General features: G+C 39.6%; 4 protein-coding genes and 1 pseudogene across 4 annotated transcripts; 4 read left to right on the top strand and 1 right to left on the bottom strand.

Moving 5' to 3' along the window:
- Positions 1–22,860: 22,860 nt before the first annotated feature.
- Positions 22,861–26,075, top strand: LOC112089300 (annotated as a pseudogene).
- A 1,818-nt stretch (positions 26,076–27,893) lies between these two features.
- Positions 27,894–29,388, bottom strand: LOC112089190. Its single transcript, XM_024160170.1, has 5 exons — positions 29,363–29,388; positions 29,211–29,263; positions 28,266–28,472; positions 28,001–28,185; positions 27,894–27,908 (listed from the first exon to the last, which is right to left on the bottom strand). The coding sequence occupies exons 1-5, from the start codon at positions 29,386–29,388 to the stop codon at positions 27,894–27,896; spliced, it is 486 nt and encodes a 161-aa protein (XP_024015938.1).
- Positions 29,389–50,919: 21,531 nt separating this feature from the next.
- On the top strand, positions 50,920–53,073 carry LOC112089189. The gene is made up of 3 exons (XM_024160169.1): positions 50,920–51,952; positions 52,034–52,479; positions 52,639–53,073. The coding sequence occupies exons 1-3, from the start codon at positions 50,920–50,922 to the stop codon at positions 53,071–53,073; spliced, it is 1,914 nt and encodes a 637-aa protein (XP_024015937.1).
- A 3,057-nt stretch (positions 53,074–56,130) lies between these two features.
- On the top strand, positions 56,131–59,200 carry LOC18025734 (thermospermine synthase ACAULIS5). Its single transcript, XM_006408789.2, has 9 exons — positions 56,131–56,348; positions 56,622–56,688; positions 56,834–56,928; positions 57,829–57,931; positions 58,036–58,124; positions 58,215–58,371; positions 58,468–58,543; positions 58,631–58,826; positions 59,014–59,200. Exons 1-9 carry the CDS (start codon positions 56,194–56,196, stop codon positions 59,093–59,095), a joined length of 1,020 nt encoding a protein of 339 aa, XP_006408852.2. The 5' UTR covers positions 56,131–56,193; the 3' UTR covers positions 59,096–59,200.
- Positions 59,201–59,518: 318 nt separating this feature from the next.
- On the top strand, positions 59,519–62,922 carry LOC18025733. Its single transcript, XM_024160168.1, has 5 exons — positions 59,519–60,484; positions 60,695–61,348; positions 61,433–61,821; positions 61,898–61,982; positions 62,296–62,922. Exons 1-5 carry the CDS (start codon positions 59,519–59,521, stop codon positions 62,920–62,922), a joined length of 2,721 nt encoding a protein of 906 aa, XP_024015936.1.
- Positions 62,923–72,089: the final 9,167 nt, after the last annotated feature.

Below are 72,089 nucleotides of genomic sequence, written 5' to 3'. Positions count from 1 at the left end.
GTAGTTTGAAGTTGCAGGTATGACTAATCTTCTTTTGTACCACAGCTTTTCAGCTGCTATCATATACCCTGCTTTAACAATCTCGCCATTCTGAATTCTTCTGATCATAGACTGAATATCCCCATCTTCTGCAATTTTTTTGAACAAGTCTTGTAGTCGAATTATAGAAGGAACCGTGAATGCCAACAAACAAGAACTGACTGATTCTAGTGGAGATTGTAAGCTCCTGGACAGCCCATCTGCGGCTTTGTTTTCAATGCCCGGTTTGTACACAATGTCAAAATCGTACCCCAGAAGTCTCGTCAACCATCTCTGGTACTCAAGGGTAACTTCACGTTATTCTAGTATGAATTTAAGGCTCTTTTGGTCTGTGTGCACAATGAACTTACGACCAAGGAGAAAATGCTTCCATTTCTGAATAGCAAGGACGATGCGCCATAAGATCACGTTCATATACAGATTTAAACTGCTCCCGAGATGTTAATCCACAGCTGAAATACGCCATTGGACGTTGTTTCTGCATCAATACTGCACCGAGTCCAAAACCAGATGCATCAGTCTCCACCACGAACATTTCAGAAAAGTCTGGTAATGCTAGTACAGGTGCCGAACTCATGGCCTTTTTTAACACATCAAATGCGATCTGAGCTTCCGATGACCATTGAAAGTTATTTTTATTAAGAAATTCTGTCAAAGGTTTTACCAACCCTCCATATCCTTTGACAAAGCGTCGGTAGTAACCGGTCAGACCGAGAAATCCTCTAAGTTCTTTCACAGACCGAGGTGTAGGCCAGTTGCTCATTGCTGTAGTCTGGGAAGGATCAGTAGCAACACCATCAACTGAGATTATGTGTCCCAAATAGTCTACCTCCGGTTGAGAAAACAGACATTTTTTGCGGTTTACAAATAACTGGTGATCCTTAAAAACTTGTAGGACAATCTGTAGATGTTCACAGTGTTCCTCCACATTCTTACTGTATACCAGAATATCATCGAAAAAAACCAACACAAACTTCCTTAAAAATGATCTGAAAAGGTCATTCATTAGAGATTGGAAAGTGGCTGGTGCATTGGTCAGCCCGAAGGGCATTACTAGGAACTCATAATGTCCATCATGAGTCCTAAATGCAGTCTTCTCTACATCTGATTCCTTCATCCCGATCTGATGGTATCCAGAGCGTAGATCGAGTTGTGAGAATATTACAGCACCATTCAACTCGTCTAGTAGCTCGTCGATCATCGGAATGGGGAATTTGTCTGGTACTGTTGCTCGGTTTAGGGCTCTGTAATCTACACAAAACCGCCAACTAGAGTCCTTCTTTTTAACCAATAGGACTGGACTAGAATAAGGGCTCATGCTTGGTTTAATTGTACCCGCTTCAAGCATATCCTTCACCATATTCTCCATCACTTCTTTATGGACTTGAGGATATCTATAAGGGCGTACATTGATTGGTCCCATGCCATTCATCAAAGTAATCCCATGTTCTCTGCCTCGTACTGGTGGTAACTCTGTAGGTACTGCAAATACTGTGTCAAACTGCACTAGTAAGTCAGATATGATACTCGGAACCTTCAACTCCTTGTGTTCCTTCACTTGATTCCCACTAAACTCCAAAGGAACTCCTTTTGAAACTATCACTGGATTCCTGTGCAACTTCTTCAGTGAGAATCGGTTTGAATGCAGTGTTTTGTCGCCATACAAGGTTATCCATTCATTCTCATATTTGAATGAGAATTCCTGTTTTCTCCAATCCACCATACATTTCCCAAGTGTCTCTAACCACTGAACTCCCAGAATCATGTCCACGCTCCCCAGTTCGAGTGAAATGAAATCTGATGAGAATTCAAAACGTGATAGTGTGAACTTTATCTTTCGGCACAGCCCCATGCCTTTCACTTGTAGGCCATTTCCTAAGAGAACATCCAACCACGGGCTATCTGCCACCTGCAGTTTCGCTCTTGCCACTGTCGATGGAGCTATGAAGTTATGAGAAGCTCCACTGTCGAGCATGACTAACACATTGGTTCTACCAATCATGCCATGTACTTTTGTTGTTTTAGGTGTATCGACTCCCAAAAATGCATTCAGGGATAAGTGCATCATTTCGGCATCAACCCCAACTCCTTCCTCTTTCAGTTCAAACATGTTCTCATCGAGCACTTCCACTTCAAACCCGTTAAGAACTGTCAGAACTTGTAATTCTTTCTTAGGACACACCTTCTCGTGACCGCGGAACCATTTGGCGTCGCACTTAAAACATAGTCCAAGACTGCGTTTGATGTCGAATTCCGCGTCTGCAAACTTTGTCGAGGGCGTAACTGTGGTCTCATTGGTTGGTGTCCCTCTTTAACCTCGGTGTTTTCGATTGTTAACACTTTCGGTTTGAAGTGACTGACATAAGTAGCTCGTTGATTTCCATAACTGGACGAGTTCTTATTTTGAAAGTTTGAGGTCTTTGTGGCACCATAATCCTTCTTATTTGCTTCTCCCACCATTCTACAAAATGTGCTGGTCTCCATCTTTAAAACGGCTGCTATATGATTAGCCAAGCCTTTTGGTTCCGTCATTTTAATCACTTCTTTTATTTCCTGAGATAGACCATTGTAGAATATGTCTTCCAGCCCGTTATCATCCACACCTGATACCTGAACTGGACGAGTTCTTATTTTGAAAGTTTGAGGTCTTTGTGGCACCATAATCCTTCTTATTTTCTTCTCCCACCATTCTACAAAATGTGCTGGTCTCCATCTTTAAAACGGCTGCTATATGATTAGCCAAGTCTTTTGGTTCCGTCATTTTAATCACTTCTTTTATTTCCTGAGATAGACCATTGTAGAATATGTCTTCCAGCCCTTTATCATCCACACCTGATACCTGAGCTGAGAGATCTTCGAATTCAGATACATAATCGCTCACAGATCCTGTCTGTTTAATCGAATACAGACGTTTTCCAGGTTCCTCTTCTAGCGTTTCTGCAAATCTGATTAACAGTCGATTCAAGAAATCCCTCCAACTTCTGAAACCGTGTCTCTTTCGAGCCCAAATGTATCGCTTTCGAACCTTCCCCGTTAGAGTCAAAGAAACCAGATCCAGCTTCGCATGATCATCGTGACGACCAACAGCGAAGAAATTTTCCACATCCGCGATCCACACATACGGATGTGAACCATCAAATATAGGCATTTCAATCTTTTTCAACAAACTATCTCGATTCAACAAATCAGAATATCCAGGTCGATAACCTAACGGAAAATCACTCCGGTTCGTTCCAGGATAGAAATTAGGTACCTGATTTGGAATTTGCGAAGATTCCGGAACTTCGATTGGTCTTAGTCCACCATCGCTTCGCGGAGGCAAGCTCGATTGTTGCTGAATCTCCGTTAGGAACGAATTGAGTTTAGAATCCATCTCGTTTATGCGCGCTTCCACCTTCGTCTTCGATTCGCATAAACGGGATAATCCGCCGTGTAAAAACTCCAATTCTTCTTTCATGATCGCCATATCGCAATCGCCTCCTTCACTTTCGATTTCCAAAATCGATTTCTTCTTCGCAGCTGAATCCATTGCGATGCTCGATCGGGACACGACGCACCAATTTGATAAGAATCAAGATGTAGAATCCCAAAAATACTCTCTTGTGTTGAATATGATGAATACACTATGTATTTGTAACCGTATCAGCTATACTCTCATAACGAGTATAACAGAATACAAGCTCATAACGCTTCTACACAATACACAATGCATCTGTATCTCCTAACCGTATTAACTATTTATACTAATAGTCTTCTTCACGCGCGTTTTCTTCGCTCTGTCCACGTGTCTCCTCTGTTTCTTCCACGAGATTCTGTCCTTCTTCTCTCCTTTCTCTTCTTCGATATACATTTATGGGCCTATCACAAACCCAGAAAATATGTATATACATATATATACACGTGTGTATCTACATAAACAATATATGTATATAAAAAAACAACAACACTTGTTAACTCAGAAGTCGATATTGATTCAGTTGAATCAGAACACGTGAGAGAGTTCTGCAATTCGATCTGAAATCACGATTAAAACTTAATACTGATTCAACATGAATCTGCGAAGACGAGTTTTCAAGCCAATTAAATCAGAATTTGAAGAATTGAGTTGGGACTCGTTTCAACTAAGAATAGCTTCTAATATTGTTTCAGCTCGATTCCAAAAAAAAAAGGGGGAACCCAGAACGGCAAATTATGTCCTCTAATTGAATCTTCAAGTTCTTCAAGCTCGTCACCTCGCACGAAAAACTGGAGGGACCAATGATGTTGGGACTTTAATTAAGCCCATCGTATATTAGTACAAAAAGTATATATATATATATATATATATATATATATACACACAAAAAAAAGTCAAAACACTTTCAGCTTTAAAACAAGCCCATAGAAATCGTCAGCGCGCAAAGAAGCATACAGGCTTCGTTTCACCTCCAAAGCTTGAAATTATAACCTATCTCAAGTTTTGAAAGAAAAAGAGTTCGCAGACTTCACTTGAGCTCAATGATTAATCAGCCCACATTAGTCATTAACAATAACTTGGCTTTATTATATGACATGGATATAATCGGATGAGGAATCTGATTCAATATGAATCCGTGATAACGAGCTTCTAAGCAAATTCAGTCCGAATATGCAGAATTAAGTCCACCAGACTCAATGACTTTTCACGCTTTGTCTCAGATTGAGTGTATGAGAAAAAAAAGCCCACAAAAAACTCTGGTTGTCAGGTCGTAAAACTACGCCAGCTCGCCATATCATAAAGAAGTTCCGAAGCTCTTTTATAGCTTTAGAAAGAGCACACATCACCCTTAAACAAGCTCTTTGTCTCTTCTTGGAAACTTGAGACCATCCCATCTCACGTTTTCAAAAAAAAATTTCCGTTAGCTAATGTTTACACGAGCTCGACAGTTCGTAACCTCAGTAGCTCACAGAATAAGACTTGAATGTCGCCAGTGTAGGACCGCGAAAATCCGATTGAAATCACGAATAGAAATTAGCAATATTATAAACGATATGTTAAGGTAAGAGATTAAAATGAGAGTTTGAAAACCGATTGAAAACAGACGAAAACACGGAGTCGAGATATGATCTCTTTCCTTAACTCAATAGATCGCCGGTAATGTGTGACCGTATGGTGTGATTTTTGAATCCTAGGATACAACCGTGATGAGACTATTATGCAACACCCATAATAGAATCTGCGAACTGAAATAATACTACGCTATAGCTCTCGAGAAAACGCAACGAGCAACGAGCACGAGCCCGAGCCCGAGCACGGCACCAGCACCGGCACGACGGCGGCAGCGGTTTGCATAATGCCCTTTTACTTCCACAATGCTGTTGACTCTTATTGTGAGAAGGCCATATATATACAAGAGATTTTTTTCCTTGGTGACCAATGTGGGACAAATACACTATCACTAAACTTCCACTTTTAGTTATAGCCAATAGGAACATTTCATTTCCATAGGCCCAAACCCAAATCTCAAATGAATTTATAAGGCTCATTTGCTTATTAAACTTCATTTCTTATTCACACACAAACTCAATATTACAAGTCCAAATGCTTATTAATATTGGGTTCCAACAACCAGCTTACAACTTCATCTCCTCAACTCGTAAGCAAGCTCTCGGAATCTGTTTCAGGTCTCGAACAAACTCCAAAATTTAAAGCTTTAGCTCGAGATCCCGCACCTAGCTCTCACGCTCTGTCTTATGTCGAAGATCTAGTTCCCAGTTTTAAGCTAATGTGACACACTTCAACAGTTTATCCGTAAAGAAACTCTGAAGCTTTATTTCAATTCAGAAATTAGCTTAGAGCTCGGATTTCAGCTCTTGGACTTTTATCCTACCCTGAGAACAAGCTCTTAGATTCCGACTCGATTGAGATCTTTGGGAACAAGTTCCCAAACTACATCCAAACTTTCTAGATCAAAGATCTCGCTTAATACCACAAATAATCTCAAGAACAAATTCTCTAGCTCTAGAGAATGAGTTATTTGAGGTTGGTAGCGACAGTGCCTCCTACGGCAAAAAATGATTTAACATCATATTAAAAGAATCCAGGTTTCGAGGTCTTAGACAAAATCAGTCATCTCACCTCTGCCTGTTATTACAAATCTGTGAGCTTGCACATATTTTCGGTGGGCGGTAGAGCCATACCCCAATCACAGATTGCGAAATGCTAAAATTTAGTGCGACTTAAAACGTCAAAAGCTTAAAATGCGTATTTTATCTTATCACAGCACAAACAAGCTCTGGAGATTCGTTTCAGCTTATGAACAAACTCAAAAGTCACGGGTCAGCTCAACAACCCGCGATCAGCTCCGAAGCTGTGTTTCATGCCGAGATCTAGCTCTCCATTTTCACTTTTGCTTATCGGTTTGCAGAGAAGCTCTCAAACTCTGTTTTAATCTTAAGTAATATGCTTGACCAGCCAGTTCATAGACAAGCCATTTCAGTTCAGAAACAATCTCCCAGCTCACGCCTCGGTTTGTCAGCTCGATTACACACTATGTATCAGCTAAAGGATCTCAAATACCCAAACTCCGCTCGAGAACAGATCCTAAAATTTTTGTTCGGCTCGAGAAGAAATTCTTAAACTCCCTTGAATTTTAAAGCGAGTCTGATTCAAACCGTCTATGAAAACAAATCAAGACCCCATATCAGTTGACAAACAATTGTTATGTCTTGACCAGATTTAAAAGCTTACCTTTTATGGTGGTTTTTTGAGGTCGGCATTGGCACCGCCTCCTGCACTTAATAGCCTTCGCTTTTGCGACAGATCGACAGCCATTCGCCACAAGAGTTTTAGTTTTAACACAATTCATTATTCACTATTTTACTCATTTGAGACTTTGTACGCTCTTGAAGCTCTCTCTAAACACCATGTAAACATATATATTCATCAATATAAATCCAATTCGTCGAATCTCGCCTTATTTATATCATTGTGCTTATTTCGAGATTTTTGCTCATCTTTCTTTTATTTACAAATCACTCCAAATTATTGAGTCACGTGGATTTTAGGATTCACACTACGTAAAGGCGTTAAGGTCACCATTGTAGATTATATGTTACAACTGCAGATTAATACATTTGATTTTGCTTAAGAATTAGAAACATGACAGATGTGGCATAATAGTCTACAAGTTTCAAAACAAGTTTTGAAAAGAAAAAAAAAAAAGTTTTGAAAAGAAAAAAAAAACAGCCTGATTTCTCGCATGTGTACTTAGTATCTCTCTAGGGAACAAATCATTGAATGGCTTGAAGAAAGGTTTATCGAAGCTGCAGGTCTTACAGAAAGAATTATCAGAGTGGAGTTTAAGCTTTTAAAGAACGCATGCTAGAATGTACGTCGCTTCTTTCACCTCACTCAGTGAAATGAGAGTGTAATTTAAGTATACACTGTTCGCAACCGCCTTACACATCAGAATCTTTAGCTTTAGGTTGACTTGACACAAGCAAATAGATGAATCAAAAAGTTTTTGGAATGAAACAAAAAAAAATGCAAAAACAATTGACATGAAAAAAACTATATTGTGTACTTATACTGAATAATAATTTCTAAATTTTAAATAAGTCAAACTCTTATCATTTATTTATTTCAAAGTTCAAGGAATATATAACTGTTTTTGGATCTATAAAATCACAAACACATATACTATTCTCCAAAGATCAAAATAGTAAATAAATACATAAAGTACACATCTGGGCGTAGCCCGGAATATCCCTAGTATATAAAATAGATAGAAAAAGAGAAAATTCCTCCACGAACTTTGTTGTTTATGGCAGTGGCGGAGGCAGAAAAATTATCCACATGGGTCACAATATATATTTATCTAAAAAATATATAAGTTTCATTAAAAAAAACTAAAGTGCAGTTTTCCTCTCTAAATTATATCAGAATTTTGAATGGGTATACAACTTATCTGAGTAAATATAGTTTTAAGATAATTCTTATTTGTAGTGGAGTTTCTCCTTTTAGATTATATTATTTTGTCAATGTGGGACAACTACAACTAAAATTTTGTCATGGACTTTTATTCTATAGTTTTTTGTGATGGTTATTAGGTCAACAACATATTTATTGGACTATATTTATAAATTTCAGATAGGTCAATTCTTGTTTTAGATTTAAATGATTGATCAATAAAAAAAAATCTAATAACAATTTAATTATTTTTTTAAATTTCACTTGGGTCAGGTTACCCACATGAATGCATGCTGGCTCCGCCACTGGTTTATGGCTAACAGACTGCAACATTTTTCTTTCGACTTGTAGATCACAATACCTGCATAAACGTCCTCTTTCTCAGAGATACAAACAAATTTACATATATTAAAATAAGTATAATTTAAATCTACCACTTAATATTTTCATGCTTAGCAATTAGAATTTTTGAGGTTTGAAAAAAAAAGTTTGAAGAAACTATGTCCTATGGGGCTTGGACCGGCTCGTAAAGCTTGGAAATAATATTTTGCGAAAATTACGTCAAATGATTCTAATTTTAAGAAAAATTACTAGAATGACTTATGGTTGACAGATTTACTAAAATGACTCTAATTTTAGTTTAAAAAAACATATAACCCAAAGTTTTTTTTAATAAGTTTGATATTTCAATTGTTTTATAATAAAAATAAAAAAAAAATTACACAGTCATCAAATAGTTTATTTTAAAAAAAAAAATTATAAAACTAAACCAACTAATCAATTAATGAAGTGTTTAAAAAAACAATAAAAAAATAAGACAACATCTACACCGGCACTCTCTCTTAATAGCTAGGGTTTCTTCTTATCAATCTCGCCATTTTTCTGATTTTTTCCGGCTCAATCTCCGCCAGATCTCACTGGCGCCTTCACCTAAGAAGACGACTCATGCACCAACGATTTCTCGTTCTCATGAAACCGCATCGATTTTAGAATCCTCCTCCCCCCCCCTCTTCCTTCACCAGTTCTAGTATAACCTCCTTCAGATTCGCCGGTTGTTACTCCATTTTCGATCTGCAACTCCCCAACTGCAGCACTAGGTCCTGCGCTACGAGGTGCCGTTTCAAATAGTAAGTCCACCTTTTATATCTGTTAACATATCTGAGATGAATCCAAACCGTTCCATATTTGAAATCTTTCTGATCTTTTTGATATATGAATTTCCAGTAAAGGAAGGCGAAGAGTCTTAGCGTTTTCCTCTGTCTTCTCTTTTGTTGCCGCCGTTGTTTTGTCTCGCGTTTTCGAAGTATTCTCTCTTTGTATGCCGCCTTCGTCTCCGTTTTTGGAGGAGGAAGTCGGAAAAAATTCATGTTCTATTTTTTTGCAAATAGTTGATGTAGATTTATTACTCATTCATAGAATTTTTGTTACATGACGTTTTGATGGCAACCTCTTTCTACCTATTGCAACAAACTTACTTTTGTAATTACTAGGGTGGTATGTTTGTTATATGGAAATCCAAATTTAATTATAGTAAACTTATTAGTTTCTCCGGGTAGGCCAAAGAAGACACGCATTAAGAGTGCATTCGAGATCGCCATGGCGAACAAACGTCTTAGACAGATGCCTAATTACTCTAACTGTGGTAAAAGTGGACATAATCGCATCACATGTAAAGCCTAAATTTTCTATGTTTAACTTTTTCAGTATTATCTTGTAATAATCGGACTATCGGACTTGTACGACTTTCTGCATTTTTGTACTCTCTTCGTAGCACTTGCTTGTATCGACCAACTTTTTTTTTTAAATAAGTGTCGACCTAATTGATGCAAAATATCCCAATAATTAACCGTTTTGACAAAAAAATATACCAAACTTTCAAAGGACCAACATCATGCAAAAAAAAAAAATGGTCGTTTGAAAGTGTAGTTCGTCAACATGTCCTAAAGCAATCCGCCATAGAAGTCTACCATCATTAGAGTTCGACGTACAAAACAATAAAAGTCTACCAACGTAATAAGTCTACCTTCGTCATGGTTAGACATAACAAGTCTACCGTCATAAGTGTTTGACATACAAAATAAGTCTACCCATAGACTAATATTAGATCTCAAAAAAGTCTACCTCGTTTTGCCAAGTTTGTGTCGGGTCCGTATTTGTCGTCCGCTTCACCACGCGGGTTTGGATCAGATAATAATTAAGGCTTCTTCTGGTTCATGGAACTCATCGTACATCTCCAATTGCACTTCTCATGAGACTGAATTCAGTCAGTTGGCAAAAATTATGGAAACTCTTCTTCTGCAAAGGTGATCTCCCAGGCGGAAATAGTGTTGGTGGGTACTCCTTTGTCTTGCTAGAAGAGGCCATCTCTGCATAGATGTAATAAGAATTAGTCTACCACTCTTAATCATTTACGAACAAGTCTACCAATCTTTATCATTTACGAATAAGTCTACTAAACATAATTCTATCATTTACGAACAAGTCTATTACTCTCTCTCATTTACGAACAAGTCTACCACTCTTTATACAAACAAGTCTACACGAACATGTCTACTGATCTTTATCCTTTATGAATAAGTCTACTAAACATAATTCTATCATTTACAAACAAGTCTACTACTCTCTCTCATTTACGAACAAGTCTACCACTCTTTATACAAAAAAGTATACCAGTATCTATCATTTACAAACAATTATACCAAACAAAATTATATCATATATAAACAAGTCTACCAAACTATACTATACCGTTTAAGTCTACCATCATAACATAACAAATAGTCCATAATATTATCAATAAATCGACCATAATATAACCCTGACTGACCGCAAAATCTTCACCCTCACCGGAATTTCGTCATCCTCACCGTAATTTCTCCTAACCCACCGGAAATTTGCCTAACACCTGCAAAACAAAAAATTTAGGGTTAGATTTTACCGAGGAAAACAGTTCAGTTGTAATCCTTGCCGCTGCAAAACTAAAACTTCACCCCACCAACTCTTCGAACTGCGCAGACGACTCAAGCAAACCCTAGAAGTCGTATCGTACTCTGCAGACTCTTTGAACTGCGCATAAACTTCCGTAAACAAAGAGTGAAGTACAGAGAAGTGTGAGGAAGAAGATCCTTATCGGAAAACCATCAATCCCGCCGGAATCTGGTCGGGAAAAATCTTTCCCAGTTCGCCGCCTTTCGTCGCACTTTTTTCGTCGCGCTGTAGATTTTTTTTTTTTTTGAGAAACCCAACAAAATATTTTCTTAACCTAACTCCTTTTTAATATTAGTATCTCTTAAAAAATAAAACAAAATGATAAATAATGGCAATTCTATAATACTTTCTAACCTCAGGCTAAAATGGACATTGACAAATTTTATAAGGATAGTCTAGTACGGTAGACTTATCCAAGACTACTTTATGAATAAACCATGCCTAGGAGGATAATTCCATACATTCTCACTTAAATTTAATGAAAAATTTGCTGCCATTACTGAAAGTCTATGACCACTAGATAAATAAGTCTGTGAGAAGTAAATAAACCTATGGTAGATTTCTATCATAACATTTAAAGTATGTTGTATTTTCAATAAATCTATTGTGATGTCTGGCAAACAAATGTAATAAATATGTGGAGTAAAATTAAGTTTGCCAAAGAAAATTAAATCTAACAAGAAAATAAACGTATTATGTCATATGTGCATAAGTTTGTCGTTTGTCAATAAGTCTGACCAAATAAATAAATATGTTAAGTCATAAGATAGACTTATACAGTCATTTGTCATTAAATTTATCCAACTAAAATTAAGTCTACCAAAATATTACACATCTGCCACCAGTAGTACGATATATATGTTATAACAGACTTATTCAGTATCAACAGAAATGGTGGTATTTTTTGTAAATAAATAAAAAAAATTCTGAGCTGAAAATTAATTAGTAATGTTATTTCTGTAAATATATTTTTTGTACAACATGTTTAAAAGGGTATATTTGGTATTTGGTAATATATTTACTAGAATAACTTATATATTTTGTAGGTCATTATTATAGTAATTAAAGTTATAATTAAGATTAATTATTCTAGTAAATCTCCCTAATATATTTTTTTTTAAATTAGAGTTTTTTAAGAATTAAACTTTTTAAAATATGGAATATTTCCTATATATATATATTTCATTGATCAAAAACATTTTTTTCATAGTTATACCTTACTATGAATCTCAGAGTTTACATTTAGTATTTGCACATGTTTTGAATATATATTGAAATTGTCTTCTACCAAGACACATTGAAGCATTGATTTGTACACGTACTTGGTTGGATGAGTTTACATTTCATGATTTATGTAACATTGGTTGGATAAGTTTACGCAAAGAGATGTCAAATAGAAGCCTATGTGATTTTACATATTGACAACCTTCACAACTTCACCTTCACCTTGAATTTTCAACTTCGGGAGACCATTAACCAAGTCCTTATTCATTATTACCTTTAGCTTAGTCATATTTATATAACCAAGCTTAGCATCCCATATAAAGGCATTATCATTCATACTCATCTTTTCAACATAAGAATTAGAGCCCGATAAGACATATAAGTCCTTAACCCATGCTCCAGTGTGAACCACGTCCGCCTTTAATTCTTGAATATTCTTTTAAGAATCCCTCCAAGAAACCCTGAAAACCAAGATGCTGTAGACCCGAGGAGAAGAACGTGCAGACCTTGATGCATCAATCAACGCTGCCAAAAATAACAACCAAGGAAAACAGCCGAATGGACGTGATAATCGCCCCATTCAGCCCGCAAATCAACACAAATAACAAGCCCAAAATCATCGTATAGCTGACTTTGATGCACCAACTCAGAACTTTCAGAATCGATCTGCGATTCAAGTACCATTCCCGAACTGGAGTGAGTTCAAAGTCAAGTCTCAGATAATCTCTTTGGTGAAACAAAACCAATTCCATGGAGTCCCTTCTGAACATCCAATGGATCACATCGAGCTCTTTGAAGAAATCTGCAGCATGATGAAAACAAACCAAGTTCCCGCAGATTATCTTAAGTGTAAGCTTTTCCCATTTTCATCAAGTGATAAAGCTTACCGTTGGTTAAAATCTTTGCCTGCAGGATCGATTACTAACTTGAAATAGTGCAAAATGGCTTACCGAAATCTGAATGTAGAGAATCCATAAGATCAGCAATACCCACCACAGCAGAAACCATTCCAAAAGATATTCCAAAATGGGCATTTTGGAGGAAACGGAGGTTTCCAGCTGCGTCCACCATACAACTACCAAGGTATGAGATTCAATAATCAATTGAAAAACAGCAAAGAGTCATAACAAATAAACTAGCCTTGTAAATCGGAAGACTTGAGCAATCAATTCAGCAACTTGTCATGAAAAATGAGAAGACAGCCAAAGACCTAAACGTGAAGGTCGATTATATATACAATTATCTGAACGGGAAGTTTGAAACTCTCTCCATCCACGTCAAAAAGCTAGATGTTTAAGTCGCCCAGACAGCCGATTCCATGAAGAGACAGAATGGAGCTCTTCCAGGAAGAGCTGAGGATAACCCTAAAAGGTTCTGCAATGATATTACCACACTGTCCGAAGAAGGAGCAATGACTGATGAAGAGGACAAGGAGACCTCAATTTTCGTGCCTCTTTATAAAGATGTCGATGCAAAGCAACCACCCTCCAAGGTATCTCAACGTTCCCCATTCCAAAGGCTCACCAAAGCCGATGATCCGAGACGTTTCTCTTTCCAGTGTTTTATTTTGGGAAACAAGTTCACGGATTGCCTATGTGATTCCGGAGCCAATGTCAACATCATGTCCAAGACCTTTGCTGAGAAGTTATGAATAAAGACACTCAAGAAATCAACCTTTAAAGTTATTTTCTGAGATTCTTCTCAAAATGATACTGAAGGGGCGATTCAAGACCTGCAAATTCTTGTAGGAAATAAGATTGTCCCATTAGACTTCCAAGTTCTTGAGATGGATCAAGACAAAGAGAGACCGCTCATTTTTGGCCGTCCATTTATAGCAACTGTTGGTGCGGTAATCGATCATGCAAACCAATGTGTCGTCTTTTTGAATGTGGATCGCAAGAAGTTCTATCCAACTGTCCGAGACAAAGTTCAAAATAACAAGAGAAAGCCCAAAGGTAATCATCAAAAAAGAGAAGGACAAGGAGAAGCCAGACCACAAGACGAGACCCTTTGCAAAAGTCAAGATCCTCGTCCCACCTGATTTAATGGAGACCAATGAAGAGCAAATCCAAAAACTGATTGAAGGCACTAAAAAGGTCCTGAGCAATGTTAAAGTCCGTAAAAAGAATAAAAGAAAGAAGCTGGTACTATATGGAGAGGAAGTTGAATCAACAAAGCTCAAGGATGCTAAAGACACACCTAAGAAAGTGTCATACCCCCTTGCCTGATTCTCTTCAATAAAAGTTGAGCTAAACGACTTAAAACAGAAGTGCTTAATGGGAGGCAATCCATTTAAGTAAATTTTTCTTAAGTTTCTTTTTCTTTTTCAATTTATGTTTTCTCTTTTTCTTTTAGTTTCAGGTGTTCCAATAACACAAAAGTATTGAAAAATCCAAAAAATAAAAAAAACCAAAAATAAGTGTCGGTTTTTAGTTGCTCGGTCCAACAAAAACCAAAGAAATGAAGTCAGGCCGCAAGAGGACCGACCGCGGTCACGATCAACCAACCCACGGCCGACCTATCATCGATCGCCATCCCGAAAATACACACGCATCCGAGCATGGTTTCACCACGGTCGTGTGTTTCCTGACCGCGGCCGCCGGTAGTTGAACCAAGCCCACTTTTTCCTGCAATGCAATTCTGAACCGAATCCGATCCAGCTCATTCAGGAATCCGTAAGTTTAAAAATTTTCTGGTTTCCGATTCTGTAACCATCAAGCTAAGGTAAGTTCCTGAAAATTTTTGAAATCCTGAAAATTTCCTTTTTGGGCCATAAAAACACTTTTTAAAGAAAAGAAATGAATTTTTTGGATCAAAGTCTCTCTTTCTTCTTCTCTTCCAAAAGACTTGGAGATTTAGGAGAGAGAACAACTTTTTTCAATTTTTAAGCTTCTTAATGATTTCTTGGCCAAACCTCACTTTTTTCAAAGTATATTTTAATTTTTAACCATCTCTCCCTCTCCACCAAGGTATGAAGCTTAAACTCATCTTTTGCTTATAGTTTTAGAATCTAGGTTTTTCCTAAAAGCTTATATCTGGATCTAATCTAGGTAGAGATTGATTAAGAAGTTTAGACTAACCTTCTAGATTGTCTGGAAATCAATGTGTGATCCCCAAAGCTTCTTTGAAAAATCGAACTTGGAGGAATAAATTGGTAAAATTTAGTTAAACCTTGTGTGATTAGTATTAGGTAATCTATAGAATTTGCAAAAAATTGGTCATTTAAATCAATTTTTAGGAAATTTCTATGTCAAGAACATCACAAATCCGAATCTGGCCATGAACTACTCGATTTCTCAAAATAGTTATCAATATTACCCATTTGTTGATTGATTTAGCCTTCTGATACTTAAATTTATATCCCTGATCATTAATCTAGTCGATTCAATTGCCACATTCACTCTTTTGCCAAGAATTTCTCTTGTTTTATAGGAACATGGACCAAACCCGTTCCAGAAAGAGCAGTTATACCGATGAAAACACAGAGATAGCACCTGATGACAGCACTCTTCAAGAGTACATCCTAAGCAATGCCAGACCAGGAGCTTTGGGTCGCATAAAGAAGCGCCTCCAACATTCGTGAGAATCTGCGCCGTATCCTGAACCGCAGAAGATTCGCTACATTGGGAAAGAGATGAACCCGAGAATTGACTATGCAAGGAAGTTCAAGAAGCTGAACATTAGGCCAACTCCTTGCATTGACTACCACACACTTGAGATGCTCAGGATTAGAGAGGATGTCGTCTGGTACTTTGATGCTCTTGGTTTGCGACCGCACATGGAGCTGAATCTCCCTACCTATGCTGATATAGTCTGCAAATTTCTATCGACCGTCACCCTCCACCACACGAAGAGGAGGAGCCCGGGAGCATCAGACGAGATTCTATCTTTCTTTATCCGCAGACAGTCTTACTCACTCACTATCTCCAAGCTTAGAGAAGCTTTAAAGCTCTAATACATTGATGACATTCACCTCGAGGAGGAACCTGACTCAGACCTATGGAGAGAGATGGGTCCAGGTGTTTATGATAGTGGAAGATCCAAGTCAGCTCTTTTCACTCACCCTGCAGTGAGAGTGGTGCACAAACTCTTGGTACACACGATTTTCTCTCGAGCCAACATGGGGTGTATCCTCGAGTGAGAGCTTATTACACTTCAGATACCATTCTTGGACAACCCTAGACTTGCTTGTTTTTCTTGGATCATCGCACAAAACATGGTGAATATGAAGCATGACCTACATGGATGCGAAGATGCATCTACTGCTTTTGGAAGTACCATCACAGCCATACTTCAGACTGTATGATTCGATTTCCCATCTGATTCTCTACTCCCTGAGGTCTGGTATGATTTACTCTATCTTTCTCGAGACCACACTATCTCTCGTGTTGGTTACAAGTGTTGTACCAGCACCGAGGAGCACAGAGTAAATTTACCTTCAACATCAGTCCCGAGACTATACGACGGAGCGCATCCCTGATGGACACCGGGATCTGATGAGTTGTTGCCATCTGTTCCTCTCCTGATATACACTATTTGGCAGTATTTGCTGGCTAAGGCCAAGCGTGACGCAGCTGCAGCACGTTCTCGCTATCAGCCACCAGCTCTGACCGATCATGCCTCATCATCTACATCATCGCGCTCACACTTGGATTTGGAGCGCAGAGTTGTGAGACATGGATGGAGGTTCGAGCGTGTTGTCACCTTCTTACAGGAGCAGCATCAATTCGACGAGTATTCATCTGAGGAGGATTGATAGGACCTGCATGTCATCATCCTTACCATTCGACCATCATTCACGGTTCTACCATCATTTTCTTTCTAGTACTTTCTTTTCACTTTTCATTTTATTCTCTCTATTTTCACCTATCCTTTCACCATTTTTTCACACCGAGGACGGTGTGATTTAAGTCTGGGGGAGGATGCCTATTCGTACTGATCATTTCCTTGCTTTGCTTTTCATTTTCAAGTACTTCTTAAGTCTCTTAATGTAACCTATTCGACTTTAAGTATTTTTCAGGAATGTTTGGAACAAAACTATGATGAGTTTGACCTGTATGCTTTTACACTATATATGATAACTCATTTGTGTTTAGTACTAGATTAGGCGGTAACTAGAGTATTTGCACTATGAAATCCCACCAGAAAATTTCTATCCATGAAGATTCTTTCTGACAGGATACACTAGCTCATTTGATTTGGACTTAATATTGATATCGAATTTTCTCATCATTGATTTTAGGCAGGCATCAAGATATACATCTAGGACATTTTTTCCTCATTTCTACCCCTGTTTGTTGTTCTAGATGGCTAGTTCATCTTTAGCTGGTACCATATCCTTAACCCAAATCCTTTATTTTCGAACCTCACGCATACCTTAAGATTCTTAGATGGTCGAAAAATTTATTTGGAGCATAAGGCGATTGATATTCGTCTATTGGAGTTACGGTTACAACCCAGATAAAAACCTAAGTCTGGGATAACTAAAAGGACACCCAGAGGAAAATCAGAGATTTTACGGCAAGAAAAAAATGACTGGAAACTGTGGATATGAACATCTCCATCCTCTCTTGTTGTCTGTTATAATATCTTGCTTCCCCAGTAACTAAGGTAACCCTAAACACTTTAAACCTCACCCCTGAAAAGCCCTTTGAATATCCAGCCTTGATTGCCTTGCTTATTTTTTTTCTGATGAGAACCACTGAAAATTTTAATGAATGTTAAGAGCTAGTTAACTGAAAGTTAGATCTAAGTGTATAGATTTTTGGATGACAGATTAACATTCTAGTTATGCTCATACTTGCATAATGATTAATTTTAGTATGCAAGTATGGTTTCAGAGATTTTGATAGTTCCTGCTAAAAGATTATGACTACATTCTCCTAAAGTGTCGGCCTTCCACTTCTCCACTTCTCTTCGGTTCAATTTTGAATTACCTAAAATATAGGATCTGTGTAACTCTTTGTATATATACTAATTGTAATCTGTACACGAGGAATTTATGAAAAGAGAATCACTTTCATGGTATCAGAGCCTACACGCTTGTGAACCAAATCTCTCATCTCTCTCTCTCTCTCTCTCTCTCTCTCTCTCTCTCTCTCTCTCTCTTCTTCTTCTTCTTTGTTTATTCTCTTCTTTTTTTCTCTGTTTCAATAGCAGCACCTGCACAATTGGAACGTGCTTATGGAGTGACAAACATTAAATCTCATCCTGGATATAGATGATCACAATTATGATGCATGGAGAGAACTCTTTCTCACTCATTGTCTTACCTTTGATGTCTTAGGACATGTTGATGGCACTTCAACGCCAACTGGTGATAATGATCAAGCTTGGATCAAACGTGTTCCTCCTCTTTTCAAATCTGCATTCAAAACCGTTGGCACGGCTCGAGATATTTGGTTACACATTGAAAATCAGTTTCGCAACAACAAATATACCAGGATAATGCAAATTGACAATGATCTGCGCACTCTTGAGATCGATGATCAATCCATTCAAGAATACTGCCAAAGTCTTAAGTCTCTCGCTGACCTTCTCTCTAATCTTGTCATGTGAGTGAACGCAATCTTGTCATGTACATGTTGAATGGATTCAATGAGAAACTCGACAATATCATCAATGTCATCAAACATTAGAAGCCGTTTTCCATCATTTGACGATGCCAAGTCAATGCTTCAAGATGAAGAATTACGATTGAAGAAATCCAAAAAAATCTGTTGCTTCTCATAATGATCACTCATCTTCTTCTTCAGCTCTTGTCGCTGTGACTTCGTCTACATCGTCTCAAACTCAACAGCAGAGATACAACAACACCAACCGCAACAAAAATCAGAACAGATACAAGGGACGCGCACGTCAAAACTTCTATCAGCCACGTCAACCCTACCCCTCTTGGGCTCCTCCGCCTTATTGTGCCAGACCTATTAGGCCTTTTAACAACTGGTGCAACCCACACTTCGGCCCATGGAATTACTCTGCAACAGCAAAACAATCTCGTGGTGTTCTTGGCTCTCGTCCAACACAATCTGTTGCGGCTTCAGAAAATATAGCTGAGACTTAGCAATTTCAGCCTACTCGTGACTTTCCCGAAGCATTCAATACAATGACTCTCTCAGATCCCACCTCTGCTGGCTGGTAAAAGAAAACAGGTGCTACGTGTTGGTGTTGGACTTAGCACCAGTCCGGCCCATACTTCGACTTAATAATTTCATCAGCTTTGGCAAGCCCAAAAGCCCATTAACGAAAGGAGAAAGGATCTCAAAAGGATATTCGGTAGGACGCAGCAAGCTACGAGAATAACGAAGAGTGGATAAGAGAAGATCCTGAAGATCTCGGAGAGGAGGAGATCGAAGTATCCCGGAAATCTCGCAGTAGTTCGCAACGGTCTACCCAGTATAAATAGTACTTTATTTCCATGTAAAATATCATCTAATTCTCAGCTAAAAACTCACTTGTAAACCGATTATATTATCAATACAATCCAATTCGTCGAGCTTTGTCTTTTACTTTACATCAATCTCTGCCAGAATTCTTGCCCATCATCTTCTTCACTAAACTAAACACTAAATCTCTGAGTGTGGATTTTAGGATCCACATTTTGGCGCCGACTGTGGGGAAGAAACAAAGAAATTCTTACACCTGAGACCGATCTCAAAGACAAGTAAGAACGAAATGAATCCAAAAAATACCGAAACATCTGGTCCAAAGACAAGCTCTGGCCCCGCGCTGAACCCCAGCACATCGGCTCTCTGACTTGGAGATGTCGAAATCACTGGAGCGCAGAGCTCACCTCGCCAGAAGCAAACAGGTGAATCGAGCGTCGTAAATCCGACACGCAACTCGACTCACACTGCTACCACAAGCGTGACACGACCTGTCGGAACAACCGCGGTGTCTCGCTCGGATCCCAGACCGCCAATACACACGTACTCGCAGACCTGGACACGATCCGAAACTTCCCAGGCCGGATCCACCAGTTCGAACCTAACCGAACCAGCCCGCGCTGGACCATCCCAAACGATAACCGTTGACGACCTGGCAGAATTTCGAAGGATGCTAGCCTTCTTAGCCGAGCAAGCTCGCGAACAACGGGCTATCCTCGCGCGAAACGAGAAGGAAATAGCCAACATCCGAAAGGAGCGGGCACAGCCAGCTCCAACCGACGACGAGGACCCGGACGATCTATCCGAAGAGGAAGATCTGAATCCGACGCCAAGTCCACTCCCAACAACTCGCTTGGAGTTCGAACACCTTGCACGTGGCGATCCGTCCGCGCAGTTCGTCACTCCACCACGGAGCAACAACGCTCCTTTGTTTAGTGACGTGACCAATCATCTGCCTGTGTTTGGATCCGGACAAGCGGAGCGTGAAACCCCGGCAGCTGACGATCGCCACGACCCGCTATTAACACCCCCGCTCTTCCGCGGATCACACGGTCGTAGTACGAACCGTGCTAACCCGCCTACAGACAGGCGATCCAACGTAGAACGAGCTGCTGACGACACTTTCCAAACCGGGAATCAGCAACAAGGAAACGCGCGCAATAAGAAGCGCGCGGAAGATCCTCCAAGGATCATAGACCCGCGATCTATAAACAACTTCGACGCGCTACAGCGATACATCGAAGCAAACAACGCCGAGCTAAAACGCATGTACGCCGCAGTACATAAAGCAACAAGCGCGGCTCCAGACATAGATCGCGTATTGGACGAAACCAGAAGGACTCCCTTCACCGATCGCATAGCTAACGCTAAGATCAAAGACACCGGGAAAATGCGATTCCCAGAATATAACGGAACGGCAGTTCCCCTAGCTCACCTCCGAGCTTTTAGACTCTCCGTAGCCCGAGCTCACCTCAATGACGAAGAGAAAGAAGCGGGCTACTGCCGTCTCTTCGCCGAAAACTTAGTCGGATCCGCCTTAGAATGGTTCGCCGGACTAGAGGAAGGGTCTATAGACAACTTCCAAGAGCTCGGCTCAGCCTTCCACAAACACTACTCAGTGTTTATAACCTCCAAGGCCACAGAGGCCGACCTCTGGACATGCAGACAGAACCACCAAGAACTCCTGCGAGCTTACTTGGCCAGGTTTAAAGAAATTAAGTCCAGGATAGCCGATTCGAACGAGGGAGTAGCACTCTCTGCGCTCAAACAAGGACTATAGTTCGACTCGCCCTTCAGACAAGAGCTATCGGTTCTTTGTCCAGAAACAATAGACGACGCGCTCCATAGAGCCGCAAGCTTTGCCCAGTACGAGGAGGAACAAAACATCCTCCGAGAACAGTACGAGGCAGGCTTACTAGTACCTAGCCCCGCCACAACCAAAAAGGCAGCCAAAAAGGAGCCCGGCGGTAAAGGAATACACGCTTTCACAATCGGCAGCTCGTCGAAAAAAGAGTCGAAAAAAGAGAAAAAGTCAACCTATGATGCGAGCAAATTCTGCACTCATCACAATAAGAAGGGACATTCCACAGAAGAAAGCCGCACAGTCTTAGCCGAAAAGGCTAAACTCGCCGCGAAGGCCGCAGAACAAGAGGGGGAGCCTGCAGGGAAAAACGAGGAGCCGGAAAACTCAAAAACTTCAAGTAAGAAAAGAGATCAAGCTCCCACGGATGAAAATCCGAGCTCTCCTCCTCCGGGCCCTAAAAAGAGAATAGATCTCGTATTTAGGGGAATAACTCGGTGCGGAGGATCCATGAAGTCGATGATCTCACCTCCACCCGCTCCCAAAAAGGATGCAAAGCCGCAAACTAGCAACCAGCTTGTGGAAGCTCGCAAGTCCGCAAAACCGGAACTTCCCAAAATTCAGGGAATCCTGGAACTCTTCGAGCGACCTAAGCCTAAGCGAATAAATTTCATATCGGGAGGCTCCAAACACTGTCGAAATTCAATAAATTCGATAAAAGCCTACCAAAGAAGGGTCGAGACCGATATACGGGAGCGTGCTCCCCTACAAGGTCCCAACCACAAAGTAGTTTTCCTGGAAAGCGAAACACTCGATCTAGACAAACCACACTATGACGCTCTAGTAGTTCGTCTAGACGTAGGGGGTGCGAGCTATCCAGGATTATGATCGATACCGGGAGCTCGGTCGACGTGTTATTTTATAATGCGTACAAGCAAATGGGCTTCGGTGACGACATACTCTGCGGCACCAGATCGCCGCTAACTGGCTTCGCAGGCGAAACCACTTATTCGATGGGCACTATCACACTCCCGGTAGTAGCCGGCGGAGTCCTACAACTGACAGTATTTGAGGTTGTAGATCGCTCCGCTCCCTACAATGCCATACTGGGGATGCCATGGCTATATAATATGAGAGCAGTACCCTCCACATACCACCAGTGCGTGAAGTTCCCAACCGCCGAAGGAGTCAAGACAGTCCGCGGAAGCCAACGGACTTCCAGAAGTTGCTACATGACAGGACACAAACAGATCGAACAGTCCCCTTTATAGCAACTACAGAAACAAGAAGAGCTCGCCGAGCAGCGAGCAAAACGGGGAAATGACCCCACAACTCGCGGTCCACGCAAGGACCTTGTCATCCCAGTCTGCATTGACGAAAAACACCCCGACCGAGTAGTCAACATCGGATCGGAACTCTCGAGTTCTGTCCGCGACGAACTCATAAAATTCCTCATGGAGAATATTGCAACCTTCGCATGGTCCACAGAGGACATGCTTGGGATTGACCTGCAAATAACTTCCCACGAACTGAACGTCAACCCGACCTTCAAAAACGCCGCAAGCTCAGTCCAGACCGAGCCAAAGCAGTAAATGACGAGGTGGACCGACTACTAAAAGTCGGCTCAATAAGGGAAGTTAAGTACCCAGATTTGCTAGCCAATCCAGTCGTGGTAAAAAAGAAAAACGGAAAGTGGAGAGTCTGTGTAGACTTCACCGACCTAAACAAAGCATGTCCGAAGGATAGCTTCCCACTCCCTCACATAGATCGATTGGTAGAAGCTACAGCAGGACACGAACTATTGTCTTTCATGGATGCCTTCTCAGGGTACAACCAAATACTCATGAACCCTGAGGATCAGGAAAAGACCGCGTTTATAACAGATCGTGGTACATATTGCTACAAAGTAATGTCATTCGGCCTAAAGAACGCGGGAGCTACTTACCAGCGCCTAGTCAATAAAATGTTTGCTAAACAGCTCGGTAAGCCCATGGAAGTCTATATCGACGACATGCTCGTTAAGTCTTCGAAAGAAAAAGACCATGTTGCACAGCTCAAAGAGTGCTTCGCAATACTGAATCAGTACGGAATGAAACTCAATCTGACCAAATGCTCGTTCGGAGTACCATCTGGAGAATTCCTAGGTTACATCGTAACCGAAAGAGGAATAGAAGCAAATCCTAAACAGATTGCAACCTTCCTCGAAATGCCATCCCCCAAAACCACGAGGGATGTCCAAAGGTTAACAGGGCGAATAACATCTCTTAACCGTTTTATTTCGAGGTCAACTGACAAGTGCTTACCCTTTTACCAACTACTAAAAGGAAACAAAAAGTTCCAATGGAACGATGAGTGCGAAACAGCGTTCAAACAACTCAAGGCATACTTGAGTGAACCGCCCATACTAGCCAAGCCAGTCGAAGGAGAGCCTTTGTATCTCTACGTAGCGGTATCTCCAGCCGCAGTAAGCGGTGTGCTCGTTCGAGAAGAACAGAACGAACAGAAACCCATCTACTATGTAAGCAAAACGCTAGTAGACGCCGAAACAAGGTACCCTGCTATGGAAAAACTGGCTCTAGCGGTCATGATGTCCGCCAGAAAGTTACGACCATATTTTCAGTCACATTCCATAGTAGTAATGACCTCCCAACCCCTTCGCACTATATTGCACAGTCCGAGCCAATCCGAACGGCTTGCGAAGTGGGCCATCGAGCTAAGCGAATATGATATAGATTACAAAATCCGGACCTGCGCGAAAGCCCAAGTCTTAGCGGACTTCGTCATCGAGCTTACCCCAGATCCTGACGATGCATCACCGTCTAGCCAGAAGTGGACACTCCACGTAGACGGAGCGTCATCAAAACAAGGATCAGGAGTTGGAATCAAACTGGTTTCCCCAAAAAATGAAGTCCTCGAACAGTCTTTCAGACTAGAGTTCCAGGCCTCCAACAATGAGGCCGAGCACGAAGCCCTCATAGCCGGTCTCAGGCTAGCCCTCGGGATCGGAGTTCGGGAAATAAGCGCATTCAGCGACTCTCAGCTCGTAACCAGCCAATTTCATGGCGACTACGTAGCAAAAGACGAACGGATGGAAGCATACTTAAACATCGTACCCCAAATAGCAAATCAGTTTAGCTCGTTCGAGCTGACCAGAATTCCTCGGGGGGAAAATACCTCCGCCGACGCCTTGGCAGCTCTAGCATCCACCTCCGACCCAATGGTCAAGAGGGTGATTCCCGTAGAAGGAATCGAAAAACCGAGCATCGACCTAGCTCCCAAGGCAGTCAACGTAGTAACCACCTCAGACGAGGCCGGGCCATCCAATAGACCGGGGCCAGGAGCCACGACTAACCAGCCCGACAACTCGATCAGTGCACCGCCTAATCCCGAGAACCAGTCTGCTCATCCAGAGCCCGAGCCTGAACTGGATGACTGCAAAGAGTTCTTAGACAGACCAGACTGGAGAACTCCTATCATGGAGTATATTCAGAACGGTATAGCTCCCACCGACAAATGGGCAGCAAGAAAATTAAAAGCTCAAAGTGCTCGATACTGCATAATGGAAGGTAAACTATACAAGCGTAGCTTGATAGAACCTTACCTCTTGTGCGTGCACGGTATCGAGGCCCTAACAATTATGGCCAAAATGCACGAAGGAATGTGCGGAAGCCATTCCGGAGGACGAGTTATGGCAGTCCGCATCAAAAGACAAGGCTACTTTTGGCCCACTATCATTGCAGACTGCGAAAACTACGCCACAAAGTGCGACAAGTGTCAAAGACACGCACCAATGATCCATCAACCAGCTGAAAAGCTATCTTCGATATCTGCACCCTATCCATTCATGAGATGGTCAATGGACGTAGTGGGACCACTAGTGGTCTCAGGACGCGCTAGAGTCCGTTTCCTGCTCGTCCTAACTGACTACTTCACTAAATGGATAGAGGCCCGAGCTTACCAGCAAATCACCGGATCTGAAGTCAAAAATTTCGTCTGGAAAAACATTGTCTGCAGACACGGCCTCCCTTACGAGATCGTAACGGACAACGGGACGAACCTAACTTCAAGAAAATTCACAAGATTCTGTAACACTTAGAAAATCAAGCTCACATCTTCCACACCCCGATACCCACAAGGTAACGGGCAGGCGGAAGCTGCTAACAAAACAGTCCTAAGCAATCTCAAAAAGAGGTTGGATTCAAAGAAATCTCGGTGGAGCGACGAGCTACCCGGGGTACTTTGGGCGTGAAGAACTACGCCCCATCGAGCTATGGGAGAAACATCTTTCTCTCTAGCCTATGGCATGGAAGCTATTATTCCGGCCGAAGCATCGGTACCGAGCATCCGCCGGACCTTTTGTCCGGATAACGGAGAACTCAATGAAGAAATGCTAAGAGATCGGCTAGATATGATCGAAGAACAACGAGATCGAGCCTTAGTCCGCATCTAGAATTACCAGCAGGCCGCAACTCGCTATTACAATTCCGGAGTCAAACACCGGAGCTTCAGTATTGGCGACCTCGTGCTACGCAAGGTATTCGACAACACTAAGGAGCGAGGCGCCGGCAAGCTAGGCACAAACTGGGAAGGCCCGTACAGAGTCACCAAAGTAGTGTGCAGCGGCGTGTACAAGCTCGCAAACAATAAAAACGGAGTGCCAGAGGCAAGACCATGGAACGTTATGAATCTCAAGCGTTACCATCTCTGAGCATTGACAATAATCGAACTACGTTCAGGCTTGATCCCTTGACGGGGTACGTAGGCAGCTCGACATTGAGTCCAGCCACTATCTCTACATACTCAAATACTTTGTAAAAATGTATGTAACCAAAAGCATTGTGAATAAAAACCCTTGTTCCAAACACTCTCTTTCGATCTCTTCAAACGATCTCACAGCTCGAGGCTCATAGCCCGCTAAGCATCGATTGAGCCGAACAATCTCAGCTTAGTTCGCTGCTAACTTTAGGTAGTTTACAAACGACCACCAAACGGTCTCAAAACTTATAGTTTACGGTCTGCTAACAAAGAATAAAACAAAACTATAGCAACTCCGTCATTCGCAGTAAGTTATCAATAAAACGATCTATTAAAATGATCTTACAGCTCGTAGCTCGCTGAGTGACTTAGCGCTTACAAAATAAAGTCACTACCACAGTTCGTTACTCGCAACCTAACGCTATGATGCAATCTTCACAAACGATCATATAGTAATCACTTCGGCACCAATTAAACAAAAAGCCTTTTCGAAACTTTTTCTAAGTCTCAAAAGACGATCAAATAAATCGATAACTTAGACGAAATTGAAAAGCAAAAACTAATTCAAAAGCAAGCATAAAATAGCCCCCTCCGGGCAAAATGACCAAGTATGGATTAAAACCCTCCCGGGCAATAAGAGTACCGAAAGTGCGAGGAAACAAAAGAAAAAGGCTTACAGGCAACTGAGTTCATAAAAAACAAAAGAAATAGAGGAGGGGCTAAGGAATAAGGAGGATCACTCCTTAGGCTCGTTCTCGCCACCCTCCTTCTCCATTGGGATCGCTGAGTCATCCGCCAACTCATCTCCACCTCCAGCAGCAGCATTACTTCCAAACTGGTCGAGTCCAAGCGGAACCTGCGACACCGGATCGACCTCCATCGGCCTCACGGACGCCTCCGAAATTTGTGGAAAATCAAGCTTCGCAAGAGAGAAGTCGGACACCTCCGCGTCAGCGTGCTTCTGAGTGAGCTCGGGAATTTTCTCCTCGAGGCGAGCTTTCTCGTCCGGAGCATTGAGAGCCCCGCTGATTAGGTCCTTAATGAGATCCAAGTTGGATTCGACCTCCTGGAGCTCCGCCTCACATGCAGCTTTGACCTTCTTCTTCTCCCACTTATCCTTGAGAGAATGGAAGATCGCCAGATATTTCTCAGCAAACTCCCGCTTCGCTTCCCTAACAGCCCGCCTGACCTTCGCATCGACCTCTCCCTTGAGACCACGAACTTGCTCGGTCAGATCATCAGCACGTCGGCTTGCAGAGTCCGCCACCGTCTTCGCAGACCGAAGCTGGGTTTCCAGACGCTTTTCTTTCTCTTCTGCGTTCTTGACCTTCGAAGAGAGGTCGAACACAGTCTTTTTCATCTCCTCCAGTTCGTCGGAGGTAGGCATGGTCAAGGACTTGTCTTCGAGTATGGCAGAATACTCGTTGACAGCCTCAAGAGCCTGACCATAAGAAAGCCTGTTAGCATGAGCAAACACCAGGAATATATAAAAAAAAACAACAAACAAACATATACCCGGCCGTGAGCTGCCATCATCTTCACATAGGCGGCGTGTTCCGCCATATCTCGAACCGGGGGCAGCACGCAACCCGGAGGCTTGAAGTGCCGGAAGATGAAGGCTACCCCCTCCGGGTTGTCAGCGATCGGGCACCCTTTGGTATGGTTGAACGTCCAACCATACGGGATTGATCCACCTGACCCGTTCGAGGAGTTCGACCTCCTGTCCGGAGCTGGGTCCTCCACCCTTGGCTTCTTTGGACGCGAAGTCCTCTCAGAATCTCGTGAACTAAGCGAGATAGCCCTCGATGTGGGGTCAGTGGGAAGACCGGCGGCCGGAGTCTCGTAAGCCCCAGAGGCTTGCTCAAGTGCGTCGCTCACAGCGCGACGAATCTCACCAGTGCGAACAGCTCCCGAGCTCCCAGCTTGAGCCCGGTTTTTCCTTGCCTTCTCGGCCTCGCGAGCTGATGGCCTCCTCGTCATTTTTCCTTTAGATGCTCTGCGGATTAAGGAATGGTGCGAAGTGCTTGAAGAAGTAGCGTCCGGAACTTCCCGACAGCTAGTACCTGGAGAGAAAAATGACGAATTATACAATAGCTCGTCATACCGAACGCGTAGTTCGAGGTAATAAAATGCTCGAACTAACCTATCGGGATCTGATGGAAATTGGCTGGACGATTGATAGACGGCGGGTTCAACGGATCGACCTCAGAATCTCGAGTGGGAGCGAGCTGTGGGATTTCAGTTCCCAGCACACGGCGAATTCTTTCCCTCGTGAAATTGAGCCACGAACAATCACCGTCCTTCAAAGCAGCAAGCAGCGGTTTGTCTAAACCTGTGTTCGCCAGAACAACTGCAGCATGAAAAAGACAATAGTTAGTACAAAGTATAAGGCGAGAATAAAATTTACTCCCCTAATGCTAACCAACTCTCGGAGACCAAACAGTAGGCAGCCGACTAAAATTGAAGGATGCGACGGAGTGTTCGTTGATCCGGAAGAAAAAATATTTCTCCTTCCAGCGATCGTCACGGGCGGGGATATCTTCAAAGATACTTCGATTCTTCCGAGGAGACAAATAGAACGACCCCGGAAAAGACGAATTGCTCTTAATAGAGCAAACTCGATGGAGCTCGTTGATTCCAAAAGGAGTCCGAGACTCCGCCGCCCTAACCAGGAGCGCTAAGGCGTGACGAACAAAATTAGGGTTCATCTGCGGAAACGCCAATTGCAGATCCGCCAGGATGGCGAGGAGACCCAGCGGGATCGGAAAAGAGAGCCCGCACGCATCGAAGAACGGGGTGTACGCGACGCAGTAGCCCGTGCGCACGGTTTTCGGTGTCTCTCCTCTGTCTGGAACAGCGAGTTCAATCGACGAGGGAATGTCGTGAACTCGGCGGAGGCGAGTAAGCTCTTTCGGCGAAACGATTGAGACTGTTGGGAAATCGGGATGATCCATCGGAGAATGTTTCGGAATGAAATCTTTCTCGAAGCAAAGTTTTGCGAAAATATAAAACGGTTTGGTTTTTTGAGCAAAGGAGGTCGATAAGAACTGAAAACCAAAATAAAAAAGAAGAGAAGGTGAGAAGTTACCTTGTAGAAAGTGGAGGCGTGCAGTTATGGTGAAAGGATGTGGGAAGTTGATCCTTATAAAGTAGCAATTATTACTGCTATTATTAAGATTGACAAAATCTCCATGAAATCAAATCTGAACCGCTCGTCGCCATCTGCAAACAAGATTTTACCATATCTTGGTAAGATTTGGATACATCGCATTAAAGAGAATCTTGCGCCCTAATGGATAGGTAAAATCTCAGCCCTTCCTCCACAAGAATAACAATCTGGACCGTCCGGATAAAATCTCAAAAGGAGGGAAAATCGAAGTATTCCACAAAAAGTCCGCCCCTTTAGTTCGAAGCTTACTAAATGGGCTGGGGGGCAAATGTTGGTGTTGGACTTAGCACCAGTCCGGCCCATACTTCGACTTAATCATTTCATCAGCTTTGGCCAGCCCAAAAGCCCATTAACGAAAGGAGAAAGGATCTCACAAGGATATTCGGTAGGACGCAGCAAGCTACGAGAATAAGGAAGAGTGGATAAGAGAAGATCCCGAAGATCTCGGAGAGGAGGAGATCAAAGTATCCCGGAAATCTCGCAGTAGTTTGCAACGGTCTACCCAGTATAAATAGTACATTATTTCCATGTAAAAGATCATCTAATTCTCAGCTAAAAACTCACTTGTAAACCGATTAGATTATCAATACAATCCAATTCGTCGAGCTTTGTCTTTTACTTTACATCAATCTCTGCCAGAATTCTTGCCCATCATCTTCTTCACTAAACTAAACACTAAATCTCTGAGTGTGGATTTTAGGATCCACACTACGGCTCATTTAGCTTCCTCACCAGGTACGCTTCAATCTGTTATCAATTTGAATACCGGAACATCAGTTATGGTCAGAAATGATCTTTCATACCAGTTCTCTATTTTGGATTCTCTTCTTTTCCTACCTGTTCTCATTCACTCAATCTTCATAACATTCTCATCACACAATAAAATATAAAAAATCTGATCTCCGTCTGTCGGTTTACTAAAGATAATAGTTGTTCTGTAGAATTTGATCCATATGGTTTTTCTGTGAAGGATCTTCTCACCCAGAAAACAATACACCGCAGTGGGAGCAATGGCGATCTCTATCCCATGCTGCCTCTTCTCAACAATTCTGCTGTGACTCACTCAGCTCTTTTTATCAGTCTCTCCTTCTCTTGGACATCAACGTCTCGGTCACACCAATAATGAAGCGCTTCGATCTCTGATTTCCTCTAACTCCTTTGCTTGTACTAAGGACACATTGCAATCTTGTTGTAATGCTTGTCAAATTGGGGAACAATTGAAACTTCCTTTTCAAAAATCTAACTCTATTTCTTCTCAACCATTTGATTTAATACATTCAGATATTTGGACATCGCCAATATCCAGCATTAGTGGAATTCGATATTATGTGTTATTCCTTGATGGCTGCTCCCATTTTCTTTGGGTTTACCCAATTCGTCATAAAAGTGAAGTTTTTTCGAAATTCCTTCACTTCTCTTCGTATGTTCAAACTCAATTCAACACCAACATCAAAGCCTTCCAATGTAATAATGGTATGCAAATGCTCAGTTCCAGCAACATTTTTCTACCCATGGCATCCTTGTTTGTTTCTCTTGCCCATACACTTCTCAGCAAAATGGCAAATCTGAACGAATGATTCGAACAATAAATAACACCATCCATGCTCTTCTTTTTCAAGCACATCTTTCACCATCTTATTGGGTTGAGGTGCTTCATGTTGTAACTCATCTTCTCAACATACTTCCATCTTCTTCTATAAACAATAAATCTACATTCTCACTTCTATTCCACAAAACCCCTTCTTAAACCCACTTACGTGTTTTCGGGTGTCTTTGCTATCCCAACGTTAATCACTCCACCTCTCACAAACTTTCCCCTCGCTCAACTCCCTGTCAATTTCTTGGTTACCCGATTCAACATTGTGGCTATCGCTGTCTAGATCTTCAAAATAATAAGATCATCATCTCGCGACATGTGATATTTAACGAAACATTTTTTCCTGCAGCTAAACCAAAATCTCACTCATCCTCTTCGTAAGATTTTTTGGACGCTACAGATGAACCTTCTCCACTCTTTCGTCAAATACTCCAATCGCTTTCTCTACCTCTCCCCATAACACCACCTGATTTGCCACCTTCATCCACAAATAACTTCCAGCCCACTCTCCCATAAGCTCCTCATCGTCATCCAATGACGTCGCGCAGTCGCAGCGGTATTAACTAAACCAAAATTGTCTCTCTTCCCACATCTACTGTTTCTCTTCTCCCCACCACTTACCAAAAAGCTCTTCTATATCCAAACTGGAATCCTGCCATAAATGATGAGTACAGTGCTCACATTGACAATAAGACTTGAGCCTTTTACCTCGTCCACAAGGAGCTAACATTGTTAATTCTATTTGGTTGTTTATACATAAACATGATGCAGATGGTGTCTTAACTCACTACAAAGCGCAGTTAATTGCAAATGGAAAAACAGAGGCTGAAGGGATCAATTATGATGAAATGTTCTCGCCGGTCATCAAGCCAGCGACAATACGGACAGTTCTTCATGTGGCTGTTTCAAGCAACTGGCACATCAATCAGCTTGACGTTAAAAATGTGTTTCTTCATGGCACTCTTACAGAGACAATTTATATGCATCAGCCACCAGGATTTGTTAGCAAGACTCATCCGCACTATGTCTGCAAGCTTAACAAGGCTATTTACGGATTAGAACAAGCTCCTCGTGCTTGGAATGCCAGGTTTTCCACTTTCTTGTCTGCTCTTTGGTTTGTTAGGAGCAGATGCGAGCCATCACTGTTTGTATACAAAAGAGGAACATCCATAACCTACCTCCTGCTTATGTCGACGATATAATTCTCACCGGCTCTAGCAAATCTCTTCTTGATGATATCACAAGTTCCCTGAAAAGGAATCTCCAATAACAGATATGGGACGTTTGCCCTACTTTTTGGGAATCAAAGTCGACTATAATGCCTCTGGCATTCATCTTTCTCAAAGTTAGTATGCCAAAGACATCATTCAGAAGGCTGGAATGAGTGACTGCAAACCGCTAGCTACACCAGTTAACGTCAATTCTAAACTCTCTGCAGATGCTGGAGATCTAATCTCAAATCTGACTGAATATCGAAGCCTTGCAGGTGCGTTACAGTATTTGACGTTTACTCGATCCGACATAACATATGTAGTGCAACATATATGTTTGTATATGCATGACCCTCGAGTTCAACATTTGCAAGCTCTGAAACACATCATCAGATATCTTTAGGGATCACATCTTCGTAATTTGAAAATATTTTGATGTAAATTGGGAAATTTAACAGCATACTCTGATGCTGACTGGGCAGGCTGTTCAGATATGCGGCATTCAACCTCAGGTTACTCTGTTTATCTTGGTGACAATCTCAATTCCTGGTCTTATAAAAGACAACCAACTGTTTCTCGATCCAGTGCCGAGTCCGAATACAAAGGTGTTGCTAACACCATAGCTGAAACATGCTGGTTAAGAAACCTCCTCCTTGAGCTCCATCTTCGAGTGAAGTCAGCTACCCTAATCTACGGCGACAATATCAGCTGGGTTTACATGTCCAAAAATCATGTTCAACACCAGAGAACAAAGCATATTGAAATAGACCTTCACTTTGTTCATGAGAAGGTGGCTCTGGGCCAGCTCAAAGTCTTACATGTTCCTTCTCCGTTGCAATATGCTGATATATTCACAAAAGGATTGCCTACAACCTTGTTCAATGAATTTCGAAGCAGTTTAAATGTCAGATGCTCCGACGCTTCAACTGAGGGAGGGTAAAAGACTATGACTACATTCTCCTAAATTCTAAGCCCTCCACTTCTCCACTTCTCTTCGGTTCAATTTTGAATTACCTAATATATAGGATCTGTGTAACTCTTTGTATATATACTGATTGTAATCTGTACATGAGGAAGTTAAGAAAAGAGAATCACTTTCACCTGCGTTTTCAAAACCTCTTGCCGAGGCTAGATCTTTGTTTGAGGACAAACAAAAGTCTAAGTTTGGAAGAGCTGATAACACCGGTTTTTAACCATTTTTATGGATCACATTAATATCTTTTGCATGTGTTTTTAATCCGTTTTCAAAGGTTTACAAAGTGTTTCTACTTTTGGATATTAAAAGACTTTTCAGGAAACTTGGGAGAAAAATGTGCAAATTAGAACAAAACAACACTTTTGGATAAATTCAGACCGTCAGAACTCCCAAGAAGAGACGAAGACCTTCTCATCGTCTGATCATCCCTAAATTTTGACACATAGTAGAAGACTCAACCATCTTTCAAATGCAATTGGTTTGGAGACATTCCAACGATTGAATCTGAAGATATTCTATTTGCCCTAGAGACCGTTGAAGATGGCCTTGAAGCTTTGTGACTGCGGCCAGCCAGCCAATCACCGCGGCCAGCTCCATACAACCGCGGCCAACCCTTTCTTCTCCACAGTCATGCACCATGCGACCGCGGCAAGCTATCTCCGTGAAGAAAAGCCCATTTCCGAAGCCCAAGTCATTCTCGACCTTAATTCCGAAGCCCTAGACGTCCAGGAGTATTAAAGACTATTAATACTTGTCAATTAGGTCATTTTTAGATATATCTTCTAGACTTTTACATGAACTTTCTTCGCCGTTTTCAGCGATTTGTAGAGAATATTTCTCAACCTTGAGTTCATCAAAAGATAAGCTTTCTTTACTGTTTTAATTGCTTTTATTAACACTAATGATGATGTCGACCTCAGCTATGTGTGAGTAGATCCTGAGTTGGGCATAGGGTTCCTTAAAGGAATTCTCATAATCGAATAAGACATCTAGGTTTTTAGATCTGGGATTTCATTTATGTTCTTTGTTTATTCTTGTTCTTAATGATGTATACTTGATTGATCACCTCGTGTCTGATCTAGATAGTTAGTGCCTCGAAAGTTTTCATTAAGTATCCGACCTAGAATGAAACGAGAGATTCTGCCATAGGAGTGTAAACCTACTTATGGGTGGATCGTATTGACGAGTCATGTACAAGTTCTTGCATCTTCTCCCTTCCAGGACCAGAGTGGAAACCAACTAGTCAGGGTTGTGAGAAAGAGTTGGTTATGATCACGACAGTGATGTAGTCATACCACCGTACTCTAACTCTAGTACCCTAGATATTCTGATATCTAATAATCCCAATCTATAGCTCTAGTTGTTTGAAACCGATTATGACCCTCATAGAGTTCCCAAAAGCCCATTGTTTTTAGTTACTGTTTACAACCCCATCAATTTTACTCGATCTCTTAGATCTTCATTTTCACTTGTATTAGTTTATTCGCTTTCATAGATTTCTATTTTACTTGCTTTTACTCGATATACTGCTTGCTTTCTAGGATACTTTTACTGGCTTTCTTTCGTTTAGTTTAAACCGTGAAACACATCCAACCTCCTAAAACCGATTAGTCTAGACATAAACTTAGAAACCATAGAAAAATACTTGGCACACAAATCCCAGTGGATTCTGTCCCTAAGTACTACAATTGATTAGTTGTGCACTTGCAGCTTTCATTTGTTTCTTTTAGGGTAATATTTATTCCCTCACACCGCACACATCATTGTGCTGCTACTGACGACTACATCCCATAATCCCTCACTCACCAAGTATGACTCTATACATGACTTCCATAACCGATAGTTAAATTGGTTAAGATCTCCATTCCTAATCCAACAACAGGACCCATATATTCTATACTTAAGAGTAAACCCGAGTTCTCTTTAAACCCCAATCCTGAAGAGCACAAGATTTGAATGGCTCTGATACTATGTAAAGAAATTACCCAAAGTGCTTAGCACTAGTCTAAGATCATAATATCCAATAAACCCAAAAGAAACAGAAAATTAACACTCTAATTATTTAATTACAAAGTACTTGAAAGACCTTAAGAGAGAATAAGAGAACTTAGAAAAACATTTTTTTTTCACTTGTTCAACTTTTCTACATTTTACAAATGAAAAGGCAAGGAAGTATATATAACTTCCATAAAATCTCTTCCACAAATATTAAATACTTCTAATATAAATTTCTTAGCTATATATTTTCTTAAATTTCTAAATTTTCTACAACACTCTCTAATTATTTAATTACAAATTATTTAGATGTTTCTATATTATATTATCTAGATATTTAGCTTAAAAACTTCTCTAAAACGCTTTAAGGAGATGATTAACTTTCTAGAGTTTCTAGAAAATCTATAGAATTCTTCATCATAAACCCAAAATTAAGGTTTATCCAAAATAAAGTTTAATTTCAATAAGTTAAATACTTACATTTATGATATTAGTCAGTTTAGATCGAAGAGTTAATGTTTGAATTCTTACATCTGTTTTTCTTTGTCAGACAACTGTTGTGTTTTGTCAGAGTATTCTTAGAGTATTCTTATATACAGTAAAAACTCTATAAATTAATAATGTTGGGACTTTGATATTTTATTAATTTATAGAGTTATTAATTTATAGATTTCAAAGAAAGAAATATTTTCTATTTTTTATCAATTTTGAAAGAGATTTTTTTTTAAATTATAATCCTTAAATAATTATTTCTAATATTAAAGATGATTTCTAAGAAAATTTTAAGTTAAAATAAATAAAAACATCACTAAACTTATATTTTAATAAATTATTTTATTTATAAGTTTATATCAAAATTTATTTATGGTAATTATTAATTTATGATATTAATGGGACCATATATTTACATAGAAGTTTTGCTAAAATTATTATCTTATTATCTTATCGAATCGAGTTATATTTTGAACTGTCCTAACTTGGGACCATAAAAATTTATTAATGTATAGTGTTTATTAATTTATCGAGTATTAATTTATAGAGTTTCTACTGTATGTCTATATAGTTCAGTGGTTTTTATTGTTTGGTAAAGTAGTTCAGTGGTTCACTATGTCACATATGCTACAACATTATATATTCCAAAAAAAACGAATTTGATTGAAGTGGTTTGTCTCTGTTTTGTAATGAATATTTCTAACTAATTTATTCCATGAATTAACGAATTTCTCTTTGAAATTAGGTTGAGTTTTGGTAACAGAAGTAGAGAGAATCGTTTCTAGATTACTGATTTGAGAATAGAACGTACATTCTTTTTCTTTTTTTTTTTGGTTGAAGTACAGTTGATCTATATATACGATGAAAATAACCAAATATACGGAATTGAGAATTCTAAGATTGGAAACGTATGTTGATACCGAGCATCACACAAAGAATTTAGAGATTTTATTAAAGTTATAGCTGAACTCGAGATGAGCTGTCTACGTACCCAAAAGAAGGATCAAGCCATTCGTAGTTCATATTACAGATGTGTTTTAGGTCTTCTGATTTCTGAATAATGAATGGATGAATCTTTGAATGAACGAGGAGCTCTTTATTTATAGAGGTTGAAGCCGGTCGATTTTCCTTTTCTTTCTGTATTTGATAATGCAGATTTCCTTATTTCTTAGAGCAGATAAGAACAACTTCCTTTTTCCTTGAGGAATTATCTTCTGAGAATATTTCTTTTTTCCAGATAAGATCAGGAAATATTCCGCGGGTGAACCATCATAAATCGGGATTAATTGGGCCAATCTTGGTTCATACCGGGCTAAACCGGGGGTGCGGAGTACACCACCAACAGTAAGCCCCCCCCCCCTCAGTCCGGCGAAAGAGTATGTGTAAGAGTTCGGCGGATTTCATGAATAGTTTTAGTCTGGTGTGAATTGAGATTGGAGACTTGCGAGGCTGTTAGCTCGGCTTATATGAGTTTCAACTCAATATGTTGCGAATTGCGATAACTCGGCTTACATTTGCGAGTGTTGAGAACTCGGCTTACGGTGCGAATCTGAGGAGTTCGGCTTAATTTGTGCGAGTTAAATGAACTCGGCCCGGGGGACCCAAGTGAGTTTTATCATACTGGAAGGGTGAGTAATCGAACCCTTGTAAACGCATGATACGAACTCAAGGTATCCTAAGTCGAACCTAAGTGTGCGAGATGGGCTCGGCTTATTGTTCTTGGTGACTTAGGAATTTTATTGCGGGACTGGCCCCGGCTTTATGATGTGGAGTTTACCACGACACCATGTGGGTGTTAGCGAGACGGATCTCGGCTTTTTAGGTTGCATTGTTGAGAAATTCTATCGAACAACTGGCCAGGAAGTCGATGTAATACCGATGAGTTCGGTTGGGACTGCGAACATGTCAGTTCGGCTTGGAGGGACGGACCCTGAATTTCAGAGGAGCTCGGTTGATGGGCTAGAAGAGGTTTGAGCGTGGTATAGCTCGGCAGAAGAGTGTATTCTAAGATGACGGACTCAAGTCGATGAACTGAACTTGTCTGACTAACTGAGCTGTTGTACCAAATTGAAACTCGAAATTCTGAACAAAACTGATAATATTGAAGTTCCGAAGTCCAAATCTGATGACGAACTGAAAAATTCTGAAGTTCTGAACTGAGCTGAAATTCTGATTCAAAACCAAACTGACTGAAGCTCTGGATTCGAAACCCAATTAATATTCAGAGCTGAACTGAAATTTTGAATTTGACGAACTCAAGTTGACGAACTGAAGCTGAATTGAACTGAAATCCGAAATCGACGAACTCAAGGTATTGAACTGAAATTCCGAACTCAAAATTAATGAATTGAATCTAAACCGAACTGAAAATCTGGGTCAAGATGAAATTCTGAACCAACCTGATATTTGAAAATGACGAACAGAAGCTGCTGACGAGCCGAAAATAAAGAACTGAAGCTATCTGAACTGAGACTGACAAACTCAAACTGACGAGTATGTCAATCATAGTTGAGTTGGGAAAGGTGCTGAAGTGTGAGCTCGGAGCTCGTCTTAAGAGAGCTTCGGAGAAGCATTTTTTTTTAATCTTTTTCTTTTCTTTTGCGAACCGTAGCTCGGCTTGAAGGGACAGACCCTGTGAGAGAATGGAGAAATTTTAATAGTAGATAAAGTTTTCGACAGATGATACCTGGAGTTGGGGAATTCCGTTTGACGAGCCGAGGATAGCTTCCATCGGATGCGTTTTAGTGAATATGTGAACATCTCCTTTTTTCTTTTTGAGCTGGGGCTCGTGTATCGATGTATTATTGTTGCTGATTACATGTTGTTGTAATGGCTTTTGGTGTTGCGAAAGCGTCTTAGCCGAAGCAATGATTTTGTGAATCCTGTGATAATTTGACAAATTGTGAAGATTCTATTTTTTAAGAGATTTTGGATTATAGAATTTAGTAAGGAAGATGATACTTAGCTTTTTGTTGTTGGCCTGAATTTGTTAAGCTCGGTTTGGGGTGACGTCGGTTGTGAAAAGTAGAGACGAAGCTCGTTACATTGTGCATTTGAGGAGCTCGGCGAGATGATGCCAGAAGACGAGTTATGTGAATGTTTTCGCCGTTCCTTTGGTGAATGTCGAGTATTTTTTGATGTCAGGTGGGCCAAAATCTGCTTGAGCCCAATTAGAAGAAGAAAATCTGATCTTTTTTTTTATGTCGGCTTGATCTGTTGCAGGGACGGCGGTGAGTGGCGGCGACGATGGCGGAGCTCGGGGAGCTCGAAGTAATGGCGGATTGCTTGTTGTGAAATTGATTTTTTGCGGAGTGCTGATTCTGGTTCTGAGTGAAGCTGAGTTTTCGAAACAGCAAATTGCAGAAATTCCAATCAGATCTTTTCATCTCTCGATGAGTTCGTGGTGAGATTGTGAACTGCTCTTTGAGTTAGGATGATCTGAGACAGAGCTGTGGGCGTGGTGTTGCGACGATGGCGGACGATGGAACTCAGAGTGAGGTATCCCATAGCCCCTACTCCTCTCCTTTTTTTTTAACAAACGAACCGTGACTGATGTTTTCCACAAATCGCCAATCTTGCGAGCTGCTTTTAATTCTTCTTGTTTCTATTGAGCTTGATGTCTTATAAGTTCAAAATGAGTTCGTGAGCCACCTTTTTGAAGACTTAAATCACGATCTGAGCAACCGTTCTCCATATGGGTTTGAGCTTGTTATTGACTTAGAACTTATTCATGAGCGAACAAGTTAAACCGTAGGCTGTGGGATCTCGTTTTTTGCAGATGCCGAGCTGACGAGCTCAAGCAGAGTCGACGAACTCGAGCAGAATATGGGAAGCGACAAACTGACTTCTTGACATCGGGAGATTTGACATCTGGCTTTGAGTCTTTTATGGTTGAAGCCCTTGTGAACGATCTTCTTCCTTTTGTTTGAGATCCTCGTCTTTATCACAGAGAATAACCATGTGATGTCTTTCACAGGTCCCAAACCTTGCTTGAAATATAAAACGGGCTGCTTGCTTCTTCTTTTTTGTTGATCAGATTAAGGGAGGGAGTACGGCTGCGATGTCAATTGATTAGAAAACTTAGCTTTTGTATTTGACGTCTCGGTGGGCAACAAAAGAGGTCGGAGAACATCTTGATGTGGACGTCATTCACTGTTTGGTTGTGTTTAAACCTCTTTTGTTTACTCTTGTTGAAAGTTGTTGTTTTGATTGCTCCACAAGTTATGTCTCCCTTGTAGAGGGCTCGGGGCTCTTATCCTCCTTTTTCCTTTTTTTTTTTAGTTCCTTTCTTTGCCGAGCTCTTTGGCGTTGACATCACTGTAGTTGTTGATTTTTCTCGTATGATAAGGAAGATGAAGTTTTGCTTCACATACAAGTCATCGAAAGACGAGACTACCATCAAAAGAAGAAAACGTGTGTAAAGAAGAAAACTATACAGTTTAATAATTTAATAGTTTTGCCTTCAAGCATGAATTTCTTTCCAAATTGAGTTACGCCAATTGATTATTACAAATCGATAATTTTCCTAAACCCACCGATGAAGTAAATAAAATAATTTAAACATGATGTAAAACTTAGCTTTGGTTTTTGACGAAGACTTTCTCTGAGATGCTGTCAAAGTTTCACGTTGATTATCGGAGGTCTTAATCGGTAGAGGCAGCAAGAGAATAGATCGGAGATACTGCTATCAAATTTTTTTCTTTTTTTTCTTTTTTTTTTTTTTTTAAATCTTCGGTCCCTTTCCTGGCGCGCCAATTGTTGATACCGAGTATCACACAAAGAATTTAGAGATTTTATTAAAGTTATAGCTAAACACAAAGACAAATATTGGAAAAGTGGCGAGGAGAGGAGGATCATATTCATAGGTTCTCAAGAAAGTAGCCTTGAATCTGGATGGAATCTTATGAGCGGTGCCGAATGTGATAGACGCTCGTAAACTTTTAGTATGAAATTTCTAATCGGCCTGTTTTGACCAGAAAAACTAGCTTAGACCAATGATTGGTACTTGTCCTTTAACAACAAATATTGGTACTTGTAGACTGAATTCACTTAGAAAATTATAGTGATATTTATGACAACCTTTTAACAACAACAAAAATTACAATATTTTGATGGGTTTTCTTTGAATTTATCTTTTGCAAAACGCAATACCCTTGTATGTATCCTTTTTAACAGATGTGTAGGTAACCCGAAAAATGTTTCAGTTCATTGTCCAGATCAGGTTTAGATTGAAAGATTAATAACTATCATAAAATAATAAAAAGTTAAATAAGAAATTACCTGAATTAAAATTTACTTCAGAAAGCCATTAATTCGACTTCCTGTTTTTTTTTTTTTTTCAAACCTTGATTTTATTAACTTAATCTTCCAAATTACATACAAAAGAAGGAATTCATCCTCTTTAAACATTATAACAAAGCATAAAAACAGTAACAGACCAAATCCGGGTCTCCATAGATAACCATAATTGGCCTGTTAGGTCAATGGTATAACCTCATTTGATAAACCATCTGCTTTGGTCCAGTGATGAGCAGCACGGGTGCCAGGACCAAAAACGCTCGTATAGCAACAATCTTATTAGATACTAGATTCACTGCTAACCTGAAAAAGAAGAGGAAATGTGAATAATTTGGATTACCCTGTGAGGTGAAGAACATGCGGCTCATTATCACTTCTGACACAACTAACATATAGATTAAGAAAAGTCTAATCATAAAACAAGTTCAAGCATGACTCAATCTTATATCTTTACACAGCAAAAACAATCATCCAGTTTACTAAGTCTATTTTTCATCAATTCACCTTAACTCATCATCATGCTCAAGGCATGACAAACTCTTTCATGTTCAAGGCATGACAAACTCTTTCATGCTCAAGGCATGTCACTACTATCGTGAATTCTCCTCATCATGCTCAAGGAATGGCAAACTCTTTGCATCTTTCAAGTTATTCAACAAACAAGCACTTTAATTCCTAAATAAGAGCAAAACTCTACAGAGGATGACATTTTATCTCAAGGAATCGGACTGCCATCCGTGATATGCTGGGTATGACATATCACCATTTACGGTCACACAGACATGCGGTTCTCCAAAACCACTTAGCGATGTGGATCATCTTTTCTTCCAGGCATGAACCCCAATAAACAGTAATCGAACCTTGTATCTTTGCACAAGTCGATCACCTCATTTCTAGCTACTTTATAATCATTATCCAATCATTAAACAAAAAAACACAAAATCATCAAACCACACAGTCATCAATCATTTAATTCTTTCCTTTAACACTTAAATATTCTCTAGCAACCTAGCTCATCATCAGGCAATATCCGGCAATCATTAACACCATCAACAAGAGCCATTATCATCAACAAACCAATCAATCAGACACAATAGCTATGGTTTAAAAAAAGATTAACACCACACTAGATCATAATATGCAGGAGTTGGATACGAAACAACCCTCACCTTTGCCTTTCTGAATGGAGATACTTTTCTACCTTTATTCATCTTCGAGCAGATTTGACATCCGACATGAAAACGACCATAACTCTCGGCTCAGATCTCTTATCTGCACAAACTTGGTCTTCATAGAAATATGAGAGTCGGGGATTAAATCTCATAGGTAGATCGTCGTGTGGATCCTCACGGTTCGTCGGATAATTGCCTCGAAAGTTGACGGTGCGGAAAGGAAAAGAGGAGGCTGATAGAGAGAAAGAAAGAAGAGAGATGCAATATCAAAGAGAGAGAGAAGAGCATAGTAACGCCATGGAGGAGAGAAGATAGAAGAGGATGAGAAGAAGACTCATGAAGCAGCAAAGAAGAGAAGAGAGGAAATGAGGAGAGTGTCACTGGAGAGAAAAAGAGAGAAGAATATTAGGGTTTTCTGGGATTAGGGGGTTTATATAGGAGGGTTTAGAGCTGGTTTAATTAGAAAATTAAAAAACCAATTGAAAAAGGAAATTAAACCAATTCTTAATTGGGTTGGGTTATTACAAAAACAATTGAAATTAAAATAGATAGGTTTTCATATAAGCTTGACAGTGAATCCAATAAGCTTGGATGCGTCAATAAACCATTCACGGCAAAACCGGAAAGTTGAAAGTTCGTCACATGTGACTTTGAAATACAATCCACACCTAAAATATCGTAGAAACGAGACTCATTGCATCTTCTGGTCCCGTGAAGACCACTATACAGGATAATAATACAGTTAGGAATTGAAAGTTTTCTCTCAGCTGCAAAACCAAAGAAAAACTACCTCTCATAGAGAGGGAAATTGGTGAAAAGATTCTCTCCGGAAAAGAAGAGGAAGATGGAAATGATATCTCCCAAGGGGAGGAATTTTATTTGAATGGTTTCTCCATAAAGGAGGACATAGGAATTAGTCTCTCCGTCAAAACGGAGGAAAGTAAGGGAAGGAATATGCCCAAGCCGCATTTGGCGATTGATAGATCTGATGTTCTTCCTCTTGGTGGGCTTTTCACCAAGCAAGAGCCCAAGAGCTTCGAAATAAGGCCTAGGCCTATGTTGTAGTACACACAAAAATTTCTAACAGAGCCCGAGCGATGGCGCATCACGGGGACAGAGCTGCTCAAAGGAAACTGCCAGAGGAGAAGCCTATTCTTCTGAAAATTTTCCGGTGAAGACTCCTTTGTCGACGGCGATGAATGTAGAGCCAACAGTGGAGCAAATGGTGGAGACAAAAGGTGGAAAAGAGTGGAAAACAGGGAGGTGAAGGACACCTCAGATCCGGTGGATCCGGTGGATCCAGTGGGTCTGGCAGGAGATGCGACATCCATGGCAACTGAGAGATCTTCCTCCGACGGTGGGGGAGACTTTTTATCAATTCCCGAGTCAAAGTCTTGGTTGAACGTGCCAGACCAAAGAAAAAAAAAGTCAGACTCGTATCCATGGAGGAAAGGAGGCAAAAATGTGGCTTGGAGCACCGAAAAAAGGGTTCTTGCCGGCATTGAAATCCAACCGACTGACAGTGACAAACGGTTCTTCAGTTATCGTTGTGTGGATCCGAGAAGAGGTGCGAACGGCATCATTAGATGGTGGCGGAGGTGGCGTTGGAGAAACTCATCAGCAGCTTGTGCAGCTCCTCGGTCTTCGTGCCTGGGAGGATTTTAAAAGCTAGGGCGAACCGCTATTCCCTTCTTTTTTTTTCTATTTTAGCCAATACAAAGAAAAAAAATCGACTATAAATTGGTATATTCATTAAAATCTCGCAAACTAACATTATCAAATCTTTTTTTTTGTAAAATAAAGAAATGATACTTATTTGTTATTTCTGGCAAAACTCTCACACATAACTACATCAAGGGTTTACATTAACATCATCGCTTTTTAAGAAAGAGAAGCCCATATATAATATTAAGTTGCATCTTTGAAATCGTCGATTTGAATGTTTTGGATTTCGAGTTTTCCAAAATCGCTGTTTCTGCTCACATAGAATTTACTCCTTTTACTTGTATCTTGGAGGGTTTTCAGGACTCACAAGTTCTTCTAATGGTTTCACTTCCACAACATATGAAGGCAATAAGAAGAATGGCATTGAGTATCTTTCTCTCGTTGTGTTTACCACTGCTCTATGTTCTACACTCCAATACTTATCATTCGTCCATATCTATATTATCATATTTACATTACTATCTATTCTATTAAAATAGGTAAATTTTTGTGTCCAAACATGATTTCTTTAATTTAAGTCTATTCTGTTTGTGGTTTATTGAGGATAAATTCAATTCTTTCTGCGTTGACGAATCACGTGCTTGCATGTAACGTCTATGACTTTTTTGCAGATACGGCCCCCTGTGCGGAATTAGGTTTCGTATTGGGTTTACATACGGCCCAATACGACCTAAGCATATAGAACAGGGCTTCAAATCCTTTGGATTCGGAAGATCCGGCATGACAGGCTATTATGTTCCCTGATTCCTCGTACCTGACAGTGTAGGCCATTTCAGGGACAAGGAGGTCAGGAGCTGAGTAGTCAAGAGGAGAAGAGGTTGTCTTCTCTATGTCCTAGACCTAAGCTCAGTATCTGGAAAGGTCGGAATATAAGGAAGTGTAACCCGCAAAGGTATCCAAAAGAAAAAATCAGCCAGCAAGACAATCCCAACAGCTGGGTCTTAGTATCAATGATAAGAACCACGTTTGAATACTTTTTTAAGCGGAAAACAGTATTCAAATTTCTCTCCATTCGACAATCAGAATATGAATTTGACTGATTTGATTGCCCATAGCCTTTGTAAACCCACAAGATTGATATTTAATGATCAATGCTTACTCATGTCAAGTGATAGTTATCACTCTCCAAAAGGCAGAGAAAAGCATAGATTCAACAAAGGCTATACCACGTCACCAAACCCGACCGTACGCTGAAGGTGAAAGGGGTGCGCCAAGGAATGGTCTCACAGCAGGAGGAAGACACCAAAAAAAAAGTTGGTGAGATTGTCAGAAGTGTGACGCAAGCGGCAAGATTTGGGTCCCGTTGAAGCCGGATCCTAGACCGACCTGCAAAACTACAACCCAAGGTCCAATCTGGTACACTAATCTGGGTCAGGTAAAACTCTATAAATACTTAACCCTTTCCAACTAAGGGGTAAATCTTTTCGCTACCTTGAAGTTCATGATACTATCTCTTTAGATATTCGTGACTCACTGATAGCACCCTAATTTTTTACCACTTTTATGGATTATTTTAAAATATTTTTCTTATGCTTTTTATTTATTTTAAGTGTTTTTATTATGGTTTTCTAGTATTTGTATTTTCAATACTCTTTTCAGGAAACTTAGGTAAACGCTTAGCAAATTGGATAGAAGACCAGATTTTCAGCTCATTGTCAAACCATCAGAAGTTCACCTTTAAATGAAGATCTTCTCACCGTCTGATCCAGATAAAATTTGGAGACCTTATAGATGGATTAGCTAGTTTTCCATCACACTTGACATCAGGAAAATTCAACGGTTCAATTAAAAATTACACGAAGAGCAAGATGTCCAATCAAGCAGCAAGCCAGCCTTCCGGACCGCGGCCAGCACTTGGTTCCCCCCCAGTCGTACACTTGCTCGGGAGAATCAACATTCAGACCCAAGAAGCCTAATTCCAAGCCCATTCGATTTCTTTCTTTGAGGAAACCCTAAATGATGCCTAAAGATGACTTGAAGACCTATAATACTTGTTTTAAGAACCCTACGCCGTGTGCCAGATGTTTTAGACTTTGTTAGAGTTGTGTTAGTAGTTTTTAGTTTTTTTTAGGTTTAGAGAAATAGAGATCTATCTCTTGAACCCTTTTGTTTCTTCTTCAATATCGATTTCTACACAGCTTTTTAATACCATGTTTTTGCTTTTTTAAATCATGTCTGAGTAGTTTACTTGTTGGGTTTAAGGGAATTTTCTATGGAGATCATATATGTTTGATGAGGATTGCATGAGCTATGAAGCCAAATCCTAGAAATTTTTCTTCTAAACTTATTTATGCATGGTAGTAGCGTCATGAACTATAATCTGATTTAGGTAGTTATAAGTGTTGTGAGAGTTTTCATTATCTTGCCAGATCTAGTTTGAGAAGAGCAATTCTTCCATATAAGATGAAAGCTATCTATGGGTGAGTTGTTAATGTAGATGAGTCTAGTGCAAGATTGCATACGTCTGTGGCTGGGGCCAGAGTCAAAAGCTACTGGTCAGGGTCTTGGATGACAGATGGTTATGATCACGAAAGTGACGTAGTCATTCCTTCGTGCTCGAGTTCTAAATGTTTAAGCTAGGATCTTTTATATTACATTTTAGCAATGTTTTAAATTGTTTATACCCTGGAGAAAATCTCTGACAACCTAGCGTCTCGTTTTTATAAGTCTTACATCGAGTTTTATTCAAGCTTTTTACATTAAGTCTTCTTTTACTTTCCCAACCAATTTTCTTAAGTCTTAGCATTAGGTCATTTTAGTTTTCAATCAATTTTTCCTTCCCTCGTTTAGTTTAAGATTTACGTTTTTAGTGACACAAAACCCTATAAAAACCGATTTAGTTCTAGACTTCCTTACTTCAATTTCTTTCAAACAGTTTTGCAGAAAAGATCTTTTTTTCCTGTGGATTCTATCCCTTAATACTAAAATCCATTACCTAAGCACAGAAAACAGTTTTTGCAGAAAAGATCTAGACTTTCTTAGTATTTAAGGGTAAAAGTTGTTCCCTCACACCTCACACCATTACTCACAAAGCTTAGCATTCTCACTTTTCGGTCATCATTCCGACCACTTTCTTGCTTCCGCTCCACTCCACGGTGGTTCATAAACCGTTGAGCATTTCCACCCTCAAACTCTTACACTTCTTCTCCTTTCCACCCAAAAAGCCACCAAACTCAGGCCATAGCAAACTCTCTCTTTTTCATGAGCTCTCGGCCCACTTTTCTTTTTTAGTTTTCTGATCTATTTCCATCTCTCCGATTTGCCACTTCATGATCTTTCCTTAAACTGTTTTCTGACGTGAACGTCGAAGATCCATCGGAAAACACACTTCCATCGTGTTTTTTTTCTGGGCCTTCACGTCTTTCTTTGTTTTGTAGGAAACTTGCAAGGACCAAAAATCTCCAAAACAGATATTATTCTTCTTTTTTGGTCATCAGCCTAAGCACATAGAACAATTCGACAAGCCAAACTAGAGGTACCGAGTTTACATAAATAATGTCTTGAAGGTAGACCCGAACACTTCTTTCTAGGTTGTCTGCCTTCGAGTTCTTTGCGCGTGGGATATGTGATAAAGGGATAAAAACTGAACCTGTCATTCATCTTCCCAATCTCCTCCAAGTATAGAGTAAAAGCTGGCCATTCTTCGGCTGCAGACACTATCTTCACCAACTCCAAAGAGTCTGTTGCAAAAGTTATCAAACAAGTTAATTTAATCAAATATTAATAAAAAACAAATATTATATATAAAAAATTAATTCCAGTATTCAAATATTAATTGAGATTGTTTTAGATTTCTTTAAATATATATTAGATTATCTATAAAAAATAAATCAGTTATTATCATTACAAAAATAATAAATCAGATATTATTTTAGATTTAATTTGAATATTCTACTTTAAATAATATCTATACTATTAAAAAAAACTTATTAAGAATACTACTAATTGTTTTTAAAAAACATTACTTTACATATGGAAAACCAATTTGAAATATAAAATATTTATGATGATGTAAATGATATGTTAATTATATAAAATATTTATGCTTTATTCGCAAATTAATAACAAAATAATGGGAAATAGTCCAATGTATAATTTAAATAATATAAATATATTTTTAATAAATATAACTGAAAATATATAAAACATGGGTTAAAAACATTTTATGTGGTTAAAATTACTAATTTTGAATCATACATGTATACCACAAGTATCTTTTCATACAAAATAGAAAATATAATAAAAAAATTATCGCATGCTCTGATTATGAATTAAATTTTAGAAAATTATATAATCCTTATTCTATACCAAATAAAATATCGTTAATACATCTCAAACTTTTAATAGATATTTATACTATACGGTAATATGAACAGGAAAATTAGAATTATGCTTTTATAATCATTTTTTGGATTTATTTGAATAGACAGGTCAAATTTATATTTTTATAATCGCTATCATTTTTAATATTATAAAAATTTAACTTTACACAAATTTATATCTAAACGTAAAAATAAATATTTTTCATATATTTAAAAATATATCTATAAAATAATAATATCTAAATTCAAAAAACATAAATTATATTAAAAAAAATCCGATAAACAAAAAAAAATTTTGTGCGAGCCCACAGAGTAGAATTTAGTATAGTCATTATAGTGTAATCTTTCAATATTAGAAATATGAGAAATAATATTATGAAAACCTTAGAGATTACCTGAAATCAGATCAAAATCATATAATGAAAATATTATAATGACTACTACATAAGTATGAGAAACCAGATCAAAATCATATAATGAAAATAAATTACCTGAAATCAGAAGGAAATTGAGGCCAGTTGTTGTAACAACTCTTAAACCTAAAAAAAAAAAAAAAAACTCTTAAACCTTCATCTCCAGGATCTGTGGAAGAAGGAATATAACCATTGGATCTTTGAAATAAACATCACACTTCTTTCCAATCTCTAACGTTCTTCGTGTGTTCTCCATCATGCTACGGTACCGGGTTAACCTCGTCTCTCTTCACCTTTATCTTCTTTTCCATTTCGAAAAACGTCTTCACAGCTTCCTCCACAAGCTTCCTTACGTCGCAAGGCACACCATTATTGATCACCTGGAAAAAAATTCCCATTTCTCACATGCAGACCCGGCCCAAAAAGGGTGGGCAGAGGTGTTCCTGCTTCTGGGTCTCTATCATTTTAAAAAAAAATTATTTGTAAAATGAGTCTAATATTTTTTTTTAAAAGTCCATTTTGGTCAAAAAAATTTTAAAAGCCATATTTCGTATAGAAGATATTTTCTGGAAAAACTGAGACGATTCCAGACGCAGCCAAGTAACGAAAGTGACAATTTAGGCGATTAGGGTTTCTCCTCTATCGCCGCCGGTGGTTTGGCCTCACGCCACTGCCGAGAAATTCTCTCTTTCCTCTTCTTACCTCAAACCCGTGGCTAGCCTCTCGCGTGTCATCGAGAATCTTCCCAATGGGGAAGAGGAGGCGCCTTCGGCCTCCTTTATCGGGCTCTCTAAAGCTTTCTCGTCTTGCCCTTGCTTCCATGGTTGCCTCCCGAAAGGGTTCTCTCTGCTCCGGTGATAGCTCAATTTCCGCTCTTCCGCCGTCGACTTCGTCTGTTCCTGGTATTTCAGATCTTCAGAGCTCCCCACCTTCTGGTGTCGAGACGAGCTCAGATCCCCTTGTCCCCTCTCTTGCGGAAATTCAAAGAGAGGGTAAATCATTGCAAATGAATTCGGCTGTCGAGACTCCTGTCTCCAGCTTGGTAAGAGAAAAGACTGAAACTCCTACAGCTCCCACCAAAAGTTGGTCGAGCTTGATTAGGGACTCATCAGAAATGGAGGAAATTGGAACGCCGACTAAGCATGTGTCTGGTCTTCCATTCGTTCTCATTCCGGACGAGAATGTGGAGGCTGCAAAGGAAGAGTTTAAGGATTTCTTGTTTGCGCGGTTCCATGGAGAAGCTCCGGAGATGGGAAGAATCATTGGCATTGTAAATGCCATATGGGGTCGGGAGGGTCCCCGGATTTTCGTCCATAACATTGGACAAGGGACATACCTCCTGCGTGTTATCTCTCCACGGGTTAGGGACATCCTTCTTAGTCGCAGTATGTGGTATATAGCAGGTTATCCGATGTTTGTGGCGCCATGGACCTCTGATTTTGACCCGGAACAACCACCAATTACCTCTGCTGTTGTTCCCGTAGAATTCCGTGAAGTGCCATATCTACTATTTAACAAACAGAGTTTGGGCAGAATAGCAACTGCAGTGGGAAAGCCAGTATCGCTTGCTCCCGAAACGGAAAGGAAAGAGAATTTTCAGGTGGCAAAGGTTTATATCAGGATTGATCTAGGAAAAGAGTTACCCTCGAAGGTGATTTCGGGTTTCTCAAATGGTTGCGAGGTTGAGATTTTAGTATCTTACCCATGGTTACCAACGAAGTGCATGGAATGTGGCAAATTTGGACATGATGCGACCAAATGCAGGTCACGATTCTCCCTACCAAATGCCATGCGCAGGATCAACGATAGGTCACCTAGTGCAGACCACAGGAGTGTCAGGCGATCGAGACAGGGTATTAGGAGGTCTCGTCCTGGCAGATCTCGGGCAAGGAGATACCGAAACAAAAGGAATTCTGACTCTAAAGTCCTATCAGCCGAGGCACTCAACACTAACCAAACTATCAAGGGTGTGGTAGTCATCTCAACTGCTGATACGGGCTATAAGGAAAACTCTCTTAATAGAAATGAACATAATGTTCAACCTTCTACAATAACACGAAGAGGTCGAGATGAGGATGCCATTCAGCTGTCTGTCTCAACTGATATTACGACTACTGGAATCCCGATTTCAGGAGAGTTGGGAATTCCTCAGAGCGAAAGATTGAATACAAGCAATGCTGCAGATGCAAATCTTGGGGTTCAGAATCAGATTTTGGTGAGCAAATCAGTTAAGACTGTTAGTGAGCCTGGTGTGGAGTATCAATCTAAACCATCGCTGGAGACATCTGATGACTCCAAGGAAGACGCACCTTTCTTCTTGGTTTCTCGCAAGAAGAGTGGCCGAAAGGTCACAAATCGCAACTAATACCGTATATAATGTTTTTTGTGTGGAATGTAAGGGGACTTAACAGTGACAGACGCCACAGTATGATAAAGGATTGGATTAATATCCATCATCCTCTTTTTGGAGCGCTCTCTGAGACGCATATTCAAGAAATAAACAAAGGCAGAATTCTAAATGCTATCCCGGTGGGTTGGAGATTTTTTGGAAATTTTGAACATCACCAGTCCGCACGGATTGTGGTTGTTTGGGACCCTCGGGTATCGGTTATTATCTATCAAGCTTCAGCTCAAGCTGTTACTTGCGGCATCTTTATAGCTTCGGAGAATGTAAGCTTAACTATCACTTTTGTTTATGGGTTTAATCTCGTGGAGGACAGGCATGCTTTATGGGAGGAGCTTGTTTCTTTGAATGCGACGACCCTTGTCTCTACTCACCCTTGGGCAGTAGTAGGCGATTTCAATCAGATAATGAGGACCTCTCAACATTCTGATCATTTGAACTTGGAGGTGGATATATCAGGGATGGAAGACATGAACTTGGGTATCCAGGATGCAGAGCTATTTGAAGCTCAGGCAAAAGGTTTGATCTTCTCTTGGTGGAATAGTCAGGCGGAGAACCCAATATCGAAGAAGATTGATCATGCTCTCATAAATCAGTCTTGGGCTGAGATATTTCCAGAGGCATATGCAGAGTTTTTGGAGCCGCAACAGTCTGATCATGCTGTATGTCTATTTCGGATTCCCTCTCTTTGCAGACAGAAGAGGAAACCTTTCAAATTCTTTCACCATGTGACTGATCATCCCGAGTATCATGACATTGTGGAGGAAGCATGGCAGTATGAAACCATTCAGGGATCAAATCAGTTTCGCCTAATGAGAGCTATGAAACTGTTGAAAAATGCGCTAAGGAAACTGAATAAAAGACACTACAGTGGGATTTCACAGAGGGTTAAAGAGCAAGATGCAAAAGTGGCAGGGTATCAGTGGCTACTCCTAAGCAACCCCGATACAGAGATAGCAAGGCAAGAGCATGAAGCCAAAGTTGTTTGGCAAACCCTCATCACAGCGGAGGAGAAATTTTATCGCCAAAAGTCTAGAGTTCGCTGGCTGCAGCTAGGTGACAGAGGAACAGCTTATTTCCACAAAACGGTTGCTCAAAGAGCCACAAGGAATCACATACATTTTTAAAAAAATGAAGTGGGCGATATCTTATCATCGAAACAAGAGATCGAGGATCATTCTGCGGATTACTTTCAGCAAGTCATTGGTTATACGGACTTGGCAGTCTCTCCTTCTTCAGTCGCTGAATTGCAGGACTTATTACCATTCAGATGCTCAGCACAACAGAAACTCGATTTGGTAAAGGAGGTTAGTGCAGATGAGATCAAGTCGATCATATTTTCTATGCCGCTTAGTAAGAGCCCTGGGCCCGATGGTTACTCGGTTGAGTTCCTCCGAGCTTCTTGGAACACTGTGGGTGAGGATGTAACCTCGGCTATTAGAGAATTTTTCAGAAATGGGAGGCTTCTAAAAGACCTGAACAACGCAGCTATTACTTTGATTCCCAAAATGTCGGAGGCTTGTCAGCTTAGAGATTACAGACCTATAAGCTGCTGTAACCTAATCTACAAAATAATCTCTAAGGTGATAGCAAACAGATTGAAACCTGTTTTGCAACTGTGTATTAGCAGGAATCAGGCCGCTTTCTTAAAAGGGAGGAGTTTAGGAGAAAACGTGCTGCTGGCTTCTGACTTAATAAGGAACTATGAATAATCATCTTGCTCGCGAAGCTGTATGATTAAGGTTGATATTAGAAATGCATTCGACACTTTGGCTTGGGATTTTGTTATTAAAGTGTTGGAAGCGCAAGAATTCCCACCTTTCTTTATATCCTGGATTAAGGAGTGCATTTCATCTCCAAGATACTCCATCTCCATCAATGGAGAGCTGGCCGGATTCTTTCCGGGAAAAAAGGTATTAAGGCAAGGAGACTCTCTATCTCCTTACTTGTTTATAATGGTAATGGAAGTTCTTTCAAGGATGTTAGAAAAAGCAGTTGTTCAGCACCAGACAAGGCTTCATCCGCTATGCTCTACCCCGAGAATCACACATCTCTTGTTTGCAGACGATTTGCTGGTTTTCTCTGATGGGTCGCGCCATTCTATCTCGGGTATCAAAGACACTATGGCTAGCTTTAAAGACATGTGCGGACTGGATATGAACAAAGAAAAGTCATAAATTTTCTTCGGTGGGTATAATGACATTCAGCGAGGAGTTCTAAGTGGTATTGCGGGCATTAAAGAAGGATCTTTCCCAACCAGGTACTTGGGATTACCTTTAAATCCTAAGCGCATAACAATGGCAACCTTACAACCGTTCCTTGAAAAGATAACGTCAAAGCTGCATTCCTGGACCGCCAAATTTCTGTCATTCGCTGCTAAGATCAGACTGATCAGTTCAGTCATCTATGGTATGGTGAATTTTTGGAGTGCAGTTTTCTGTCTTCCGAAGAGTTTTTATACAAAGGTTGATGGTCTATGTGCGGCGTTTCTTTGGAAAAACAAATTGGGTTCAGCGGGTGGTGCTCGGGTCGCCTGGAAGGATATCTGCAGGCCCAAACCGGAAGGTGGTCTGGGAATAAGACTCTTGGAAGACTTCGAAACAGTATTCAGGCTGAAGCAAGTCTGGATTTTATTTACAAATGCAGGGTCTCTTTGGGTCGCCTGGTTAAAAGCCACTGTGTTTGCGAGAAAGAGCTTCTGGGCTACTGAGGATGCAAATCGGTTCTCAAGGCCTGTTAGAAGCATGCTCCAAACAAAACACATGTTGATGGAATTCTTAAGGTGTGAGATCAGGAACGGAGAGGCAGCTTCTTTCTGGTTTGATACCTGGACAGATTTGGGATCACTTATATCGTATATGGGGCATGAGGGACCAAGGGAGTTGCAGATTCCCATTGATGCTCAAGTCTGTCACGCTTCTCGAAATGGGGAATGGCATCTTCCTTCGGTAAGATCGGAGGAAGCACAAGCGTGTCTTATGGCTATCACAACGGTCACTCCTCCTGCTGTCTCAAGAGGATCTGACAAATACATGTGGCGTAAAGCTCCAGGTATTTTTGTGGAATCATTCTCATCCAGAGCAACCTGGGATCATCTCCGGCATCGGTCTCCAACCGTTGCTTGGCATAGAGTTATCTGGTTTAAGCATAATGTACCTCGCTGGTGTTTTATATCATGGTTGGTTATGTTACAATGACTACCAACAAGAGATAGACTTCGGCGATGGGGAATGGATGTTCCAGCAGATTGTGTTTTGTGTTCTGGTGGCAGGGAATCACATAACCATCTCTTCTTTGAGTGTCCTGTTTCTGCAGCTATTTGGTCTCGTTTCACCTCAAGTATCTGGCCTAACCCACCGTTGACAGCCTCTGAAGCTGCCTCATGGATCATGGACCATCACCTCTCCTCCCCCTCTGATCAAGTCACCATCGTAAAGCTCATTTTCCAGGCCTTGATTTATATGGTGTGGAATGAAAGGAATGCTCGCATTTTCGCCGCCAATCATTCTTCGACTTCTTCTCTCCATTCTATTTTGGATCGACACATTAGAGACCGGCTTCTCTCTTTTCCTTCGACGTCTCTGCATTCTCCCTCTCTTCTTGCCGTTTATTTTAGCTTTATCTCTCCTCCCTTCTAGTCGTTCCGTCTTTGTAATAAGTTGCATCTTTGCAACATGTACAGTGTAAAATTGAAAATTGGTATGAATCTTAACATTTGCACCAAAAAAAAAAAAAATTTTAAAAGCCCAATAATTTTTTTTTGCCCAAGGGATTTAAAATATGTTGGGCCGGACCTGCTCACATGTATCACTAATCTCCGAGATCAGGTTTTGAACATCTTCAGGGTCGTCGAGGTGCGAGACATCGATCAGGGGTATTTCTTCAGGTTGGTAAGGGATGAAATCTATGCTCTGGTTTTTGGATGAAAGTTTGAACAAGATAGTCCATTTGTTGGAAGTAATGAGTTTGGGGGTTGTTAGTCAATTGAGTTTGTGCTGTGTTTGGTTGCATGTCGACAATAAGAATGTTGCTAGTTATATACCACTTTAACTTTTTTGTTTTTGTTTTTGAAGCAACTTTAAATCACACATAAATCAAAGTTTGATTTTATGCATATATTATTATCTTATTATATAAATTTGAACGTGTAAATTTGAGTGTAACACGTAGGACAAATTTCATTCACGAGATCTGACGAACATATGTTAATGTTAATTAAAATTGAAACATGTGTCCAAAATAATAACATACATTTTCAGATTTTTAATTATTTCCCAAAAAAAATACTACCAGATGAAATGGCTTAATGGTTAAGTACATGGATTGGTTCCATTAGCTCTTAGTTGGATTTCTGGTGAGAGAGATGCTTTACACCATGTCATGAGGTATTAGCAAAGGTTGGTCATGGGCTATGGAGGATTAGAGCCTAGACCCGAACCACTCTTTTTCAATCCAGAAATAAGAAAAAATGAATTATGTTTTCTAAATAGAGATTATTAAAATTAGAAAAGCTAAAATATGAGAAGAAATAAAATATAATAGAAAATATGTTTTAGAAACTAATATAAATCAATTTTTAAAATTTTAATTGCAAATCATAAAATATATTTTGTAAATAACTTACCAGAATGTTAATTTCTAATATAATTATATAGATTATAATTATGTGGGTGATCAATTTAAATTTTAAATATTTTATTATTCTATAATTTTTCTCTGTATCTTACGATATTTATTTGGTTAAAATATAGACATTGTAAACTTGAACATAAGATCACTTTTAGCATATATCAAAGGTAATAAAAATACATTTATACTATTTGATCAATATAAATTTATGCTTCCTTTCCAAATTTAATACAGAAAATAATAAAATAAAATGACAATGATATTTGGTTTTTAAAACATTGATATTCTTCTTTAATAATATTATTTCATTAATGTAGTTCAATATTTTACCCTGTAATATGTAATACTATGAATACTAATATGGCTATCATTCAATAAAATCTATGGGATTGAGTAATAACATTCATCAAAAATCATAGATTTCAATTTTAATTTACTTACATGTATTTTTAAATTAAATTAAAAGAATAGAGATTATTCCCTTTTTTCTAGCAAAGAAGATATTATATACTACCTTTTGCCAAAAAGAATGAATACCCAAAGATATTATATACTACATTTTGAGATTCTATAAGAAGGCAAAGGTTGTCTCTCTGGGACATCCCATCACTAAGCATTAGCATTCCTTATCTCTCTGGTTTATTCTGTCCTGTTTTCTTAACTTGGATATGGGAGAAGCCGTGGAGATCATGTTAGAAAATGGGTTCCCCAAGATTCGCAATGAGACCTCACTCAATCTGAGCATCCACTCCAACAAGCAAGATTGCCATTGGTACGAAGAAACCATCGATGATGATCTCAAGTGGTCTTTTGCCCTCAACAGGTTTACTTATTTCCTTTGCTTCAACTTCTCTTTCGATTACAGTGTAAACACTATAAATTAATAGCACTGGGAATCTCAAATTTTATTAATTTAGAAAATCATTAATTTATAAAAAGATTAATTAGGCCAAAATATAAATTTAGAACCAAAGATATTTATTAATCAATCGAGTTGATTAGTTTATCGAATATTAATTTATAGAGTTTCTAATGTATTTATAGTTTTACTTGATTTTGTTAATCTTTTATATCATTTTCTTTTTTTTCTCGATAGTGTTCTCCATCAAGGAACTAGTGAGTACCAGGACATTGCGCTGCTGGACACAAAACGGTTCGGAAAGGTACACATTTTCTTCAACTACTTCTTATGTAACAATAAATTTTCGAAAGTTCTAGAGCTTTCATTATTTATATTACAAATTTCTTAAGTGTAGTGAGTTATGATATTGTAGACTAATTAGTATGAAATCTTGGTATTTAAAACAGGTTCTTGTGATTGATGGAAAAATGCAAAGTGCAGAGAGAGATGAGTTTATCTACCATGAATGTTTGATTCACCCGGCCCTCCTTTCTCACCCCAAGTATGCATTTTTTATTTTATTTTTCTTACAATTTACTGGTATGTATATTTAACATTTTGTAATATGCAGTCAGTTAGTTTATGGAGTGAAAGTTGCTAAATAACTGAAGTGGGGAATAAATACAAAAAAAACGATGGAATTTTTGTCAGTAACTCAAAGGTTTTATTATACATAACTTTTCAAAATTGCATGTCATCAGATATAATTAGTTGAAATATATTATAATCACACGTAAATCCATGCTATTGTAAAACATCAAGCGCAAAAAAATAATCACAGTATTTATAGAAATTTCATCCGAGTCGTGTAACCCAAACCATGGTCATTTAGTGAGATTACTTAATAAGAGGGTGCAATTCGTTTGTGTATTTCGTTCATTTAAAAATTTATAAAGTATTTAGGATTTAGAAATTATTGTAAGAACTTGTGGGTTTCAATTTAAACTTGTAAACCCGTAGGTTTCTCTATGATTTAAATCTTTATATAATTTTTTTACATTTAAAAATTCTTCCAAATCCGTTTAAAATCTATTTAACCAAATTCACATGTAAATCATTGTTATTAAACAACACTTGATTTTCATAAAAATTAACAAATCACAGAACTAATAATACAGGATTTTGAATAGGATTTCAAAATACAAAAATCCAATAACACTTGATTTTACGTGAATTTACAAATCAGTTAAAATCTATAAACCAATAACCACCACTTAAGTTATATTTCTAGAATGCACAACACCTAAAATAGGTAAAATGTAAATTTGGTTTACTTGACTACTAAATTACTACTAGCAGTTATGTCGCCTTGCTTTTTATACGTGAGCATTGAAAAGAAAATAATTTGGTACTGTAAAAAGGAATTAAATTGTCTTAACTCTAACCATTTCTCTCCGAATAGCCCCAAATCGGTGTTTATAATGGGAGGAGGTGAAGGCTCTACTGCAAGAGAAATACTAAAACATAAGACGATCGAGAAAGTGGTCATGTGTGATATTGATCAGGTTAAAGTTAAACTTCTTATTTCTACTAGATATATTATCAAAATTTTAGTAACCGGAATAAACAGTGATCCTAATTCCTAAATAAACAAATACTAATTATTCAGGTGGTTGTTGATTTTTGCAAGAAATTTCTAACCGTTAACAGCGAAGCTTTCTACAACAAGAAGCTTGAACTTGTGATCAATGATGCAAAGTAAGGAAACAAAAACACATAAATAAATTATAAGGAGTTATGACTTATCTTTTTAATTATAATTTGAATTTTAAAATGTTAATGCAAAAGGGCTGAATTAGAGAAACGAGAAGAGAAGTTTGATATAATAGTGGGAGATTTAGCGGATCCAGTGGAAGGTGGACCATGTTATCAGCTCTACACCAAAACTTTTTATCACAACATCCTAAGACCAAAGCTTAACCCCAATGGCATCTTTGTGACCCAGGTCATTTATTAATTTTTATTTATCTTTAATTTTGGAGCAAGATAATATAAGAATGTATTTTGATATACTTCAAAAAAAAAAAAAAAAAAAAAAAAGGCTGGACCAGCTGGAATATTTACACACAAGGAAGTTTTCACATCAATCTACAACACCATGAAGCAAGTCTTCAAGTGTAAGCCTCCTTTGTATTTTTTTATTTTTTATTTTATGTTAGAGACCTTGTGTGGTTCATTTTGATGAATAACAAAAATGAAAACAGACGTAAAGGTTTACACAGCACACATCCCGTCATTTGCTGATACGTGGGGATGGGTGATGGCATCAGATCAACAGTTTGAGATTGAAGCTAAGGAAATGGATCAAAGAATCGAAGAGAGAGTGAAAGGAGAATTGATGTATTTAAATGCTTCTTCTTTCCTTTCTGCTTCTACCCTCAACAAGACCATCTCTCTCGCGTAATTTTCAATTTTCCTCTTTTCTTTAAGGCTTTGTTCGGAAAGACGAGATAGATGCGGGATAGGCAAAGTACAATCAAAATTCATAGATACTATTCTATCCCTCCCGCATCATTCCCCATCTTGTTCTTTGAACAGCTGGCTTTAATTAATATATTTTTACAGAATTGAAATTAAAATTGGGCAGGCTTGAGAGGGAGACAGAAGTTTTTAGTGAGGAGAATGCGAGATACATTCATGGTCATGGTGTGGCGTACCGGCATACTTGAAAAAATAAAAAAATAAAAAAATAAAAAACTGGTTTATTTCTAGTATTCTTTTCTCCGCACATAACCAGATGTTGTCTTGATTAGTTTTGTTGGGTTTTATTTTAGAGAAATTAGGCCTCCTAACAAAAACCAATACAGGATTTACAAAAATAACTACTGCAAATTCAATACACTGTTCAAATTTCAATAATACACAAAAACCCCTATTGGGTCTACTAACATAGACCCATATCCCCTAACACACTGGTGAGATTTAAATTTGAACTCTACCCCCTATTCTACAATAGGGCATTAATGATGATATTAACACCGCTTTCTCTAACCGGGATCTATACATTTCTCTACAGTTATCTCCATCAAATACCCTAATCTGCAGCTTTTCAAATTCCGATTTCAAAATAGGGGAACTGACGAATCGAGCTTATGGACCTCCCTCTACTTCCGGCTCGGATGTTCGCCGCTGGAGAAGAACCCTCTGGTGAGAGAGTGAACTCGTACCATAAGGCGAAGACGATTAACCACATTCTAGCCGCTCTGGAAGAGGATGAAAAAGAATACCTCCGGCGTTCTCCGTTCGGGAAACTTATTGCGACGGCGGAGAGGCCAGCCTTATCAGGTACTTTCGGCCATTTTTGTATTACGCGACTTTTAAAGGTGACAAAGAGGCATGAAATCTGGGTTTTATTTGCCGGGCGCCCAATCCGAATATCGCTGAGGGAATTTGCTATTGTTACTGGTCTCCCTTGCGGTAAACTGCCTAAGAAGAGCAAAAACAAAAAAAGAAACCCAGTCCGCGAAAAACCGTACTGGCCCGATCTGTTCGGTAATCTCAAGGCCTGCAGTGTAGATCTCGCAACAAAGATGTTGAAGAAGAAGACCATTGTTGATAAGACAGCTCGCCTAAAGTACGCCTGCCTCGCCATTACCGGAGCTGTGCTTTGTCCAACAAACCACAGATCTAAAATAATCCTTGAACATGCAGAGCTCATCAGAGATTTTGACGAATTCCTAGCTTATCCCTGGGCCAGAGTCGGATTTGAGTTGCTTATTTCTAGCATCAAGACAAAGGATGAGGTTGCGCTCGCGCAGAGCACTGTTGCTGTTAAGGGTTTCTTCCATGCGATCCAACTAATTATGGTGGAGGCAGTCCCTTCGTTGACTGAAGTTGTCCAACTAAATGACTCGTCCTCATCTTCAGAGTCAGAGGGGGAGGAAGAAGATCTGGATATGGATGTTCGATCTGAACCACAGGAAATTAGTGGCAATGCATCTGACTCGGCTACTTTAAACGGCTGCGAGAAAGCGAATGCGAAACAATCAAGTACCCAAGATAATCCCAAGCTTGGTCTGAGTCCTAGCCACGCGAGGGAATTGGATGAAGAATCACAGGTACACCAAGATTAGACCTAACACTCTTGAAATATATGTTACATTTTTTAGGTCATATATAATAAATAGTTTAGCTGTCTAAACAAAATGGTTTCACCAATAATCATTGTTGTAACCGTTACACATAAATATACTCCGCAAATAATGTTTTATATGTCTAATCTTTTTGTTGGACTGATAACTTTTTTGTTTGCATTCTTTGTGATATAGGCTTCTGTTTTTAGTATAATCCCCATCCCCGACGGCTTGTCCCTTGAAGGGGTTGATTTTAGTTGGTCAGACGACGAAGATGATCCATCTGTTGACAATATGGTGAGATTGATTGAAGAAGGATTCCAGTTTCAGAAAGATATGTTCAAAGGCGGGTTGACGCAGTCCGAGCTAGAGAAAATACGCATCGAGAGGAAGGAAATTGCGAAGAAGAAAGACAAAAAGAAAGCTGTGGTGAACGCCAGTAAAACGGCGAACGACCGGGGTGTCATGTCTTCTCCGGTAACCATAGCTGAGCATGTGACTGCCTGTTTAGAGAAGGATATCTCTGCACTCGCCAACAAGGTCGAAGAGATTGGTAACAGGGTGAATGGTTTGCGTCAAGATTTTAGCGGTTTATCTGAGGCCATAAGGTCTACTCTTGACGCCAAGTTGCAAGCAATGTCAGAGAAGATGATTTCCAGTATTATGTCATTCTTGGACAAACCACTATCAGATGTTGCACATGGGCAAGGTGGGCCGACTACTGCGATCAGTAACTCGTTTCAAGGGTTACCCGACGACCAAGGTAGAGCGGATACTAATGCTCCGGCTCGCAGACAGACGACGGAGGACGCTGCAATCGGTGCTGCCATTAATATGGTCAACAACCTGGTTAATAAAATTTTTATTTGGTACCCTGTTTACATAATGTGTTCTGCCTTTTAATGTATCAATATATTAACACTTGATATGCAGGATGTGTCTCCTCACACTCATTCATCGTTGAACGTGTGTGCGGGTCGGCCGTTCTTGACACCATTTGCTGCACCGTTTGCCAATTCAGAAATCTTCCCTCGCTCGACTGACGTCGTCATGAATGAACATTCACCACAGAATGAGGATGACTCGGGAGACGAGGCCATCGGCGATGAAATTCCGGATGAATCTACTCTTGCAGGGGCGGTTCGATCACGCCGCCGGAGCAAGCGAGCCAGGACGGAGCCACAAGGGTACAAGTCATACCAGGTTGATCCCAAATGGATTAACTGTACCATTTCACCCCACATTTTCTCTTGCCCTCCCGAGAAAGTTTGTCCGTTCTTGCAAAAATTTGATCGGCTTGAAGAATTGTTGAAGTCTCCTAGGTAATGTAAATATGAATTTTTTTGGCGAGGTCGCAACCAAGTAAAATTATTAATTTCGATAGTGTTTCTTTTTCAGGGTCATCGTTTTAGGCAATGGTAGCTCCATCAACAATAAAGAACTTCTTGAGGTCGTCTCTCGAACAAAACATATGTCATCGAAGGTATCATTATATCTGTTTGGAAATATTTGGGTTTAGATTATGCAAAGTCACATTTAAAGTTAGATCGTTTCTTCGGGTAGTTCCGTATAACACGTGGAGATGGAGCGGTAAACTTTTTATTAACAGAGATAATGCATTTGGTAATATTAAAAGACTGTTCCGTAGTAGTTGTAATCTGTTGGAATCTTATAAATTCTGGGTAACAAAATTGTTAGATGGGGTAAAAAATATATTACAACACCAATGTATTGGATGTATTGCGAACAATTAATGTTTAAAACATCATTCTTTGTCCCTTTCCTGTGCATTTCAGATGATGGATGCCCTCTTGTTTTACGCAAGGGCCGTATTTAGCCGGCAGTTTAAAGACGAGGCCTACAGCGGTACAGAGTTCTTGGAGACGACATTCGCAAATCAGCTCATGAAGCAGTTTTCCCGTTTTAGCAAGCTAGCGCATAAAGACAAGCACCGTTTCGTATTTGGTGACACGGTAATGGTTTTCTTGGAGCCAGTCACGACTGAATCTCCTGGCCCAGAACATATTTACTGCGCATATAACCTAGACAAGGAGCATTGGTTAGGTATTTATATTGATATAGTTGGCGGATCCATTCACGTGCTGGATTGCAACACAAGCCATCGATCCGATTCTTTCGTGAAGAAGGCCCTCATGCCCATTGCTCAGATGCTTCCGTACTTGGTTAAGCAGGTGCTGAGCAACAAACATTGCATCGACGGCAAGTGTTTCATTGTGCATAGGAGCAAGGGCATTCCAACGAATCCCAATATTTCTGACTCAGGTGTCACCGCCGCCCTTCTGATCATGGCTCATGCTATTGGAGGTTTCGACCGTTGCAAAAACATCAACCCGGTTAATTTGGACTCTGAAAGCAAGATATTGGCTGTTCGTATGTTTGAAGAATTTGACAGCCCTCTGTAATCCTATTTAAGCTCCTATGGTTACTTACCTGTTCTATCTATGCCTTGAACTCTATACAATATTTGGTTTTGATTTTCATGTCAGTTGGATTTCTATGTCATTGAATGTTGCATCTCATTTGGTTTTTTTTCAGTTAAGTTAACCTAATTGTTACGTAGCGACAATAATTGTTATATGTGCTCGTTTTTTCTCTAGCTCGGCCAAATGTATTCAGCAATGAAGGTAATCCGTTGGTGTTGGTACAACAAATAATCGCAGGTAAAGGTACATGACTAATATCTGTGTTGCCGCATACACGAGGGATTAAAGCGGTAACCAATGTATTAGATGCAAAAAACTAAAATACGTTAACTTAATTCGAACTTAGTCCAGTCAACAAGTTTATAGTTAGATCAGTAATTGTTGAGTTAGATCACTAAGATTTGAGTTACCGTATAATTGAATAATTAGAGCCGTAACCGATGTATTAGATGCAGGGTTCTAAACTGTTTAAACTAAGTTATAAATTATGGACATCATCAAATTATCCCAGCCCCATTTAGATAAGCACTAACTATATAAAAGAGATGATCCAACAATAAAGTGGACATCTTGATTCATTACTTAGAAGGTACTTAAGGAATTGGAACATTACAACACCCCTGCCAAAATAGAATAAAGGGGTTCTTTTGGGTTTCTTCAACATCCATAACTTTAAAACATGCATATTAAGTTAAACGCCGACCAAACATGAAATACATATGGCATCCAAAAAACTGCATCATGCCTTCATCCTACTACGTTGCCACATCCACACATCCCACTTTATATAGGCGCTTTGCAGGTCTTGCGGTTGTGACCCAAACCACCGCACCTCCCACACACAGCGAAGCGCTTCACTCCCTGCCCAGAAATTAATATACATATATTATTACAAGTCCACAACTTAATTTCATGGGAAATTAAAATGTTAGCGAGATAATATTTTAATTACCCCAAACTCCCCGCGAGATGGAAAGCGTTTCTTGCGAGGGCGTCCTGGTGGGCGTCTGGTACTCGGTGGCAGGAGGATAAGGGAGGAGAAGTCATCCCCCATGGTCATAGAGACTGTACCTGAATTGAGGGGGTAGATGCTGCATTCATAAGCTTTGCTCCAGAAACCAACCGAGTACTCAAGACCAACATAAGCATCGACTCTCTTTCCAGACCGCATTGCAGCGACGACAGCATGGGGACAAGGTAGGTCGTGCATCTCAAACTCACGGCAGGTACAAGTTTTATGTTGAAGATTCACTAGGAAAGGCACCCCCTCTTTGTTCCTGATTTCGAACTCTTCATCATTGATCTTGCGGTAGCCATAGCCGGTGGACTGTTCGAAATTCTTGGAAAGCAGTTCCTCCGCCTTTGGAGTGAGAGATGTACTTGCTGCAGCTGCTGCATCACGCCTCTCACTAAACCAGCGCATTAGAGTAGCTCGGATGAACTCAATGAGTGGGATGATAGGTAAGTCACGGGCTGTTGCCAGGGCGTTATTTAGAGACTCTGCCACATTACTTGTCATGATGTTATATCGGGCTCCAGGAAAATGGGATCTGGCCCAGTGTTCGTAGCCAATGGTGGTGAGGTACTCCCCGCATGCCCTGTCTAAAGACCGTATCTCGCAAAACAGAGTATAGAACTCAATGGCGGTGTATGTCCTCGCTGCCTTGGAGACCAGGTAGCCCAGATTCTTCTTTTTAAAGATTGCCTGAATGTTGCGGGTGAGGTGGACGATGCAAGCACAATGTCGCGCCAAGGGGTAAACCTACAATTGTCGTTTAAACCAATTCACAATTTAGGTTAACCAATCGTTAACGTACGTAAATAGAAGTTTATATATAATAAAGGTGCTACCCGTATACACACAACATTAGCGAATCCAATACTAAAATTATATCCTTAACCATATAGTTAGCAATCTAACATAATTGTTAACAGATAACAATATATGTACGTGCGTTACCTTTCGCAGGCCATTGTAGATGGAGTTGTGCCGGTCCGACACGAAGACAAGATTGCTATTGTCTGGAATTAGCTCCATCAACTTGCGAAAGAACCAAGTCCATGATTTATCGTTTTCTCCATCTACAACTGCAAAAGCGAGAGGGTATAGTTGGTAGTTCCCATCCTGGAAACTTGCAGTAAGGAGACACCCAGCGTATTTCCCTTTGAGATGGGTACCGTCAACCACTATCACTTGTCTCATGTAGCTCACACCATTCAAGCATGCACCAAGTACGAAGAAGAGGTACTTAAAACGCTGTCCTACACCTTCTTGGAACTCGGTTTCCAAGGACACAACAGTTCCTGGATTAGATGTTACCAACTTTTGGAGGAATGTTGGCAGTTCCCTGTATGAGGAGCCTTCTGTTCCGAGTCCTGCATTCATGGCCAACTCCCTGGAACGCCAAGCTTTCCAGTAAGAAATGGGTACGTCATGCTCGTCCCGCATCATATCTCTCAGTTCGGTTGGGCGTGGGCCGATTCCGACACCCGTGTACTTGGCTCGGAATAGATTCCCTATAACGCTCGCGGTTGCCTGTTGGTGGAACCGGGCTCTGTCATCAACAGTGCAGGCATGGTCTAGGTTTGCTCTCCTGACCTGGAACCACTCTATTCCTTGCATCTTCACTGCGTATACCCGCCATGGGCATCCGCTACCCACACATTCAAGCACCATCATACTCGGAGTGGACCGGTGGTTCTTGAAATTGAACTTCTTAGTCAGAGCGTAGAGCGCCATATGGAGCTTGAAAGCGTCTTGATTCTTGAATACCATACCAACATAGAGAACTCCTGGTTTGTTGGTGCCGTCACCTGAAATAAAATTACAGTTTGATATGTTATACTTCATGTGTAAAGTTTACGGACGTCACAAGGTATTGTAAAAGAAATTCACCAATGTAGTCGTAGCTCTCATCGGTGGAGGTATCATCTGATAGCACTTCAGGTTGCGTCGGTGACTGGCTTGGACCTCCTTGACAGCCAATGGTTAAACCCAGATAGGGCCTCCTGTGACTTTCTTCAGTCAGCTTGCCTTTACCCTTTGCAACTTGTTTGTCCATCTCTGTTGGGACATTGCTCGAAGCTCCGAGGCATAGAGTTGACACTGGTCCTGCATCGTATCCAACATTATGGTTATCGTATAATAAAACCATTAACACACCAGATAAAATGTTAGACGACGTACCTCCACAGATTGGAGCTCTAAGTTTCAAGTTAGCGATCGCTCTTGTCATACTAGGACCGTGTAGAAAACCTTCGTCACTTAAAACCTTCTCTGATGTGGGCACCACATTCTCTTCAGAAGACGATGCAGTACTGGAATCGTCATACTCTGTTCCTGGGTCACCATCTGCCAGATGAACATCATCCAACCCGATTAGCTCGTCCTCGGTAAGATGCTCAGGAACTGCACGTTGCGTGAGCGGTAAAACTGCACCTTCTCCGAATAATCCTGTACTTTAGATACAATCATTACATGATTCAGATGTATAGCTACATTTGTATATATGATGTATTATTAACCAACGGGGGAATGTTACCGGCATAAGTCATCTGATTACGGCCGGCTGTGAGATCGACATGTTCAAATCCGGGTGGAGGACCGGTAACCCCGACGTTACAGCGCCTATGATAAAGGTACTGTTCCATATTGATAGCTCCCACCGTCACGCAGAGGCCTATAGTTTCGCAGTCCAGTCGGACTGCCATGAAAAGCTCTACGTCGTTGTTGTTTATGATGTCAAGCGGTGGGTTTAGCTTCCCATGTGGCACAAGCATCCAATCAGGTAGCTGGTAAGTCATCGCCATCATGTCATGCTCGCCGAGGCCATACCGGGCTCGAACCCTTTCATCAAGACTCTCGAAACTTTGATTCTCCTGCACCATTATACTGTAGCTAAACTCACCCACGTCTGCCTCGAACTCCCATTCCCCGATCATTGATTTCCTCCAAACTCCACGACCGATTCTCACCAAGATTCCCATCACGAGCTTGATTAACTAGGCATATTCAAAGCTCACATGTTAGGATATTGCTTTTGGTAACAAAAAGACAACATATAGTTTCTATTTCCAGGAATCGACAATATAAAGTTACAAAAAGTAAATCATAAATGAGATGTAATAAATGTACCTTTACGAAGCTGATTCAAACAGAGATGATTTTTTTTTGTGTGTTTAGATCGAGTGTTGCGGTGTTTGTAGTAGTTTAGATTGCTAACAAATCGAGCAACCCTGATATACACTTATATAGCAGAACAACAAACCCCTAAAACGTTTACATACAGTCTTACACCTATACAGCGTGTTTGTCGACGAAATCTTTGAAAATATTCAGCATTAAATGCTAGTTCAGGCGGGAAAAAATTCTGTGGACAGGAAGCTGCTTCGTCGAAAATATCTCTGTCCTACGATATACTTAGGCCGCCTACATGAATCATTACGTCTCTATAATCTGTTGTTTTTCGTTTTAATTAATTAACATCTTCAAGGTCGACATGGTAATTTCTCCAACCCATGGCAACAGTGTACGAGAGTTTTGCTTCTCAATTGGGTATGCGATTCATTTCGGCCCACTTTGTGGTTTTCCAACCAGTTAACTCTTTATTTTATACATTTATTGGGCTTTTGTTTCGATTTATTCCTATTCAGTTTATCTTGCCTACTAAGACATCATCATCATCAATATCATCAATATCTTCAATTAAGCAATTTATATAACCGTTTACAGATTTTTATGGTAAAGCAGACTTGGAAATCTAGAACCGAGTTAGTATAATTATTGTTTTGTGGCCTTGGTCAAAGCTATAAAACCAAAAAAAAAAAAAAAAGTGGTCAATGTTGTGAAACAGTTATCGAGAGAGAGGAAATTGGTGTATCTTATTCCAGGGAGAATGAGAGGTATATATAGTATTACAAAGATCTAGTCACCACCACAAGTTTCCGATGTGGGACAAATACAATAATAGTTATGGGCTTTATAATGGGCATCTAATTAATAATTCATAACACTCCCCCTGATGACCATTATAATGATATTGTACTAAAGCGCGTAAGATGCTGCCTCATTAAAAACCTTACTAGGAAAACCCTGTGGGAAAAACCATAGTTAAGGGAAAAAGAGTGCAGCACGCATTTACTCCCCCTCATGTGTACCTCCGTCTAGATCCTTGAGACGTCGTAATCTAATAAGTTGAACCAACTTATTGAAAGTAGCAATTGGAAGCGCCTTGGTAAACAAATTCGCTAAATTATCGCTTGAGTGGATCTGTAGAATACGAACATCGCCATTCTTCTGCAAATCATGTGCAAAGAAGAATTTCGGTAGAATATACTTTGTTTTATCTCCTTTGATATATCCGTCCTTAAGTTGAGGGATGCAAACAGAATTGTCTTCATACATAATTGTTGGAGCTTCTTTCCTTTTTGATAAATCACAATCTTCTCGAATATGGTGAATGACAGACCTTAACCATATACACTCTCGACTGGTTTCATGAATAGCTAAAATCTCAGCATGGTTAAAAGAAGTAGCTGTAATAGTTTGCTTCATAAAACGCTAAGCAATAGCTGAACCACCACATGTGAATACATATCCTGTCTGTGATCTGGCATTATGGGGACCAGATAAATATCCAACATCTGCAAAACTAATCAAATCTCATTTGGATGGGTTAGAAAAGAATAAACTCATATCTTTCGTTCCTTTGAGATAACGAAATATATGCTTAATCCCATTCCAATGTCTTTGAGTTGGACATAAGCTAAATCTTGCCAATAAATTTACGGCAAACGATATGTCAGGTCTCGTATGACTCGCAAGGTACATTAATGCCTCAATTGCACTTAAATATAGTACTTCAGGACCAAGTAGTTCCATCGTCTTCTCGAGGAAGAGAGGTGTCCTTTAACACATCAATTGATATTACGACCATAAGGCTACTCAAGGGATGTCCATCATCCATATAAAATCTTTTAAGCACTTTTTCTGTATATATCATTTGATGCATTAGGATTCCATCCTTTAGATGCTCAATTTGCAATCCCAAGCACATTTTGTTTTCCCGAGATCTTTCATCTCAAACTCTTTTTTAAGATATTCCACTATCTGAAAAATCTCTATATGAGTTCCAATGATGTTTACATCATCAAAATACACTGCAATTATCGAGTGTCCCAGATGATCCATCTTGATATTTCTCTTTGCTTTTGATGATCTTAATAATCTTTTTAGTCGTGATAGACTTTCATATTTACATTCCTTTTAGGTTACTATCATTTACATGTTCTTGTTGCCTCGTTAATACTTTGTCATGGAAAAATCTAGTGGGATAAAAACCATGAGAAGGAAAAAGAGTACAACCACGCAGATCATCATATTTCTCCCTCTGGAAGCCTCTTCTTCAAGAGATGCATTCCAATCATATATCATCTTTTAGGGAATTGATATAAGCACAACCTTGGTTAAAACACTCGTATCCTTATCAAACTTTCTCAGGTTAATGGACTTCTGGTCCATAATATCCTTTCCACATTGGAGATATTTTTTTTCTTCTATTTGGACTTTATGCCAAATACAATCTTCTTGATATTCATATTGTACATATTTGTACAAATGAGTTATTCATGCTCTTCTTATCAAAGCTATCATGTTGGCTTTCTTTCTTACCATACCAAAGCTCATCTTTCAATCATGAAAGAGATCAACAACTTGCTCAAATATCACTTTAGGTGTGGTACTTCAAGACCAACTATGTGTGAGTATTTTGTATGTAAAATCATACAAGGATCTTTGAGACAATATCTCTTTCTTTAGTTTATAATTTGGAGAACCTCAAGACAAACTTGTCATTCCAAAGTTTCTTCTTCCAAATTTTAACTTCCGAGTACTCTTTAAGAGTTTTGTTTATATCCAAACCAAAGATTCCATTGATCCATAATCTTTTGATACACACACATAGGTATATTGATTATCTTATAATATCCATTGTAAGAGTATACCTCATGAAGCACATTTGCTTTAATTCAATCCAATAGCCAGTGTTCTTGAGAACATCATTTTGAAATCATTAATCCTTCCAATTACCTTTTGCAATTTGATTTCCTTTTAGGACTAAATCAAGTCTTTCTCATTTTTAGACTGATAAAGGATCTGTAAAATAGTTGCATCCACCACAAGAAAGTATATCTTTTCATGTATCACTTTCATTCATCTTTCGTATAAAGATCCACTTATGTCTCACCAGTTTTACACTTTCAAGTGTACGGACTACTGGTCCAAATCCTTATCTTTGCCTTCACGGCCTTTATCATGATTGGCCAATCATCGTTTTACGCTTTTTTTTTGTAATACATCTTTTGTACCGCGGTTTCTGATCCTCATTTTTCATCATCAACTGCTTCATTGCATGCAAAAATATTATCGACGTCGATTTGCTTTTGATTCCATTCATTCCAGACATGACTCAATTAGTTGAAATCTCTTATCATTACTAGGTACCTAGATTTCTTTCTCTCTCATGTCTATATCTTTTCTAGAGAATCCTTCCTCGACCTTGCCATTTTATAATATGCTCTTTTTCTTTTCGAAGATTTTTATCTTTGGAATCAGTAGGTCTATCACGCTTCATGCGATCTTTAGCCTCTATAGCAGTTGATATTGTCCCCCTAGGACATCAATATTAATTGGAGCATAGCTGGTATCACATAATCAGGGTCAGGTATTGTTTTTAGCATCAAATTTGCTTAACTTTGCAAATAAATTATCTTTCAAACTTTTTAGCGCATATTCTTTCTGAGGATCAAGATAATTTCTTCCACTGATTTTCCAGCTGCTATTTTCTCTCCCTTCCTTAATTGTTGGAAAGACTGACTCACTGAAATTACAGTCTGTAATTCTAATCTTACCCTTATTTGATGGCTTAATACATTTACTCATCAAGGGAGATCCATATCCAACATATATTCCTCTTTTGAGGTCCCATCTTAGATCAATGTGGTGGAACAACATTATCCAAAACTTTTAGATGGGAAACATCTGGTTCCTGACCAAAACCCAATCGTGGGGAGAACTCAAAATTATTCGTTGGCATAATGCGAATCAATGTGGTTTCACTCTTAATCAATTAACCAAATACTTTCACAAAGATACATAGTGGATGATCAATCCAAAATATCTCTTTGTGTATGTACCAGAAAATTAACATATCCAAATTTATTGGAGAGTGAAAAACCAAACACATAAGAATCTCTAGATCTTTTTCGCATTGTTATTTAACTGGAATGGCTTAACCAGTTACGCCAAAACAGTGAGATTTTCAGTAAACTTCTTGTTTACTAGACCCATTTATATCTCATATACTAGTGTAGTACAATTCAATAGAGAATACAAGTAGTTTCTCTAAATTACTTTTATTTCCTTGGATAATACTCATGATGTGAAGATATTAAATATTTCCTTCACTCATTGTCTCAACTTGATAAATATTAAAATCTTTTGGATTTTCTTTACACCTGATTTATCGAACATGAGTGTGAACATGATCTTCTGGATGTTCCACTTACTATGAATTGTGGAATTCTTTAATTCTCCCCCTCGAGATGATGACACTTCAGGTCTATCCATCTCGAATTGAATCCACTCTAGGATCAACAACATACCCAACTTGGGTTTTGTAGTATATCTTAGATTCTCTTAATCTTTCGAGACTTGGGGGAGTACAATCCATTAATGATTCCAAATCATTTCCATATGCAATTATACCTGCTCTTCTGGAGCTTTCAATATTTTATACAATCTCATCTTGTACTCACACTAGTTTATTTTATCATCATATGATAGACATATCTCTTGTATGTTACCATCTATATTTTTTCACTTCTAGTGAGTATCTGAGTTCTTAAAAGAATCTCTTTGGCCTCAAGCTTGACCTTGACTATATCCACATCCATATCCACATTAATGTCTGCAACCACTTCCATAGCCATTTATTTGGCCTTTATCAACCATGTGGTCTTTTCTTTCTCAATATAGGATGTCACATTTACTTCAGAAAATGGACTATCTAAAATCAGAAACGTATCCTGATTTTTTTTTTCTTTCTAACTCATTATGTTGCTCAGCCTATTTTAGACACATATACAAG

Source organism: Eutrema salsugineum, unplaced genomic scaffold (assembly GCF_000478725.1).
Source record: "Eutrema salsugineum unplaced genomic scaffold, Eutsalg1_0 scaffold_12, whole genome shotgun sequence".
Taxonomy (NCBI): Eukaryota; Viridiplantae; Streptophyta; class Magnoliopsida; order Brassicales; family Brassicaceae; genus Eutrema; species Eutrema salsugineum.
The sequence above is the reverse complement of the archived record's forward strand: the minus strand, read 5'-3'. Positions and strand labels throughout refer to the sequence as shown.

What these genes read in the sequence shown, in the direction of transcription:
- LOC112089190 (XM_024160170.1), bottom strand. Translation starts at nt 29,388, where the DNA reads ATGTATCCAAATCTTACCAAGATATG. An exon ending in CCAAATCTTACCAAGATATG is followed by an intron (nt 29,264 to 29,362) that starts GTAAAATCTTGT and finishes CTACTTTATAAG; the next exon opens with GATCAACTTCCCACATCCTT. An exon ending in ACGCCTCCACTTTCTACAAG is followed by an intron (nt 28,473 to 29,210) that starts GTAACTTCTCAC and finishes TTCATGCTGCAG; the next exon opens with TTGTTCTGGCGAACACAGGT.
- LOC112089189 (XM_024160169.1), top strand. Translation starts at nt 50,920, where the DNA reads ATGATAAAGGATTGGATTAATATCCATCATCCTCTTTTTGGAGCGCTC. An exon ending in AGTTCGCTGGCTGCAGCTAG is followed by an intron (nt 51,953 to 52,033) that starts GTGACAGAGGAA and finishes AAAAAAATGAAG; the next exon opens with TGGGCGATATCTTATCATCG. An exon ending in TCTACAAAATAATCTCTAAG is followed by an intron (nt 52,480 to 52,638) that starts GTGATAGCAAAC and finishes TGTATGATTAAG; the next exon opens with GTTGATATTAGAAATGCATT.
- LOC18025734 (XM_006408789.2), top strand. Translation starts at nt 56,194, where the DNA reads ATGGGAGAAGCCGTGGAGATCATGTTAGAAAATGGGTTCCCCAAGATT. An exon ending in CTTGTGATCAATGATGCAAA is followed by an intron (nt 58,125 to 58,214) that starts GTAAGGAAACAA and finishes TTAATGCAAAAG; the next exon opens with GGCTGAATTAGAGAAACGAG. An exon ending in AACAAGACCATCTCTCTCGC is followed by an intron (nt 58,827 to 59,013) that starts GTAATTTTCAAT and finishes AAAATTGGGCAG; the next exon opens with GCTTGAGAGGGAGACAGAAG.
- LOC18025733 (XM_024160168.1), top strand. Translation starts at nt 59,519, where the DNA reads ATGGACCTCCCTCTACTTCCGGCTCGGATGTTCGCCGCTGGAGAAGAA. An exon ending in GAATTGTTGAAGTCTCCTAG is followed by an intron (nt 61,822 to 61,897) that starts GTAATGTAAATA and finishes TTTCTTTTTCAG; the next exon opens with GGTCATCGTTTTAGGCAATG. An exon ending in CAAAACATATGTCATCGAAG is followed by an intron (nt 61,983 to 62,295) that starts GTATCATTATAT and finishes TGTGCATTTCAG; the next exon opens with ATGATGGATGCCCTCTTGTT.